The sequence below is a fragment of the Mytilus californianus genome, unplaced genomic scaffold (assembly GCF_021869535.1).
Source record: "Mytilus californianus isolate M0D057914Y unplaced genomic scaffold, xbMytCali1.0.p SCAF_60, whole genome shotgun sequence".
Classification (NCBI taxonomy): domain Eukaryota; kingdom Metazoa; phylum Mollusca; class Bivalvia; order Mytilida; family Mytilidae; genus Mytilus; species Mytilus californianus.
In genome coordinates, this window is record NW_026262713.1 from 251,771 (window position 1) to 323,859 (window position 72,089).

Below are 72,089 nucleotides of genomic sequence, written 5' to 3' on the forward strand. Positions count from 1 at the left end.
AGGGGTTTGATAAAGCCTTTGCAACAGTGACTGACATCGATAACGTTACGTCATACAGATTACAGGTGTGATAAAGCATTTACAACCGTGACTGATATCGATATCATCACGGATACTTAAAACGGCATGATTGCCTTTGACCGCGTTAAACATTCAATTTATCTTTTTTTTTTCAACTAAGTATATTATAAACGAATTTATCTGGTGTTTTAAAATGAATTCTGTCTTGGTGTATGAATTCATTATCTTGACAGTCAATGGTATGTCTTCAACGTTACAAATAAAAGATCCCACCTGACAAAAAAACTAAGAACTAGTGTCTTCTTTAGAAGACAGAATACCTTGGTATATAAACATTGATATCTTCACAATATTAACCGCTTTCAATACATTTGAAAATAAAGGAGGAACACACATATATTATAAATTTAGAAATATTGTTTAGAACCCTCTTCATTGATTTCATTAGGCTAGGTATTTTCATTAAAAACCAATTCAACGTTTGGTTATTAATATATGTCAATATTTATTTCAAATTGTAGGATACAAGCTCGGTTTGGTTTCTCAAAGCTCCAACAATTAAATGTTGTTTTTTTTTTTCGTACTATATACATGATATAAATACTGTATTTCAGTCCTTTAACAAGTTGATAAATATCTTTTCTATTCATTTAATCAACAAACATACTAAAGGAAATATTTAAACGCAGGATTAACAGATATTGTCTGAGATCTTGTTAAAACATTTACGTTCGCGATCAACTTGCAATTTAGTACGTAAGACATCGTACAATATCAACCGGCGGAATCCTGTTTATGAGCATTTATAGAGTACATTTGAACTTACCTTACAAAAGGGAATTTATTCGACATTTTGCGTGATTTGTTAGTGTACAAGGAAGTAACACTTGTGAAATTAATAAGTGCATTCTCACCATTAAAATACACATTTTAGATAAATATTTACCGTTGTCAAATACGATTCGGGACTTTTAAATAGAGGATCATCTCAAAAGAAATAATCTTATAATTCTTTTACTCGACACACCAATGGGTCTTCTACAATTTCTCCAAATGAATATACAAAGTATTGCGGAATGAAGATTTATTCAATTTTTCTAACATGACTATTGGTTGGTTGATTAAACGAAATGTTTGCATAAAGTCTTAAGACAGGTTTTTCATTTAGATTAATTGGATTGAATTGTTGGAAGGTAAGTTGACTGATTGATTGATTGATTATTTGATTGAATTCTTGTATACTATCACATTCATCAATTAATTATTAATAAAACGCCCCTCTTCCTCCAATTAAACAGGTACGACGAGAAACAAATTGTTTAATGTAAATACTGTGTGTCTATGTAAAACAGTATTACAAAATGTTTGGATATTCTGCAAATATACGTTTTTGGTTTATTTGTTTTATTTATATTTCTAGGAACATACAAGTATTTAACACCCCTTTTCTTTTACTTACCAAAAATATATTCTTGTATATTTCTTGATGAACACTGGGACGGGGTAAAGTAAACGGCAATTAATCATTTTAATCACAATAATCAGTTTATTTCAAAATAAGTGATAGGGGTGAATGGAGTTGGTAGAGAGTAACAGATTTTTTTATAATACAATTTCTTGTAATTGCATGGACAAAACACTCATTATCCACAATTTTCATTAGAATTATAAAAACATGTATGTCTGTAATGTCATAGTTTTTCGATCTCACATATTACAGATTAGCAATAGAAAGTTTGGGCGTCGAAAGTTTTGTTTTACTATATAAAGACATTTCGCCTACTTAAGTCATAAAATACGATTTAGTAAACCATTGTATGTATAGCAATCATCGAATTCCCTCATAAAAATCACACACTTCGACGTTTTCAATATTTTTAATTTAAAAACATTTCCATTAAGCTGTTACAGTTGTGAATTTTCTTTTGTATTTGAAAGTTGTGATATTTGGAACAACTAATTGAAGAAACCATATAAGTTATGTCAATTTATTAAATGTGAGCGTATCTACTGAAGGTCGGTCCTGTAAATTAAAAAATGCGTTTCTAGATCTCAAAGTCTTCCAAATGTTATTATTATCTAAAATAAAAAAGACATCAAAAATGGATAAATCCTTAACTGACATGTTCAGTGACACGACACAGAGTTGATAAAGAAGTATATCTGGATATTAGTATACCCTTTACGAAGTTGTACCACCAACAAAAACTGAAATATCTTAGAAAGCTGAGATACGAACAGTTGATTGTGTTTTGTTAATCAGTTCATAAAGAAAAGGTGGATACTAACCAAAAAGATATTAAAATAAAGTCCATCTGAACATCATTAAAATCGAAAGGTTCATATAGTCCTTTAAACAAGAGGAATGCACAAAGTGCATAATGCTAAGGACTAATGGTTATTTAACTATTTTAAGATGAATTAATAATATAATTCGTTGACCTTTACATGCCAATTATTGACCTTTAAGTATGTGTACTTTACGTGACAACACTCTTAACAGAAATATGTAATGATTTATAGTTATCTTTTCATGATAAAGACGTAGATTTAAGGTTTAAAAAAATATATGTTTAGTTTTAAGTCAATAATTTTCGATACAAAGCATGCGTACTTAGAAGTGGTCATAATTATATTTTAGAATGTCCCCTTTTTTATCTGTTTTACAAATGTTTGATCTGAACAATATTTAAATCCATACATTACAAACAGTGTATATAGAATACACGTAGGCCTCACATATCGAAGATAGCAAATTAAATCTGAAAGACTTGTTATGGCCTGGAAGTGGGTAAAGTCCTTGCTCTAATTAAGAGCCGAAATCCCTTCTGTTCAATCATACTCTCATACATTAAAAAACAATGCAAACAAACAGGCAGATACATCAATTGATTTAATACTGATGTACAACATCTTCCAAAATCTATACGATTCGAGCACAATGGTGCTTTGGAACAGAAACTGTCTCATTGTTCCTTTTACAACATTTTACGGTGTGTATATATCCAAACGCTATGCCATTGTATGAAGTTTAAAATTTCAATAAACGTAATCTATATTTTATTCAGTAAGGAAGTTGTTGATTATTGATTAATTTAAACCTTTACTAAATTCTTTACGAAACATTTAGTTTGAACATAAGCTGTATCTGAAAACAAATTATTACAAACGGAGTAGTAAATCTAAGTGTTTACGGTTATAATGTTGTTTGAAAAGCCTGTAAACTTAGATACGACATTGGTTAACAACTTATTGATTCTCGTTTGAATTGTTAAACATTTGTCATTTTGGGGACTTTTATAGCTTGCTATGCCGTATGGCTTTTGCAAATTGTTGAAGGCCAAATGGTTATGTAATATCTACAATTTGTAATTGTTTGAGGAAAATAGCGCTTTGGATTTTATACAAGTGAGAGGTTTAGCTAGCTATTAAACCAGGTTTATTCCTTTATTTTTTCTACATATGGGCATGTCTGTACTAAGTCAGGAATATGCCAGTTATTGTCCATTCATTTTATGTGTTCTATATATATATATAGCTTTTGGATTTGTCATTTGATAAGGGACTTTCCGATTGGATTTTTCCTTGAGTTCGGCATTTTTGCTATTTTTTTTTTCCTCTTGTGGTTTGTGATTTCTATTAATAGTTTTGCTAGATATGTTTGTTATCCTTCTCTTTTTTTCTGTATATTTCTACAATGATAAAGAGAATTCTTATCAATGTGAAAAGTAGCCCAATTTCTTTTAGTATTGCAAAATATATAGTATAACTAACAAAAAAGGACAGCGATGCTATTTCTCTTTGTTTAATTTATTTAAATATTCAAAATTATTAAATTTTAAAGATTAAGAAGTAAAAAAAACCATTGAAAATATCCTGAATACATATTTGGTTTTGCGCCTTTAATCTGTCCTGCTTTGGGTCTTACAATCTGTACTGTATTTGTTTTATCCTATACTTAATCTTTCTTTAAATGATCAAGACAATTCAAATAATTCATAAGAACTAGCCATACATGTAGTTTATTCAACAAATAACACAAATACAAAATGATATGTACATACGGTGAACCGACATATATTCAAACTGAATTAACCATATGGTGAAAATTAACAGACGAAAAGAAACCATCAATATTTTTCTGTCTTCCCTTCACTTCCCTTATATTCCATATAATTTTCATAAATCGTTTTGTGATGCATTACGCGGAAATTATAGTGATTAAGATTATAACACAATGTTGACTGCTGTACCCCTATTTTAGACGTTTTTACCTGTTATATGTGTTTGTTTTGTTCACACATCGTTGTCAATATAATGGACTTTGACTGTCATACAAGTGAGAGGTTTAGCTAGCTATGGAACCAGGTTTCAGATACCATCTTCATCATTAGGAAATGCATGAAAAGTCTGGGATATGACAGTTGTTATCCATTCATTTTATGTGTTCTATATATATATATAGCTTTTGGTTTTGTCATTTGATAAGGGACTTTCCGATTGGATTTTTCCTTGAGTTCGGCATTTTTGCTATTTTTTTTTTTCCTCTTGTGGTTTGTGATTTCTATTAAGAGTTTTGCTAGATATGTTTGTTATCCTTCTCTTTTTTTCTGTATATTTCTACAATGATAAAGAGAATTCTTATCAATGTAAAAAGTAGCCCAATTTCTTTTAGTATTGCAAAATATATAGAATAACTAACAAAAAAGGACGGCGATGCTATTTCTCTTTGTTTAGTTTATTTAAATATTCAAAATTATTAAATTTTAAAGATTAAGAAGTAAAAAAAACCATTGAAAATATCCTGAATACATATTTGGTTTTCCGCCTTTAATCTGTCCTGCTTTGGGTCTGACAATCTGTACTGTATTTGTTTTATCCTATACTTAATCTTTCTTTAAATGATCAAGACAATTCAAATAATTCATAAGAACTAGCCATACATGTAGTTTATTCAACAAATAACACAAATACAAAATGATATGTACATACGGTGAACCGACATATATTCAAACTGAATTAACCATATGGTGAAAATTAACAGACGAAAAGAAACCATCAATATTTTTCTGTCTTCCCTTCACTTCCCTTATATTCCATATAATTCTCATAAATCGTTTTGTGATGCATTACGCGTAAATTATAGTGATTAAGATTATAACACAATGTTGACTGCTGTACCCCTATTTTAGACGTTTTTACCTGTTATATGTGTTTGTTTTGTTCACACATCGTTGTCAATATAATGGACTTTGACTGTCATACAAGTGAGAGGTTTAGCTAGCTATGAAACCAGGTTTCAGATACCATCTTCATCATTAGGAAATGCATGAAAAGTCTGGAATATGACAGTTGTTATCCATTCGTTTGATGTGTTTCAGCGTTTTATTTCGCCATTTGATTCGAGATTTTTCGTTTCTTATTTTCCTCGGAGCTTTATAATCCAAGCAATATATTGCAGCTGCTTGTGACCCTTTACATGTTGGATAACAATACATGATAGAAATATGATAATGATATCATTTATTTTTTTGGGAAAATCAGACGCGTTTTAATAAAAAAGAAAAGATGAAAAAATAAATCATAACATATGCTGTTATAAAACTGTAAATAGGTACTATTTCTCTTGTAGGACATGCAAGTATTATCAATAAAATTATCTTTATTCCACGTTAATGGCATTTTAGGGTAGGGTATATGTACGTGGGATGTTATATACATTGACGTCTTATTTTCAAAAAGTAACTTTCAACAACATTGAACAATGTTTTTGAAAATGAATATTTCATACTTGTTTTTCGTTACAAAATGAAATCACTACCCCTTCTGTGGAAAACAACTAAATCTAAAGACAAAAAAGAAAAATCGAGGGTATCTAAAACAAATCTATCCCTCCGAAATTTTCTAGGTCTTTGATTGACACAAGATGTCCTGACAGGATTGTCCGTCAGCACAAGAGAAAAGCGATGGAAAAACTGAACAGAACATTGTTGAGGATTATTTATTCCTACAAAGTAATGCCTGAAACTAATCAATGTGTTTCCAGTTACTAAAGGTAATGTCTGTAGACGCAAAATGTTTGTTATTTAATATCTACTATAGACATTCGCAAAAATTCCAATGAGTCAAAATTAGTATTTGATGATTAGTATGCTGGACCATGTCAGTTTGTGTATCAAAAGTCTAAAATACTTTCATTTTGTTAATCAAAACAGGAAATTCTGCACGCCTTTATTTTCACAGGTGATCCTATTTAATTCAAACTGCATCCGAACGATCTTCATGATATGGGTCACAGTATAACATCACCAGTTAAAAGAAGAGGATTCTGAATCCTTGTTTAAAGTCTTTATAATGTTGTGTGAAAATGGTTAAATTATAAAATGTTGTATTTTTTTATCCTTTGTTGTGTTCGTATGAAACTGAAGAATTATTAATCAAAGGTGAATCCAATGATCACGTGACTATATAGGAATAAATTTGTTAGTACAATTTTTCCAAATTTTTGGTTCCAATGCTCTTAAATTTGAATTTAAATTTGCTGTTTAATCAGTACTGATCAGAAAAATCTCGTCTGGCGTTCAAAATGTAAGTCGTTTACAATAGATTTTGTTTTTCTATATTCGGCCCGGAGGTGGTATATTCTTTGTTGCTAACTATAGTTTGATCGAAGTCACCAACAATATTTTGTTCAATATTTGTATGAGGAATGAACACTATGTATTGTATATTTAGTTTCTTAATGAAATAATTTAAGTATGCAATCCAAATGGTAGTTAAAAATGCTTAATATATTAAACAATTATGATAACTGCAGTTATAGTCAGAGGTTGTAATTGTATGACAAGGGTGGTTCTCTATGAACATGAGTACTGCAAGATGGTACAATAAATATTAATCAAGCAAACCATGTTAAAATAGTTTTAAGGTAACATATTTTCATAATGTTTGTCTACGGTGTGCACTCGACCAATCTGGTCATATACATTTGGACTGTCTTTTGCTCCTAGTTCTTGGTAAGATGATACATTGTCCATTCCTAAATCTTCGTACTGGTCTCCACTAAAAAGATAATACCTCGCAAGTTTGTAGATATGTAACATAATTTGGTCATGATTTATTGTGTTTATATCTATATCTGTTGTACCTAAAATCAACATGTTCTTAAATGTCAATAAAACATCAAGCTATCGGTAGAAAAGGGGAGCTCTAGCTCTGATTTTCAACACTTGATATTTCTGATGTCTTATATTTGGCATTAACCACCGCTGATAATAAAATGAAAGGTCAAGCATAGCGTATAAATATTCAATAACAACTATGTACACTAGGTCGATGACTTTACTGGCGGACTTAATGTTCACTAGTGTGTCACGTGCCAAATAACCAGTGCTTTAGTACTAGTAAGCTATTTGATCTTGATTTTATAATATTTGATGGGTGGCTTTAGAAGGTTACCGTCTCAATTCAAAGGTACGTCATGAATGAATTTAGCATACTTTGTCGTGTGGCTCGATTATTTTTTGTCAGGTGAGTGCATTATAACGTTTGGTAATGTGATAGTTCTTACATTTAGACTCAAGCACCACTGATGACAATAGATTTTTCTAAATGCACACATGTTGGGTTGAAATTGAATTCGATGTCAAGATATGTTATGCTGCAACCCTGAGCAGATGACACTGTTGTTTAATATTAAGTCCCTGTTTAATAGGAAGGGTTTATCCGTCCGATCATTTGGTTTCTTTTTTGTCATTATTTGAAGCCTATCTCTCCTCAAAATTTCATACTATGCATGCCATTTATTATGCTGTAGTCAATGAAAAGGCATTTTTCCATTTGGACAAATATATGCAGTAGATAAAATTTCATTTAACTTTGCATTGTAATAGATTATGGTATTAAACACTGAAAAACTAATTTCCTTATTTGTTACACGATCATTTGTTTAATGAATGAAGTCATGTTAGATCAATTACCACCAAGTACTAGGCTTGTAGGAACTTTCTACTTACATTATTGACTCTTCACGTTCATGTCTTGATCCTGTAAAAACAATGTCGAGAATGTAAATTCATTTTCCAGAAAATACACCTACAATTCATTTAAATCGATAATAAAATCCAATGCATATAGTCGATATGCCGAAACATTTTCAGGACCAATCAAGATAACTAATTTTCGTTTTCTTCTTATTATTATCTATTTAAATCTTTCGGTATTCGTGAGCCTTGATATATCATTTCTCTTTTTGATAACGCAAAATTATAGGTAAAAGGAAACATACATTAAATGTTTTTATCGGTTTTTTGTTGCATTACACTTTCGGTTATGAACAAGTAGTGTTTATCATGTTTATAATTTTGATTTGTATACGACATTTTGTTTTGAAATACAGCAACCGATATTTGAATGTTAAAAAGCATGGATTGATACCAGCAGATACTTTAATTTTAATTTTATTCACTGCAAGAATTCTAAATTATAATGGTGTTGCTTGTACTTTTGTTGTTGTTACTTATTTTACCGATATAATGTAGTAATATGATATTTCTATGCTGATTTGTATTGCATGTTTCTCTGGTGTAACTGATCTGGATCAAAAGAGAATGAGCTATTTTTTTTATGTCTTTTAACTAATATTCTTGTTATTTAGAGAATTTACTTTCTAGATGATGATTGCCTTTTGTTCATCGCTGATAGATGTATTCACATTGTTTTCCGACCAGCGATTTAGGGTACCGAAACTTGTCAAATTAAAGACTTTGAATTGACCTCGAGAAGTCATGTGTGTGTCAGTCTTCCTGCGTTAATACTAACTGTCCCATACTGTGTGACATTCATGTGTATAACATCTCCTTATGCATAATAATATTAAAATTGAAATGCTAATACTTACTTGACGGTTTAGAAGTTTTATTTTTTCTGTGTCTCAGGAATAACCAAAATACTAATACAAGGACAAGAACACTACAAAAAACACCACCAACTGCAGCTCCCACTACTGTTCCAATTGAATATCCTGTATCTGACAATTGTGCTACAAAATTATTACTCCATAAGACCTTATACATTGAATGAACTGATAGAATTATATTCAATACACTAGATTATCATCCCGGTTGGCTGGTATTATGTTACAGAATATCTGTGTCACAAATTACCACGTAAATTTTAAAATAGTTTTAAGCTCAATCCCGGTCAATCCCGGTTCCTTTTCCTCGATTGTGAAATTATCGAATGAGATTAATCAGCGTTTTTATATTTGCATGGGCGACACGACATATGAATCAGAACGTACACACCCTCTGGAACATCTAGGATCATCCTAAGGTATTGGTTGGTTTCAGGCTTATTAATAATTAGTTTTCTGTGCAGTGTTTTCTAAACTTGGCCGATTTTAGACGTTTTTTTGTTTTGCTACCATGGCGTTGTAAGCTTTTCTTCGACAAGGTGAGTTTTAAATATCACCTTGCTACCTTCCGCCTGTTCTTTTCAGATGACAATGCTGCATATTTTCAAACCTACTCTAATTATGAATGTAAATGATTTTTGGAAGATTGGAATGTACTCTTATATCGCAAATTAGAAAGATTAAAATATTACAAATTGTCAAAAAGAAAAGAATTTATAATCGGTTATTTCGATTTTTAAAATTGATAGACCGTATACCAAGCTTTTTTGTCATAAATGGAATCATACAAATCTTCTAGCATTAATGCAACGTACAATAATATGAAAACATGGTTTGTTCATGATATCTAAGTTAACACTCGTGCTTCCTGGTTCAGCATCCAGGACTCTATGCTTCAAAGTAATGTTTTTATGAACATCCGAGCTCCGTATATTATATTCTGTTGTTGATAAAGAACGTAGTAATGACTCGGTTGAAGTTCGACGTGCCCTTGTCTTATGTGTTATATTTTGGGTAGATTTCTGGATTATATCAAATACAATTCCAAGTTGCCGGAAAACTAAGTAGTTAAGGATCGTTCGTTTTAATTACAGTGTAAGTGTATTTGTATGGGAAAACATTTTCTGACATATTATGGCTTTGTACAAATAAGGTCGTTTCATTGCTTGAAAGGAATACTATGACGAATCCAGCGTTTTTTGTTTAGTTAATGAAGACTATTATTTGATATAATAATATAAATCTAGAAAATCTCCAATGCAGATGTCTTAATGCAAGCTGAATCCGTGAAATTATTTTTTTGTTTTCTCCTATGTAAACATAGCTTTGAAGTTACACATACAGGTATAAGCAATTTGAAATCTGTTAATGCGTACCTTTACTTTTTGATGACGCGAAATATATTTTCTGTACTTTCTCTCCATGTTGTTTAAGTATGTTTGCTGCATACAGCTGTTAAAGAGAAATACTGTAATTATCAATATTCCCTCACTCAAAATACTGAACGCATGTTAAAAAATGAACGCAACAGGCTTTGTTCGATTTATCACTGATCATAAACTACATTTTGTGTCTGTATTACAGCAGGAAGAATCCACTTTTGCGGTTTTTGAGGTTTTTGCTTTAGCCTACTTTGTCGTCTTTTCCAATGTTGTCATTTTGGTAATATCGGTTATTGTCTTGTCATTCTTTTAACCCCCAAAAAAATGTTCTGGCGTATCATACGGGTTTTTCAAAATAAAAATTGTTTTATGGCTTATACAATAACTTCTACAAATAGCTGATGAATTTCAGCAGTTTTATTACGATGATGATAACCTACCATATAACAATAGCTTTTTTTTTTTACATACTATGACTTATCTGATGGAGGTTAATAAAAAAAAAACGCCTCAGACGCACGCATTTCATCTAAATCGTATTTCTGATTACTAGTACAGGGTCAATACCAATTCTCGGTTGAACTGTAACGTTAGTTCGAGGATATTATCAGCTCACGGTTAGTAGTCCGTGACATCGACCCGACTTGATTTAAAACATATTTATGTAATTCACAGTTGATAAATAATCAAAAACTAGTAAGTTACCAAGGTTTCTTATCCATCAGGTAAAGTGTTTTTTTGTTCATACAGCTGTAAGCATTTTCCTGGATTCATACATCTCTGACTTTTAATCATTTTGGTTTGGGGGTTCATGAAGTATGAAATGAGATGTTTTGTTTTTCTTTTGTCGGATTTTGTAACATTGATTAACTTTAAACGCAACTATGTCATTATGTTTATCGTGGTTTTCAAAATGGTTCTGTAAATCTAATTCTGTAAAATTGATTTTCAGTGAAGTGTTGTTTGTTAACTTTTGTTCGCCTTTCGATTAGTATCAGTATTTTTTAAATAATCGTGTAATTCTTTGGCTGATATCCTTAGAGTACCTCTTGCGTCATCAATTAAACAATGAAATGTTGTTCAACATTTATTCTGATTATGCAATTCTAGGTATTGGTATAATATTATTGTCAAGTCTTCTTTTGTATCTTATATGTCTCAACGGTAAACCAAAATAAAACTACCGAACTCTAATAAAATTTAAAATCGGAGAGTCCGTAATCCAATGGCAAAATCAAGTGTTGAAACATATCAAACGAACGGAAAGCAACTGTCATATTCCTGAATTGTTACAGGCATCTTCTTAGGTAAGAAATGGTGGATTAAACCTGGTTTTATATTTAGTTAAATTTCTAACTTGTATGACAGTCACATAAAACACTTTTACCTCAACTTTATAGTATCTATCCGGTGTAATGTAATAAAATTTTTGTAACATCTCAGATTCTGCAGCAATAGTTTCAACTATCGTTACCTGAAACAAGATGAGACGATATATATTATCTAACATGTCTACCTACAAATCAAAATAGCTTTCTATTGATAATCGTAAAAAAAATCAATAATCAAATGATTTGTTGTTATAACTGAACTTGTTATAAGTAACACAACCAATGAAAAATGTTTAACAATATCATCTTTCCCTTCATGGAGGATGTGTGATCACCGCAGTTCATTTTTTGGATTCATGTTGCTTCCTGATATCTATGATAAGTGTATTTACTTGTTAGTTTTATGTGTAGTGTTTTGTGTATGGTTTTAGTCTTTTTGGTCTTTTCTTTTTTTTTTCCCTTTTCATTGTATTGAGGGTGTATTTAATTTAATTTTCCCTTCATTATCTTCTTTACAATAACATCATTTCATACCTAAACATGATTTGGGAAATTGACCTTTGCAAGGTTTGACTGTTATTCACTTTTTGTTTGGATTCTTAGATTTAATTTGTTCATTTTGCTTCTGAAGCGTTTGGTCGTGATTCTATTGAATAACAGATATTCAGGAAACACGTACCGTACAGATAATTTCATTTAAAATAATTCGGGTATTGTGATTTCTGATTAATGCCAGGACAGTAATTTATCAGGTTACCTTTAAAATATAGACACATACCCCACTGATGTTATGTTTTATTATATACTCTTTTATGATACTGTTTCTTTCTCTTAATAAAGGTATAGCCCATGACACTTGCATTGTCGTAAATACATTCGCTGGTGTAATTATCTCAAAATTTGTCACTTTTCCTGGAGCTGAAAAATAGGATAAAAGTCCATATGAAATATACTAAAATGCTTAAAAACAGGATATAAATATAAAACAAGTATTCTTTAATGGGTTTCATTTAAAACATTTAAGATACCGTCCATGTCAATAAAACTTGAAAATAGTAAATGTAATTATTGATAGACCCTCTGCAGGGATTGCAGTTAGCCTGGAAAGACCATCAACATTTTTTTCATTTATGTTTTTAATCAGTATTTCACAAATTTGATCCAAAAGAATATACATAGTTAAACATATTTTATATTTCAACAAGAAACAATTATTATGCAATATTGTTCATATTTCTCCATAAGGGGAGTTGATACAGTTTCTTTTACTTTTTGCCATTTTCATTGAAATGAGATATTATGTATATCAAACTGAGGTTATTTCTTAAATTAAAGCTATATTAATGGGACGTAATTTCCTATCAACATAACAATCTACAAAACATGTATTTTCGGTCATAAACTTGTTAAATGAAATACCTCTATTTTTCACTTTATAACCTTTTATGTCTATTTGTTTTGATCACACTGTTGTGAATATAATGGTATTCTATGCAATTTTCATTTAAATGGGAGGTTTAGCCAGTGTTATAATATATGTGTATGATTCCGAAATTCAGTGACATTTTCCTTATCATTGTAGCGGTGATTCTTGGTAAGTTCATCAATTTATTTTGTCATTTACTCTCCTTTTTTGGGGGTCTGTTTTGACGATACAAGTGTCTTTTGTCATCTTATCCAGATTTTCAGCCCCGCGTCTCACGAAGAACATTCTAATATCAAATTGTACTTTATTTGATAAACCAGAAGAAGAGCTTTGTAGCATTAAGGCTTACGATTACAAGTTTGTCATGTCAATTTCCGATATTATTAAAAGAGCTCTGTGGCTCCTTTTCCGTGGGTTTTCAGTTCTGTTAGGGCGGTTTTAAATACTTGTTTTGACTTACCAAAGTCTTCAAGCTTCGCAATGTCAAATTCTTTTAAAAGGGGAGCCTTACTGTATCTATTTAGAGAGTACCGGGATGAATCATGGCTTTATACATTTATCTATCAGGTTTACCGGCGTCAAAGATAAAAATGTTTCAGGACATCATTTATACGACAAGGACTATACTGGTCAAAGGGTTTGTCTTCATTTTTTTTTCAGAGATATATTCACGGATTATATAACCAGCCCTTCTGTTGATGACGCAATGGTTTTAGAACTTTGGTCAAGAATTTCATTACCAGTGTGGAAAGCAAAACTCTTTGTCTTTTTCATTGTAGATGCCGTCAGCGTATAAACGCGCGTGACGTTCCCTGTGGTTATGGTTAGCAACGTCCTCCTTTATGGGTATTCAGCATTCAGAGCTTTGGTTTTTGTTTAATTACGTCCGTTAACCAATTAAAATTCCAGAAATATAGTAAGCCGGGGGTAAGTAGGGTAATCTACCTTTATTTCTTAAATTCAAGGGAATATTTTTCTACCCTTGTACATATTTGGTGGTATAACGGCAGGAATATGACAGTTGTTGTCCATTCTTTTGATGTGTTTTATCATTTGATTTTGCAATTTGATTTGGGACTTTCCGTTTTGAATTTTCCTCGGAGTTCAGTATTTTTGTGATTTTACTTTTTACATATGTACCAGTCATGAGATTGACGCATCATAAAGTTGCTAAATTCCTTTTACTACATTCAACAATTATGTATATTTTTTCGTAAGTTTTTAAAAGATAAAATATGGAAGACAAAATTGAAAAACACTTACGAGCTTGGTTTGTCTTAACAACTGTAGTCATAAGTGATGTAGTGGCACCTTTGATTGTTCTTGCTGTTACAGTAAATGTATAGTCCCAGTACTCCTCTAGTCCAGTGAAATAAACAGTTTCTATGTCATATCCTTTAAAATAAAACAAAACATTAAAAAAACAATCACTTTTCTTAATATAATCATGTATGTCATTAAGGGTATGGATTTCATGATTTATCTATGAGAACTATTATTTCTAAAAAATTCTTTAACTTTTTATTTGTCATTATGTTGATATACTCACACTTGTGAACAGGGATACCCATTTAGGGATGAATTTTGCATCCATCTCTTTGAGAAAAAAAAACAATCATATAAAAAATCAGAGAAGATCGATCACATTTAACGCAGTGTTGATAATATGTTGAAAGGGGAATCAAAGAATGTGACATTATGAAGTGTTTTCTTTTCATTCTTCAAATGTACAAACTCCTTCAAATTAGTTATCATATTCTGGTAAAGTCTTATACATCCTTAAATGGAGATTTTTTTGCTAAAATTGAATCATGATTTCATTTATTATATACTTTATATTGCAATATATATAAGTACAAACCATTCACTGTGATATCTTTCACATATGTATATGTTCCTCCCAAAACTTCATACGCCTTTATCCTATACGTTGTGTTGCCCGGTTTTACTGTTGGTTTGGTCCATCTTACGTGTATGACTGTTGGACTTTGCACAGTAGTTATTACACTCCTTGGTATTTCAGGCACTAAAATATTTTTATGAAAATGACAAAAACTGTTACCATATTACAGGAAACTTAGCCAGAAAGTTATCTACATTAGTTTTGATTGATTGATTTATTGTTGGTGCTATACACCCCTTTGAGTACTAATGACTGTATCGCGGTGGCTGGTTGCAATGAGTGGAGGAAGCCGTAACTAGGCTCTCCATTTTTTCGTGGACAGACCTAATAAATTTGTTCTGATTATAATTTTTTTTCTTCTGCCGCAAACTTTCTTGCGAGTTATGTTTGTTTCGCTAGAAGTTGCATACATAATTGCATATGATATCAAACAGATAATGCGTTTTTGAATCTCATTCTGTTTAAAAAAAAACTTGTCTTTGTAAGAGTTATCTCCCCTGTAACTAGAAAAGATATCGACAAAATTATTTTTTTCAGTATTCGTTACAACCTCAGAACGTGTCGATTGGACTGGACCGAAGCGATCCACTGACATCTGATTTCTATTTTCATAAGAATCGAATAAAATGGGTAAAAAAATGGTATTATTTAACTCTCGTTGTCTCGAACTCGGTTGACTCGAATTTTCGGATGAGTCGAAGTTTCATCGTGGTCCCGAACTTTTTTCCATATAAATATATATATTTCGACTCCTGATGAGTCGAAACTAGATGAGTCGAAATTTCGATTGAGTCGAACTGAATTTACGGTCCCAAAGTTAACAAAAGAATTTAAAATTCCTTATTTATCTCGAACTAGTACACATATGTCAAAACATAACTTCCTGGATTTAAAAAGAGTTACTCTTACAATTCACGTGTTATCAAATTTCCGGTCACTGACTACTATATTAATTATATTATTATTAAGATTATCTTGTACAGTATCACCATGATAAATAATTAGTGAGACATTGTTAAAGTTTATGAACTATTATAATCTAAAATGTTTAAAAAAACAATTGATTATCGTGATTAACACTGATGAGCTTTGATGTGTATAAAGTGGGAATCAAGACTTCCGTTAGTGATCACCTTAAAACTTATCATTCGGCGTCTTTAATCTTTTTGTATTTTCTCTTAAAAAGAAAGATTGAGATAAAAGAAAATGAAAAGAAATCGAAATTTTCTAAAATCTCTGGTAACAATTTTGTCAACTTTAAATGACTTCAATAATGCTAAGATCGATTGGAAACTACACTCTATGATACAAGCTACAGGGAAAAAATGTAACTGTTCAAAGAAATAATTAAATATTAAGTGAAAACAATAATATTATTATAATGAAATTATTTTTTTTTAACATACAAATACATCGATCCGAGACCAAAATATCGATCCGCTTCCCATATTCATCCGGACTTAATTTCACTTTACCAAGCTAAACAAGAGTTGTGTCCTTTTGTCTGTCAAACTTTCGGTTTCGTTAGAGTCGAACTACGGGTATCTGGAAATATTTCTCTGGTCCGGCTGACTTCGAGATAACGAGAGTCGACTGTTTATAGTAAAAGCACTTAACAAAAATGTTAATGTTTCGAGATATATATGCATCACGCAGTGATGTTAAGGCAATTTCGATTAGATTTGGTCAGGGGGAGGTAACTCCGCAAAGACTTCATTAAATATTCATATATTCATTAATGGCGGTGAGCCCGAAAGCTGCGTCTATCGATAAAAATGTATGATAACAAATTACATACATGTATTTGAATTAAAAACGGTTATCAATATGGTGTAATTTATTTACTGAAACGCGAATATTGTTTGTGCCTTAATTATATTGTAAACGGTTGCAATAGCTGTTTTTTTTTTTTTTTTTTGCGGAGATTGTCCGCTTGCGGGACCCCGCCTCCTTTTGAGGATCAAGTAATCAGAAGACGATCGCCGTCGGAAAGATGCTTGTGGTTTGCAGAATGGAAAGCACCTTGCTGCTGAAAATATTTTTACGTGAAAATCTAACAAGAAAAGTAAGTTAAAGACACCAAATTTGTAAAATTTATGAAACATACAATGTTTCTTTTGTTAATCATTCCTTTCAGATGTCGAAAAATGGCACAGAATAAGAAAAAAACGAGTTCAGTGTTAGCAAGTATGATATACACGTGGTCAAAACGAAAGTAGACTGCAAAAAATATATGCAATTAGAATAATTTATAGAATCTAGTCAGTAAATAAACAGAATATCAAGTGAAATAAGGTCTCTGCATCTTGCCAAGATCCCATTCTCAACACTCGCCCTGTAATTCGTTCCTAATTTACGTTTTGTAGGTATCCTGTCGGGTAAATTTTAACACTGGCTTCACAGTTGCTTCGGAGCCCGGTGCCAACATTGCTGGAGCATGGATCCCTACCCCCAAAGCATGGAGACCGAACACTGGAGCCTTGGGCACACAACCTTGTTCGAATGAACTATGAGCCCCTAATTTGGAGCTTGGGACATAAGGAACCCTGATCCCTTAATTTGGAGCCCACAGACCATGATGTTATCCCCCAATTCCAGTCTCAAGTCCAGATTATAATATTTTTTGCTGAAGGCTTTGGGCATTTTTCAACACCATATTTTTATAGATTCCTACTTGAAGTTGAAAGCGTCGAAAGCAAAAACCAGCATGAAATTCATTCATATAGATATTACATCATGTCATAATTATTTGGACTAATCCTGGAACTTGCATCTTTCTCTGAAAAATGCCTGCACCTTGGATAAATTATCTTAGAAATAGTATTTTTCACATGTACCTAAAGTCATCAATATGACCAATAGCAATATATATACTTGTTGATTGAATTGACCAATTTAAATGCCAATAATATAATATTATGATCTCCTGAAAGGCAGATTTGTTGATTTTTTACTGTGAAGCCTTCATATATATGACAGTCCAACTTAGGAAGGAAAAGCAAAAAAATAAAGAAGCCTTTCATGACAAAATATTATTGGACTAATTGATATATTATGTAGTTTGTTTATTATGACTGCCCACCTTGACATGTTCTTTTTAGATATGGTTATCATCAGTATTTAAATTAAAATAACATTGCATGCATGCAGATGATATCTATATAAATGTACATGTATGTACCTCAGTTATAGCAAACATTGTCAAGGCAGTAAATTGTTTAGTACTGTAAATTCAGAAAGAATTGCGAGGTTTTCATGAATGTGAATAATGCGACTGGATGAGTATCACAATAATAAAAACTCACATTATGGTATCAGATACATGTATCTGTATGCAGATTTTCCTGTCACAGAATTTGCAATATTAAATTAACCTCATATAATTGTCCTTTCTTTCAAAAACCACAATCATAAATGCACAATAATTTAAGAATTCACAGTAAAGATTCTAAGAAACAACTATTATATAGATATAAGAAGATGTGGTATGAGTGCCAATGGGACAACTCTCCATCTAAGTCACAATTTGTAAAAGTAAACCATTATAGGTCTAAGTACGGTCTTCAACACGGAGCCTTGGCTCATACCGAACAGCAAGCTATAAAGGGCCCCAAAAATGATTAGTGTAAAACCGTTCAAACGGTATAAACCAACAGTCTAATCTATATAAAAAACGAGAAACGAAAAACACTTATGAACCACATCAACAAACGACAACCACTGAACATCAGGCTCTACAAGTGACGACTACTGAAAATCAGATTCCTAAATATCTGATCTTGAATTAGAAAAGTAGGGCATTAAAATTAGAATTTATGAACAGGAAAGATCAAGAAAAAGCTTTATTTTCGACTTTGAAAAGTATTGGATCTGCATGTACCAACAATTCATCTTTATATTACTTTTTTTTTTTTGGGGGGGGGGGGGGGGGGGTTCTATCTAGGTACAATCAATTTTTAGCTGGGTATATATACTATACAATGTAAATTTCATTTTGGTCGAATCATGAAGCAGAGCTACTGTACATGTACAAGCCTGTTAAGTCTTGGCTTAAATACAAACAATGTATGTTTGCTTTGATTTATTTGAGCATGTTGAGGTACATGTTGTTGTAAATTAACACTACATCAGTGGCGGATCCAGAAATTTTCATAAGTGGGGGCCCACTGACTGCCTAAGAGGGGGCCTGCTCCCGTCGTGCTTTAGAGATTCCCTATACTATAATCAACCAAATTTTTTCCCACAAAAGCCCCCCCCCCCCCCTAAATCCGCCTCTGTAAATATTGCTTGTATTTTTTTCTTAGTTTTATATTTCTTGGAACACCTCAAACACTATAGGCCCTAGAGACCAACAAATTACAGAATAAATTTATACAAGTACATGATATACAGTGACCTATAGTTGCTAACATCTAATTTATTTGGTCTCTGGTAGATAGTTGTCTCATTGGTAATCAAACCACATACATTTTGTATTATTTTTAATAAGGCCTGGAACTATTCATGGATTTTGTGTTGCCATATAATAAAACAAAAGTCAGACAATTTTGGACTTTACAATGCAACAGAAAATGTTTGTGTTAATTTTTTGTTAAATGGTTTTAAAAATGTAGTACTTTTTTTATAAATGTTATAGGTGCTTGTGAGTTTTTCAATCATAATCTTAGTAAAGGTTAACGTTGTTCCCTAAAAACATACAAATTACATTGGACACATGAATTGCTAAAATCTGGGGTGTTTTTTTAAGCCCTGCTCTAGGCAACGAGGGCATTTAGTTTTACCCTTGACAGGTCTGTCAAGCCTAATTTTAGTTTCCGCAATTACTTTAATATGTCTCATGCAAATTTTATGAAACTCATACACAATTGCTAAGAACCACAACACGCAGACAGACTTTTGGTTGTGATTTATTTACCGTTCTAGAGTTATGCCCTTTTTTAACTTGGGAAATTGCAAAGCTTGAGCGGGGGCATTCATGTCCACTCTTTTATTGTAGAGTGATTTTTCTTCCAAAATGATCTATCTAGACATGGTTCCTGTTACCAAATTTCCAAACACTTGACTTTTTATATGCTTGTCGAAGACGGGAAATATTAACTGTTCTAATGTCCATGATGTCCATCTGTCTGTCAACACTTTGAAAGATAACTTAAATTTGATGTAATTTGATCACAACAATAACAAGATTTTATTTAAAAAAATTTTGGTTGTGTCATTTCAGAGTTGCAGGACTTTAAGAGGGTAAGAATGGGGTACCCCAAATGGCGAATGACGATAAAATATTTGTGTAAATAACGTTAAAGATAAACATTTTACTCCATTTGATGCCACGTAGCTACAAAATTAGATATATGAGATAAAAAATTAAGGCCCATTTGATGCTAACGGTAGCGAAAACCATAACCACCCTCCCCTGGAAGTTAAATGGTTGCTCCCTTAGGAAATTATTTATGGTTGCTGTGGTTTTAAATCAAATGTATATTTTAACAATGGTTGGTGTACATGGTGTAGGGTTTAATTATTACAAATAGTATTAAAATACCAGAGTTCTCAAAAAGTGGTTGTCCGCAGGCTTTGACTACCAATAATTTTCAAAGGACTGATGCAAGTTTGGTATTTTGCAATAGAAATAAAGTGAGGACCAGCAGATTTTCTTTAAGGACCACCAGGGAAAAAAGATTTCTAGAACTCTTTGTCCAGTTGTCAGTGTCTAAAATTAAACCATGACAGCCATGAAATCAGATTCTGTCAATTCATTAATGGACAAGTTAGTATTTGAAACGGATCAATTAGAAATGTTCAAAATAAAGCCTGCAGTCCTTATACATGTACGTCTGTAAAAAAAAGGATCTGTTTATGTATTAAATAATTACTTTCTCTTATTTTGAGTCGACCTACCAAAAACAAAATACAGAGTGCCAGTCCGACTTTGATGAAGTTTATTAGCAATGGTTGAAATTAGGAAAGCTTTATTATTTAAACAGGTAAATTGATGCATTTTTCTTTTTGTTCCTTATTAAAACTGGTTATCATTTGTTTTCCATTTATTGTTATTGTACAAGTACATAAATCAGGCTTTTCAGTGATCTATATGCATGTATGGAGCATTACATTCATATAACAAATAGTTACATAAGACAATCTATTAATATAAAGATAAGAAGATGTGGTATGACTGCAAATGAGACTACTATCCACCAGAGACCAAATGATGTATATGTATGGATCTATATATAGGTTGCTTTGCTGTCTTCAACCATAAGCAAAACCCATACCATATTAAGCTATAAAAGCCCCCCCTCCTTTTTTTCCCTAACCTTGGACAGTAGTGTATCATTACAACATAGGAACAAACTGTAAACAATGGTCAAAGTTGGTGAAAAAGACTCGACTAAATCGTAGGATCAACACGTAGCACAAAAAAAAGGCACAAAGTACTTGCAGTTACTGAAAGCTAGTTAAAATATTATTACAAGTTATGGAAAAGGCATGTTTGTGATACAAAAAAATCATCAGCTCACATCAATAGATTTGGTTTAAATTCAGGAGCCCATAATTAAATATTATTGAACATTTTACTATACAAATACAGGTGTACAGATAGTCTTAAGTTATAAAGCTATAGTATAGGAATATTAAATCTTCTGGTATCCTGTTTCTGTTGCTTGGAAACAGTTATGTTTAAACAGTCTGTATATAGATATAAGAAGATGTGGTATGAGTGCCAATGAGACAACTCTCCATCCAAGTCAAAATTTTATAAAAGTAAACTATTATAGGTCAAAGTACGGACTTCAATACGAAGCCTTGGCTCACACCGAACAGCAAGTTATAAAGGGCCCCAAAAAATAACTAGTGTAAAACCATTCAAAAAGGAAAACCAACGGTCTAATTTATATAAAAAAAGAGAAACGAGAAACACTTATGAACCACATCAACAAACGACAACTACTGAACATCAGATTCCTGACTGCATATTTTCCTGAAAGAGCAATAATTAATCTTGCACTTTTCTTCTGTTTTCAATGGTCGCAATAATAAACGCTTACAATAATTTCTGAATTTACATGATTATATATCATATAGGCTCTTGTAATACTATAAGATATGCTTAAATCTGGTTTAGGACAATATTTTTTACAGTTATTTGCAATAATCTATAACATTTTTTAATTTAGGAAACAGATATGAATGAATGAAGATTTTTATCCCTCTACAATTCATCTGAAAACCTGATAATTGAGCGGTCTTGCAAAAAATGTACATAAGGAGTCAGATGGGCTGGTGCATTCATTTCCATAATCTGGACTCAGTAACTGATCAAGGGTAAGTGGTTGTAACAAAAGTTTGATGTTATACTTATTTGTTATTAAGTAGAAACAACAAAAGAAGAAGACTTTTAAAAAAATTTGTCCTTTTCAGGGTCGAATTGAGAACTTTTCATGTAGAATGATATAGCCTGTTTCATCACTACAGTACAGTGCATGAGTGTTTTATCTGACACCCTGCTCTTTTTAATATGTCTGTCAACTGACAGAAAATGAAAAACCATCATTGTCAGTAAATCTTGTTAACTTTTAATTTTACCAAATTATAAAGAATTAGGCTTTGCATTAATTTCCACTAATTTGTTCAAGAGTCATGGGACATTAAAATTTGACATAATAAGCAATATTTCATGTTTTGCACATAACCAATTTATGAAGAATGTTTTTCTTATTTACAATTTTGATTCTGGTGTTCTATAGTTCTGATACATTTTGTACTTTCATTTTAAAAAATGTGCCTCTGTATGTTATTTTTTTGTCTTGTTTACTAGCTATAGCTAGGACAAATGAATATACAGGACTTTTTCATTACTGCATTAGGAAAATTACTAGTTCAAGTTTTGTGGAAAATTAAAGGAACATCAAAATCCTTATTATATACAAACTATTGATCTGCATATGTATTGTTAAATACCAAACATCCTCCAACGTAGTAAAGTGCTAATTTAAAAACTGCAAGTGTGTGCTTGAAAAAAAATATACAGGTACCTAGCATGAATAATTGCACCAAATTGAAACAAATGACAAAGTTCAAATTCCTGTGATTTGAGGAAAATATAAAGAAAGAAAAAGAATCCTGATAAAATGCACAACAGTAATATATTTACTTATGCCTTTTATAATGTGAAAATTTCTAGCCTTAAAAATGAGGACTTGCTCAATGAAAAAACCATTAACCCTATGTAGGATGGATTAACATTGGAAGAACAATCACTTTCCTCATACACTTCTTTGAATGGGGCATAACATGAACAGTTTGGGTTATATTTTGATGCTCTATTGACACATTATTGATCTGTTGCCTAGATTTTTACTTTTTTGTTAAAACTGCTATACTTGCATTCTGTGTATTGCTTCTGGGATAATGTTCTGTTTAGTTTATGTGATTAGTAATTTTGTATTTTTTCTATTTCAGCTTTACCTAATACCTGAGTGTACATTTCCAGTTACTATTTACAATGATTTATGTGTAACCTAAATTTCATATTGTTACACTTCTTCGTCACTGGTCAGATAGAATTAGTCACATATCTGGAGAAGAAAACACTATTTGTAAAGTTCAAGACAAAATTAATGAAAAGGATCAAGAACTAATACAACTATATGCTTGAAGTACAGATGTAAATTTTTAGGAAATGTTTCAAACTGAAGCTACACTTTAAAGCTTTCCGAAAATATATTAAACCAAGGGACGTATTCGCTACAATTTAATTTTAAGATGACAACGGACATTCTTAGTTGTTTATTACTTAATGAATAGTAAGTTTATAACATAAGTTATTGTGACCCAATTTATCTGTTATAATGATATTTACTTCATTTTTATAAAAAATTGCATTAATATTTGTTTATGATCAATGATTCAGAAAAACAGTGTTTGTTTGTTTGTTTGTTTGTTTTCTTTTGAAAATTTAATACCAAGAGTGGAGGTCTTTGAAATAGAAATCTATGTATTTTCTTTTCTTTATGGAGTAAAATGGTATTTTATGTATATGTTGTATCAAAAAGGTAAATACAAGAAACAAATTACATATCAATAATTACTAACCGCCTTCCTTGTATGAACAATATGATGACTAGACATGTCACATATAATAATCTGCATTCCTTATAAAAATAAGAAAATATGGTATCATTGCCAATGAGACAACTCTCCACAAAAGACAAAAGGACACAGAACTTCAAAAACATCTGAAGGTCACTGTACGTCCTTCAACAATGAGCAAATCCCATACCAATTATTCCTGCTTATAGTTTATCCACTTTGTTCTTTTTTATTGACATTGGCTGGGCATGAAAATAATAAAGTGATATGATTGCCACTGAAAGAATCTCTAAAAATCTATTATAAGGACAATGGTGAGATTGTTAAGTTGATCAAGGTGCATAATTCCTAAATATACATTGTAGATTAAATATATATATATATATGATTAAATATATATATATATATATATGGTCTCAAAATAAAATAAAAAGATATTTGTACAAGACATTAACACAGGTATAATTTGAATTCTCGCATGCCTCATATCTATCCTGTGTGAGCTGAGTAACAAAACAGATTATGTTTGTCCTCCATATACTGCAAAGAATGAGATGTCTTATCATTGCCATTGACACAACTACCCACTAGAGTTTAAATGAAATAGATGTACATGTAAGCAAATATACTTAGCCACTGTAAAGCCCTCAAAAATGAGAAAACCAATACTGTAGTATCGGCTATAAAAGGCCCAAGTCTGGTAAAGGGTTAAATATATTTGTAAGTGCTCAAACTCTAACCTGGAAGAGTAGTGGAACACAGCATAGAACAAACAATTTGTATATTCTGAGAGCCTAGCTCAGTTGCGTGATTCTTCCCTATATTCTCTTTTCCATTACCAACTTCTGCCACTTCAAACACTTACCAAAGAACATAATTTTTCACACTGACTTTGAGAGTAGTGTCTGCTGAAAATTTTGCTGTCTAAAATGCAGGTCAACGGAAATCCAGGCAAATATCCAGACAATATAGAATTATGACTAGAATCAGGTAGGTGTTGCACAATAAAAAAAACAGAGATTTTACGAAACTTGGGACAGTGCGACAGCTAAATTTTGATTTCTTTTTATATTTCACGAATGAAGAATTTTTTTTTATAGTTAACATTATTAAAGATAGTCTCCCACCTTCATATATTATTCTTTTTGTTGGGCAGATTAGCTCTTTTATTTATATATATGAGATAATATCTAGCAAAATTAAAAATTTTATTTTTAATATCGAATTTTACTGATGAATGGACTTTGTTTTTTTTCAGTTTACATTTTAATACATGGTGGGAAGGAGGGTGCTTCATGAAATGTTGTGATTCTTGGACATTTATAGCTTCTTCAAGTTCAAGAAATAGAATTTGTAGAGAACGTTTCAATATCTTAATTTTGTATTTTGATAATAGTCATTACGATAATCTCGGAAGGTCTATAAAATTTTGGCAGTCAACATTACAATTTACACTGATGACCGTGCCCCCCCCCCCCCTCCCCACGCACACACTGATGGCAGCAATCACAGGCGAGACTCAAAAAGGGGATTCATGAATCCTTTTTACATTTTTTCTCACAAATTTATCTTGTGTAAACCTTAATTGAATTCACGAACAATATAATAAAAAAAATGCAAATCTGGGAAAATACTGTAGTTTTAAGGTCTTTTAACACATTATTTTTTTATTCTTACAAGGATAAACGTTGCAAATATTTATATTTAATGAATAAATGAACAATATCTCCAGTATTATTTAATACTATATAAAACATTACTTGAAATCCGGAGTTTAAAATACGCGGCATTAATACTTTTAATTTTAATAAGACAAGTAATGCATACATATCAATAATGAATAGAATGGGATATGGGGAACAAGATCCTGACACAAAATCAAAACATGTACACGCTTTTATTGCTGTCCTTCATCTTAAAAATTACAGTGAGATCTTCAACATGGAGAAATCATTCTAGCCTCAATGTGTAACATTTTTCCGGAGTTTTGTCCGCTATTGAGTACAGCCGATCACGTCATCAAAGCGTTTGTTGATAATGAACGTAAAACAATATTAAACGGTACACGATTAAAAAATTCAAAAGTCCAGTGTGTTACTGAAGATGGATTTACTTGATTGGACATGATTTAAAACGACTGATATCTCTTTTAAAAGAAAACTGCTATCCAAACACTGGTATGCGTTTATATCATTGAAATATCATAGTATAAAATTGGTATTTCCTAACAAAAATCACATTTTTCATCGAATTTACATTAATTTTTACCGTAAGACAGTATAGTTCAATCTTTGGATAGCATTTTTGAGAAAATATACATTCAAACGAATGTATTGATACTTTGTTTCACATTCAAAGATTCCTTTAACACGCTGGACTTTTGAGTTGAAAATGTAATGTACGACCTTCAGTGGCGACTCGGGTCACGTGACTACTTTCACTTTCGATACGAAAAACCCATGCAAGATTAAATATAGGTCTTTATGTTTCATTCTACGATCTCTGTTTTCCTGATTTTTTTGCCATTTTCTTATGATATGCAATTCTATATAACATGCATTTTTACGCATTTTTCTTGTAAAGTGCCTTAATATCACTGCGCAAGGCATACATCATACTGCCTAAATAATAAGGGATTTATACAAACCATGTTAGGAATTCCGTTTGAAGTTTGAAGTGCAATCTCATTGCAAGCAAATCTGTTGATTGGGGTCAAGGTATAAACTATCATAGGAAAATTGTTTTTTCAACATCAAAATAGTATTGATCACTTTCAACTTAACTATCATTCAAGGTTCTTATACATGGAAATGTTTTACCTTCAGAATCTGACATAAACAATGTTGCATTTTTTTCTCCGTCACCATTTTCATTTACTGCAGCAATCCAGACATCATAAATGATATATGGGAACAGACCATCAATCGTAGTAACAACCTTTGAGTTTGCATCTACAGAATTGATATTCAACTTCTTTTGGACAACACAGGTTTTGGGGAAAATTGTTTGCTGAAAAACATATTACAGAAAATAGAGAAAAGCAATTGAGTAATGTTTCACAGGAAATATTGATATAACAATGAATAATTTATACTGTTGCTTATAACATGGATAATACCTCGTTACAGTCTCTATACAAAGAAAAATTATGTCCAAACTTTCTAAATAATATCAAATTAGCCAAAAAATGGAGTTCTTCAGAATTTAAAACTTGCATCACATTGATTTGAAATCAGTCATGGAGTGTCTAATATATCGAGTTCTTTTTTAATACCACCATTGATTTTTCCCTATTAGTCTTTGTAAAATTTTCACTTTTTAAAAAATAATGCAAAAATCATTTTGTTTTATATAAAGGAATACTTGGAATAAGTAAAGTTTTATCTGTGCAGTAATGAAAAAAAAATTCAAATTACATTTCATTGCATATAAGAAAATAACTATCACTGGAAGTTAACCAATCAAATTTAAACCTCTATTTTATCTGTGTCATAGATTAAGTAACCATGTAACCTCAAGTTTCCAAATATTCTATAGAAACACCAAATAACAAATGACCCAGAATTATTTTACTGCAATCAAATGTAGGATAAATTTCCTATTCAGGTGAATATTTCTTTTCAATACTTTTTCGTATGCAACCGGATGTGACGTAATTTGATTTGGTGGTATTACACATAAAGAAGAATTTTTTTAGATAAACTGAATTTGACTTTTTCTCTTTGTGATACTGGTTCAAGCATACGTGTCACGTTTTGTCATATTCAGGTCAATAGTTTTAGAAGATCTAGTGTAATGTATATGTAAGACGACATCTACAGCGATTCGAGAAAATGTCTGCGAAAAATCCAATTCTAACAGCATCATAGAATATAGTTTGGATCAATAAATGATAAAATATTTATTTGATCTGCTTACAATTAGTTATATAGGATACACACGTTGACTTAAGGATGAAAAAAAACAACTAACGGACTTCTTTGTCTTAGTAATAACGTCTCTTTTGGTTCATTTATATCTCTAATTTCATATATTTTTTTAGGCCATTAAATCAAACGTTTGGGATAACTTTCACCTATAGAACTGTTATAATAAATGAGAACTATAAGTATTCAAGCTGAATGAACTGTTCGTATAAAAGTCTACGGACTCCAAAGAACATTTAATAATTTAAATTTACGCCGTGTTCATGAGAAGGACATAAAAAGCTGCCCTTTTAGTGAATAATTTGTTGTTACTGCTTTAACAATAATTGTATTTACTTATCACTATATATGTTTTAAAGTATTACTTAAGAAAAGGTTTCCTTTAATAGCAGAATATAAGAAATAAAGAGAAAAAGTCAAAACAGCTCCCGAAAACACTGAGTATGGCTTGCTCTGTCTGCTAATATTCATGGTAGCATCATATTTCATTGTAATTTTCTCACAAAATGTGTTTATGAGACCCAATCCACTCGGAATATTTTATTTTTTGTAATATTCCTTTTGAATCGCATGAAATTTTAACAAATAAGTTTACTCACAAGGTCAAAGGTGGATGTACTGCTTCTAATATTAGGTGTTATACCACCATTGATTTTCCCCTATTAGTCTTTGATAAATTTGCACTTTTCAAAAAATTGTGCAGAATTTATCTTAATTTCAAATACGGAAATACTAAGCATGAGTAAACTTTTATCCTGTGCAATACCATAGACAAAATTTCAAATATCATTTCATTGCGTATGAAAAAGTAACAATCCCTGAAAGTTAACCAATCAAATTTATACCTCTTTTTTACCTGTGTAAAAATTTTAGAAACCATGTGAAGTTTTCAAAATATTCTATAGAAACACCAAATAAAAAAATAATGGTGCTAAGCAACACCGAAGATATATGTTCATGACCCAGAATTTTGTTATTGCAATTAAATGTGGGATGAATTTCCTACAACTGTCAAATGCAATGGAATATTTTTTTCGACCTTTTTCGTATGCAACCGGATCTGACGTACTATGATTTGGTAATATTACACCTACGCCAATTTTCGAAGAATGAAGCAGGCATAGAAAGGGGTATTGGCTTGTTATTTTGTTATGTTAGGCTGAAATTTTGGAAAATACTATTAAATCAGTATGGCAATAAATACATGTAGTTTGTATTAAAAAGCTCACAAAAAGCATAATGATATTTTTTCTCTTTTTATTTATTTGAATTTGAATTTAACAAAGTTAAAATAACAATTAAAGTCTAGCAAAGAAATTGACAGTTTTTCTTAAAATTATTTCATTTGAATAGAAAAAAATAATACAAACATAATTGTCATTAATTTATACAGGTGCATATCAACAACTGGAAACTATAACAATGCAGCTGATAAACACTGATTGATTTAACAAACGTTGTGAGGCAAAATGTTTGAAAAGGTTTTATAATTCACAACAAACGCCCACTTAAAATGTTTGAGCTGAGATAATTTATCAACCTATTCTTTGTCTAAATGTGCAAAATTCAACCTTTATATCCATCTTTAGAGAAATACCTTTCAGTGTTTGCACAAGGCAAATCGGTTGCCGGATCTCTGCGTTACGTAAACATACTGATAAGTCTTGTTATCAAATTAAGAATATAAAATAAGGTTTTACTTTTAGGTATTTGCTAAAGATGAGAATGCCGCAATATCTATCAGTATCCATTTAAGCTTCTCGCATCTTACATGACGTAGAAGATCATACAAATTGTCTTATGTAGTGGCCTAGTTTAGTTCACGCTGATCGAATTGTTCAGGGGATGCAGTTTTCTTTAAATATTAGCCAATTTAGAATGATAAGTTACAGTCTTTTGCATCTAAACAGATAAATCAAAAGCTATTAAGAAATTTATAAACTTACTGTTCCAACACAATCTGTGCACTGATAAACTACTTCCACTTTACATACACCTTCTACTCTTAAACTAACACGGTATCCATGTAAAACACCGTTAACGTCAGTTGGTTTCATCCATGATAGTTTTATGCTTCTACTTTTAACTTCAACCAAAGTCACATTATTTGGCAATCTGGCAACTTTAATTGAAAAGTGTGTCTTTACAACAATGGATGTGTTGGAGGTACATTATTTTAGGTTCAGAAATGAGTATGTTATCATGTAAATGCTGTACTTATTTGAAATATAATTTATTATCATGATAATTTGAATGTCTCAAAAATAAATACATTGCAAACGTTTTAGTACTGATTTAAGAAAATTCAATTAAGGGACATATTTTCACATAATTTAATGTTCAGTGTACCGTGAAATCTTTGTCAAAACCCTGATTAGGCATATGAGATCATCAGTTCAATTTAGAAATAATTTTTATATGAGATACTATTTTAAACCAAACTTATACCAACATTTTAATGAATCATAATTCAATGCTTAGTGTATACCATGAAAGTTTGTCCTGAGTCCAATTTTGATATATATACATTCATCAGTTCATCTCATAATGAACATGTGAACTAAGTTTCAAATGTATGAGAGCACAAACTAACTTAACCCAAATCTTTAACGTGATACAGAGCGGACATACTAAAGAAAGCACTATAAGAGATTTACAACAACTACCCGACTCCGAGTCCGAGTTTGACAGGTTGTTTTCGAAATAGCATTTGATAGAGTGTTCTATGTTAGCCTTTCTTCAAACAATTTTAAAAAGAAAACATAAAATTGAGAACAAATGATACCAACGGTGACTGACAAAAAATGACGACTAACTTCACCCGGTAAGTAGATCAATTTGAAATAGAAAAAGAAGAAAGAATGAAAACGACAGGACCGAGAAGTGTTTGGGATAGAAATTGATGGGAAATGGTGGTTGGTGTGGCTTCAGATAAAAAAAAAACTTTATTTGATTATTTATAGCAATATCATTTTTTTTAGATTTTATTTCTTGAACTGTGCATTTAAAGGAAAAACGTTTACATTTGATCCTTTAAAGATTACTATGCGGTATGGTTTTTGCTTATTGTTGAAGTCCGTACGCAGATCTTTCATCACTTTCAGATGACTCTAAATTCACACCTAGGCTTTTGAACAGACTTATAACAGACTACCACGTTGTTGGCGAGTTGAAATGCTATAGGGTCATGGGAACGTTTTGGAGACATCTTCGTAACAAACTAAAAGCCATTGTTGAAGTGTGTTGGTGTTTGTAAATTGCCGATAACAACTTTTTAATTAGTATTAAATTATAAAAGCACAATGTTTACAATATTTTGTATTGTTTTGAGATAGCCCCCGTCATCTAAACTGTCTTACTATGACTCGTAGTCGGACTCGGGTCGGAGTCCGTCAGCTGTTATAAATCTCTATTATACGGACTTAAACACAGTTCAACAAACACATACCCTCTTTTATTGTAGGTGCGGAAAAAAACTGCGATGAAAAGAGAGATAAAAAATTATTGTTTATGATTATAAAGTAACAAAATATTATCCACATCTATCAAAATATCAAACATTATTTTAGAACAACTTTTTACAACATGTCAGCAACGTTTACACTTTTAAAGTAGCTTTTATCTTTTCAGATACTACTAATTGTCATTTAGCAGTACATTTTCTGTAATGAGCTTTATGTTACCCCCAGCCCTTGTGGAACAGCAAACCTGTGAAGATCTTGGACTTTTATTACTTTGAGGTGAAACAGCATCATTGACAGTCTCCATCTGAAAACAGTACTGTCGTTCTGAAATTATAAAAAAAATATTTCCAAAATTAAGTTTAAATTGAAAAAAATATATAGTAAATTAGTTTCAAAGAAAAAACAAATTAATACTTCAGTGTAATCTATATTATATGTGGTCGAATGAAACACAATATCATGACCTAACGAATGGAGAGAATGCCGACAAGAAAACAAAAACCCGATATACGATACGATAGATTTTTATAAATTTTCTCCAAAAATACACTAAATATTTTATAAGAACCCTCTCAGCGTACATGGCAGGATTGTTTGCCATCATTTATAGTTGACAATAATATATCCTCAATTTGATATCACAAATTCTGATAAAGAATAAGGACTGAAAATAACATAAGCATATTGTATCAAATTCACGTACTGGGATCTTAATGCAGCAGCATGAGACATTTTGTTACTCTGATGTTATCTCATTCGTTTTGAAATTACAAGTATTTTATGTATATTCAGAACAGAAAAAAACTATTACATAATATAAATCAAGGATTATTTCTAAATGGAGTTGCATACTTTAACTATATATTTTACAAATAACTAACGTGGCAATAAATTTTCAATTCTTTGAACCTCTGTACTTGAATCTGTATGGATGTTTCTAACTTCTGTAGAACTCATGTAGATGATATAATGTGAAATATCACCATTTGGTACTTGTGGTTCTTTCCATCTTAAATCCATTCGGTTTTCATATAGATCCAGGTTATCACAAGTGTCAATAACTGGAGGATTTGGTTCTGAAATAAATATTTATTCCAATGTGCAATTCTAAATGCACAGCCTTTGCATTAATGATATAAACTTGCTTTCCATTTAAACAAAGAATTTATAAGATTCATATAACATGTGAGCCAGTCAATGCCAAAAGGTATAAAAAGTCCTTTTGATAAACTTTACAGGACACGTTGTGTTGTTAACGTTTGATAAAATATTTTTGAAAAACGATTTTATCCCAATAATTTACATTAATGTAAACATTCATAAAATGTGTCGTTTAAAACGGAAATATCTGATTTTGTTTTGTATTTGAGCAAGTGTAAAATCATTTGTTCCCTGGAACAATGCTATATTGACAGGAAACTTTTCCATGTACGACACTATAGAGACAAAAGGTCAATAATTTTCATCAGTTCTACCTATATTTGAAGAAAGGAAGACAACATTTAAACGTGAGGGAAAATACAAAAAAAAAATGTCATCTTGTGTTTTTAAAATTGAAATTTAAGTTAAGTTATCTAATTCGAACCGATGCTCGCTGTGATTGCATTGATATCTGCATTGTAAGCGAGAGCCTTATCCCCACAAATGGCAAGTTAAGAAATTAAAATGTACATTGAAAATGATTGAAATATATAAAATAATTCAGCAAAATCTTTCTAAAACAAGGGGGTCAGCACATGAAGGTGTGTATAGCTTACAGCTTACAGCTTTAGGATAATAGGAAAAGTAACTGTGTATTATTGATCTCAAGTCTGCTACCAATAATTATGCACACTTTGTTTTGTACCTTTTCGCATGGACTGGCTCATTTATAAAATGTTGAGATCTTCATGGGAATGTAAAACAAAAGTTTATTTCCAGATGAACATACAAAATGGTAATGAATGAACAGTATATGTTATATAACTGTACAAATAACGGTAACGTGTGCCATGCTCATTGACGATATAGCCTAAAGTTAATTGTGATTGGTCCGCTATTTGTAGTTATGTTTTAATTTGTGTTAAACAAAAGCAATGTTAGTACCGACAAAACAATATTTTAAAAAAAGAATTCTAGTGTGTTAAATTAACAACCTTAAATATTAAGTTTATTCAAAAGATTTATAAACAACATCACCGTACAGTGATGATGTAATATTCTATTTTTATAATAATTTTGCTTCATGTGGAGGAAATCTACTTACCCTTCCGGAGCACCTAAGATCACCCCCAGTTTTAGTGGGTTTTGTGTTGCTCAGTCTTAAGTGTTCTATGTTATGTTTTGTGTACTATTGTTTGCCTGTTGTTATTTTTCATTCAGTTTTTTTTTGCTGATGAGTTTGAATGTCTTTCTGGTATCTAACGCCTCTCTTCTGCAGATGCAGTCAAATTTTTTAACCAAATCTTTGTATATATGAAGGAGTTTGATCAAAGTTTTTAAAAATTCTTTTAACATGTTTAGTTTATTTTTAAAACTCAACAAGAATGCATCTCTTGTCAAGTAAAATATTCCACCACTTTATTTAAAGTACCAGGAAAACAGGAATCAGTTGCCTAACAATTTGGAAAAACAAACATTCTTTTCTGTTGCATTCATTCAACATAATGAAAACTTCAAAGTACCGGCAAATGGACAATAGGTCCCTATATCGGCAATATGAACGCCGTTATACGCCGTTATACCCCATTACTGTTCAACTACTGAACAAATATGATGTCATCCTATTAAGTTGTAATGAGAAGTAAAACATTTCTAAATATTTATTTAAATTCGAAGTATCGGAGAACAGATAGATCAGAAAAATGCTTACATGTTATAATTCATTACTGTTAAGTTTTCTGCTAAATATAGAGTCATTCTCTTCAGTGGTTTTGGAGAAAAGTGATGAAAATATTTGTTGGACGAATGGATTACAAACAAGGTGATTGCAATATATCCCACTTCTAGAGTGGCAGTATAATTACATAACATGTTTTCTCGCTATCAATAACGTCTAATAAAAGTTTGAAATCTCATTTTGTTGTATTGTGAAGGGAATATTTTGTAAAAAGAACATCTCTATAAACATGAAAAACATTAAATAACATACGTGTGGATGTTGTCCTGATGGTTGCGGTGAATTCTGCACTGGTAAATCCATTACTATAAGCTTTCACTGTTATAACATATCTCTCACCATTCTTCACTGTATTAAACTGCTGTTGTGGAGTTTGTAATGGGGGAATATGTGTAATGTTAAATGCTTTAGGTGTCACCGATGTACCATTAATAGTACCACTGAGATGCTGTATGATACCCCCAACAGTCCAGGAAACAGTTATTAATGGTCCCAAAATGTCAATAGTTGTAATTGCACTTGGTACTGCAGGTCCTACAAAAGTAAATTAGGCATGTTAAAAGCGTTAATTAATTGATTCTAATATAGTCACCTCAATAGTAAGGAGCCTCCTGAAACAACATCTTATGCACTAGCAGTTTAAATAAAATATAAGATTGTATTTGATAAGGAACCATTCGTTTTACATTTATATAAAAACATAAAAACACTCCTGTTTGAGATATGGTTCCTAGTAATCCTCTAATTGTCTTGTCATTGATTACTTTCAAACATGTTATTTAATCATGTCAACTTCCAAATTCCCGTAATTACCTTGTTTAAATAAAGACCTGAGCGTGAAAACTTATTTTAAAGCCATTTTCTACTAATTAATGTGAATAAAGCAACTCAGTGCGATTTGCATTCATACAAACTCGCATTCTGATATTAGATGAATATATCTGTATGTAGATCTTCCTGGAATAGTAATTAATGTCTGTTTTAAAAAAAAATCGCATTAATAAATGCACGCATTAATTTCTGAATTCATAGTATGTCATTCAGTGATACTTACATTTTTGAACGGACTTTCTTCAATATCTTACATTATGTCAATCTATTTAATATGATACTTCATGAAAAGTAGCATAAAAATAGACGTTTATTTCGCTTAACCAATAATTAGTGCTTAGAAAAAAGATGAGATTACCAAATGTTTTGAATTATTAAGTAACCAGATATAATGAAAATATATTCAACGACTTGGAAGTGCCATTTGAGTATACAGTACAAAATATTCTAGCTGTAATTGATTGCTGTATCAATCTGTTTTAAAAATTGATTTGTTCTTACTTGTACCAGCTTGTAAGTTAACACTAGTAGTCTGTGCTCCAGGTCGGCTAGCAGTCTCCACCGATATGATCTCGACTGCATAAGTATGACCTGGCTGTCTGTTGGTCATATTATACTGATTCTTTGTCTTAACAATATTAATAAGATTTTCTGCAATTCCACCATTTACAGTTATTTTAATTTGATATTTGTTGATAAAGGCAACAGTATTAGGTATAGTCCATGTTATCCTAAAGTAAACCTCTCCAGTTGTGTCCCTTGGAACTTCTAAACTTGCAACTTGCAGACCAGTCACTTAATAAAGGAAAAATACTATATTTTTGTTCATATTACAGAAACCATAAAACGACCAAAAGACAAACCACAGTACATTAAAAACAAAACATAAAAAAGAAAATTAATGACCGAGCAACAAAGACACCACACTTAAATGGAGAGGGGTTGATCACTGGTACTCCGGAAAGATAAGAGAATCCTGCTCCAGATGTGGTAACCGTTGTGAAAGCGTTGTTCTTAATAGAACAAACCCCTGATAATTCTTGCCCCAAAGTGTCAAGCAGATCCTGTTGTGTTGCTTATGTACGTACAACCCGATAATAAGTCTATTTCGATAGAACACATTCGACGGAAACATTGGAAAGTGGACCGGAATTCGATTATAGAAATTTAAACATATACATCATCATTTGTGAAATCAAGCTCAGGATTATCGTATCAACCGACGATCTTAAAGATGAAATTATAAGTTCTTCTACATTCAGGCCAGTGCGATCCTTTGGGAGTCATATAGTACACAGTCATATCATAACAATATCGTTAAAATCAAAACTATTCAACATTTTTCGTTATATACACTACGTAAAAGAAGTTGATATACACTGAAATGCAGTCAAGTTTAGCGTTTGGTAATTCATTGATAACATTCTGGCGTAAATGTATCACAAACAAACAACTTGTAACGTCCCATTTCATTTGCCAAAAGTTTCAAATACAGCAAAATTCGTAATGTGAACGTAAATTGACACAGTTGACCGACTATATAATGTTCTATGTTTTACTACGAACTTTAACATGTTTGTGTACTGCTCTGAAGTCGCCTGATTTTCAAATAATGGGTAAAAATCAATCCACCAGCATCGAGTCATGTCATTTATATTTCCTAATTTGGTCTCATTTCAAACACACGCTGTTGTAACGTAACATATAGAAAAGGTGCACGGGGCTAGTCTAGAACTTCTTCACAGGATACAGTTGGATTCAATATATTTCGCCGTGAAGACTGCAAAGAGTCTTTGTTTTAAAAATCAAATTTATAACAAAAGGACTTTATGCATGTTATGGGAAGTTTTGCACTCATTAATGATATAAATAAATTTCACATGCACTTGTATATAATTTAGACCGCCAGGGGAAAATCAAATACACAATCATTTTCGTGATCAATCAACTTTCGATCGTTCATAGTACGCGTGTTTAAGTTTTTACGTAGGTGTGCTTGGGTGGGGCTTGACTTAGTTAATTTGAGGTCGGAGGTTTGACTTGACCAATGACAACATCTCTTTTATCGTTTATATTTCAAACACACGATGTTGTAACGTAAATAAAACAACGAACAGCGGTAAACTACTGTTGCCTTTATTTATCGCAAATTTTAACATTATGCTTCCCGTGAGTGATGTAGATATCAAGATTTAGGAAATATTATTCTTCATTGTTAGTATTTATAAGTTTTATATTTGAATTAAGTTCAACAAGATAAATCTCTTAACTGAATTCGTCATAATTGCTGTAAATGTAATGAATTATCATTATTATTATCTCTTCATTGTTTATGCTTTGAGAATACATATTTATATAGTTTTTGTTTGTTTTGAGAATTGCATTGATGAATAACATTAGACAACTCTAGTAGAACGACTTCCGTATTTCTAATCCAAAGCCCGTTACCTAGATGTAGGAAGATGTGGTATGAGTGCCAATGAGACAACTCTCCATCCAAGTCACAATTTATAAAAGTAAACCATTATAGGTCAAGGTACGGTCTTCAACATGGAGCCTTGGCTCACACCGAACAACAAGCTATAAAGGGCCCCAAAAAAGTACTAGTGTAAAACCATTCAAAAGGGAAAACCAACGGTCTAATCTATATAAAAAAAACGAGAAACGAGAAACACTCATGAACCACATCAACAAAAACAACAACTGAACATCAGATTCCTGACTTAGGACAGGTGCAAACAATTGACGTAGTGACCAAATGAACATACACTGAACGAATAAATTTGATCTATGATACAATGTAAATACAAAGTGAATAAAAATAAGGGATGAATAATTATAGTAAAAGAATTATACTGCTGTGAAATGCTAAACAATTTGAGAAAAAACTACGCCATTTGTAATATATAAATTAAACACAGGTAAATGAAAATAATTTGTAGATAAGTATACTTCTTCTCCTGTCTTTATAACCTTACATACATATTAAGATTTCTTTAACAATGAGTACTCGAAGATCAGAACTTTGTGTCTCTGTCATTTTCTAATTTTGCTTGTGTTTGTGCTCAGTACTGATCTGACGTGTCATGCTATTTCCAATCGATTTGTAAAGCTTGCTTTTTAGTTTAGTTACATTGTATATCACTCCTGTCCATGTCAGTGAGGTAAAGTCATACACATATTTAACCAATTATTTATGTACAGGTCTGAAGTAAAACAAAATGGCAACAGTAGTATACCGCTGTTCAAAAGTCATAAATCGATAGCATGTTATTCAGTTGTAAATAGATAGTTGTATCATCCACATCACACAGCAACTCCATATTTCTATACTGAACATAAATCAAAACATATATGTTTAGGCTAAACTTACAATCTTTGCATGTCTGAACATCTCTGTAAAAGGATGCCTTACAAAAACATTTGTACACTAAACTATTTGTTGCTTCTGATATGCATTCTGAATCTGCTATTGAACATTGGTTAACTGGCTGTCCATTGCTACAGACCTCCCCAAGTGCACTTTCTATGAAACAAAAGCTATGGTCATGGTTTTGCATTCGATTTAGAGAAAAAAAATATGAGAGTGTATTTATCATCTTAATAACGTGTTATAGTGTTCTTTTATTTGTCTTCATTGATATTACTATTACTGTTTGGTCTGTTTTTGGTATTATCCGTTTGACGTGGCTCTGTACTTATGCATTCCGTCATTGTGTTGTTTGTAATATCTTTCATTTTTGCTTTCTCCGTGTGACTTTTTGTGTTTCTTTGATACATATGACGTGACTCTGTACTTAAACATCCTGCTATTGTGCTATTGTGTTATTGTTTTATTACAATTTTTGTATTCTGGTCTGCTTTGTCTATAGGCACTTTTGTGGTTCTTTTATACATAATGACGTGGCTCTTTTTTTAGAGGAAATACACAATAAGCATATAGACAAGCGGCTAGAAGGAAATGTAGACTTCTAATTGACATTCTGCAAAGGATATGCCTAAAGCAAATATAGACTACATTCTTTACATACTTTGAACGACAAAATCATTTTATTTATCTACCTGTGTGACGTTTACATTCTGACGTCAAACGTTCGATTCTACGCCAGAGTTAATGCATGTTATCGAACCATTCGGTCCCTGTGCTTAAGGTCTTTCGGTCGTTTGTGGGTGGATTTAACATACATAAATAAAATTCAAAAAAAAGAAAGCAATGAATGAGGTTGTTGGGTTTGATATATGCCTTTTTGTTAAATATTTGTTTGTTTTTATTATGATTAAGATACTTGTGGTACTTGTACATCCTGTCATTATGAAAATGTTTATGATAATTCTCGTATTCTTGTCTTTCATTGCTGCTAATGTGCTTTGTCTGTATGCCTTTTGGTGTTACTTCGATACATATAGCGTGGCTCTGTATTTATACATCCCGTTATTGTTAAACATGTTTGTATGCTTGTCTGTCGTTTTTGATATGTGCTTTGTCTATATGCCTTTTTAAGTTTCTTTGATACATATATGATGTGGCTCTGTACTTATACATCCCGTCATTGTGTTACTGTACTATGGTAAATTTTACTAATGTGCTGGGTCTATATGCCTTTTTGTGCTTCTTTGTTACATATTTGTTTGGCTTTTTTTTAGTGATTAAGATTATAACACAATGTTGACTGCTGTACCCCTTTGTTTGACATTTTTACCTGTTATGTCTGTTTGTTTTGTTCACGCATCGTTTTCAATATAATAGAATTTGGTGCAACTGTCATACAAGAGAGAGGTTTAGCTAGCTATAAAACCAGTTTAATCCACCATTTTCTACTTCAGTGCCTGTACCAAGTCAGGAGTATGACAGTTGTTATCCGTTCGTTTGATGTGTTTGTGCTTTTGATTTTTCCATTTGATAAGGGACCTTCCGTGTTGAATTTTCCTCGGAGTTCAGTGTTTTTGTGATTTTACTTTTTGTTACAGATGCAGTACAATGTATGTTCCTTGCTCATTTAAGATATGGCAAAATCATAGACAGCATGACCTTCATCTCTAACAAAATAACTGTATAAACTTAATGAAGAAATAACTGTGTAAATTCTGTAAATAACGTTTTTCTTTCTTAATATAACCAACTGTTGAGACAGATTCATGACTACCGTTTGTAACTTTATAACAAAAATCGCAAACAAAAACAAGAGCATAAAGATTACTTCCCCATCTTGATCAATGTTGCAGGCAAGACAAAAAAGAAACTATTCATCGAAATATGTATACACATAATATACTCATTGTAGGATTTAACATATAGTGTATTCCGAATGATCAGTTCTAAATTACTCTACTACAGAATAAAGTTTATCAAACTTATTTATGATTCAAAGTTTATACTTAATACCTACTTGTTATACAAACATTTGCAGTGTTGGCATAGAAATCATTTTTACACAGACATTCAGTATTGGATGTTCCAGTTTCCATTTTGCATTCAGAGTTAACATCAACACACTGGTGGTCTGACTGTCCTGTGTTACAGACAGCGTTCAATACAACCTCTGTAATCATATATAAACAATAAATAGGAAAACCGCAACGTTTTGTTTTAAATTCAGAAGTCAATCATATTTGGAAAAAGGATATGTATATAGAAATTAATAAACGATCATATAAATTCAAATCAATGTTAGAAATTATAGGATGTGACCATGATAAAGTTGTTGCAAATTAGACAACTGATAGTCACATAGTAGTTTGGGGTTCTGTGTTTGCCCATTTGAAGTTGGTTTTTGCCCGGTGTAATCTTATAGAAATTGGCAATGATATACCCGGTGTTACAAATCTTTTTTTAAAGACAGAACTGAAACACGTGCTGAAAAGTCACCACTAAATTAACAGTGATTCTGAAGCTTTTTTCTAATAAAATGATTAAGAACAATGCAAAAGCTGAGAATCAATCATTTAAGCTCAAAACTTCGCAACTTTTTTAACACCCTTCTATAGTTTGTTCCAGTATATAAAATTATTGATGTGATATGACGAACTAATTTATAACAAAAAAATCTGCGAATAAAAAATATGACAGACATGAACCAATGACAACCACTGAACTACAGACCCCTTACTTGTAACAGGCATATCAATAATGTGGCGGCGTTTAACATATATGTCAGCGCACACACACTTCTCCTTACATGTACCTTAGACAATGGTCATACATCATATAAAAACTATTGAATTCAATTGAAAAGGCCTTATTTGGGACGAACGGACAAAATTACAGACGAAAGGACTGGCTGAAAGATGGACGGACAGAAAGGAAGGATGGTCAAGAGTAACATTTTATACCCTTTCGCATAGCAGGGGGGGTAAAAAACACAAACCGGACGTGGCACGGTAATGCATATCCCTCACAACAACACATGGCACAAATTATATATGTGAGGGCACATGCAATTACAAACATAATACTATTGATATATAATAATATTTCAATGATGAAGTACAGTGCACAATAAAACATAAAAAAACAGAGGTTCTTGGAAAGATGATACACTATCTTGACCAAATACGAAACGTATATCAAATTCTACATATTTTACATAATAATAAGACACAATAGACTTAATAAAATCGATATGCCAACAAAACAAAATAAAACTCCAGCACAATTAGTACGTCATCTATAAACAAGACTTTGTTTCCATATGAACACCATGCCATGCTGACACAATAGAATCTTAGTCATAACCCTAATTTGGCTTAAATATCGAACAGATTACTTTAGAAACAACAAATGAACTAAATTTATAGATTATATTACTCAAAATACCTATACCGAAAATTAAAAATTTTATATTGTCATGCCTGGTGAACCATGAAGCATTGGTCAAAGCCCGTATTTATTAAGCATTGAATAATTCCCCTCATAGTAAAAATGTGTACACAGTTTTAAACTGATGTGACAAAAAAACTATCTTTACACAAAACATTAACCTGATACATTGACGAACAGCATAACGAACAGATTAATGCACAGACTCACACTGGAAAACATAATGAAACCAATTATCGTAAGTATTGCATAAAATCATATATTTGGTTAAGCACATATAATAGACTTTTTAGATATATATGGATTTAAGTTGGTGATGCAAAATAAAGTCTTGTTCTTAATTTTACCTGTTTGATCAAGTATTTTACCAAAATCATGTCCGTTAAACTTACTTTTAGTACAAACATTTCCACTGTTTTCAAAATATCCGTTCTGACAATAACATCTCAAAGATGAAGTACATTCCGACTTCGAGTCTAAACATTGATCTGATGGCTGACCAGCACTACAAGTGGCATTCAGGTCTATCTCTGAAAAGAAATCATAAGTATCAAAAACATATCTAACTCCTTAATTGAAATCAATTTCACGCATCGTTGTAAATATAACGGAATTTGATGAGATTGTCGTACAAGTGAGAGGTTTAGCGCTATAAAACCAGGTTCAATCCACCATTTTCTACATTTGAAAATGCCTGTACCAAGTCAGGAATATGACAGTTTTTGTCCATTCGTTTGATGTGTTTTGTCATTTAATTTTGCCATGTGATTAGGGACTTTCCGATTGAATATTCCTCGGAGTTCAGTATTTTTGTGATTTTACTTTTTTCGTATATACTAACATATATAAAGGTTTTTTACAAAGAAATGGTTCCTCTTCAGCCTTGTTTTGAATCAAATAATTTCAAAAAATCTCTACTATACATGTAGATACTAATTGGATTACCTATACTAAAGATTAAAATTGCTTCTGTCAAGTATGTACAAAAAAAATGTTTAGCATCACCACATTCTTGATTATGTTTATATGACTGTTCTGAGTCTCTTTCATTTTCCAGTGGTTGTCTGTAGTTGTCAGCAATTACTGTTGTGGCGTATTGTTTTTGTTTTAATCTGGGTGGATGTTTTGTCTTTTGGATTGTTTCTCATTTTGTCATTTAAAGGGCATTTTGTAACCTACTATACACTATCAATTTTGTTCATTATTGATGGGGGGAGACAGAAACAGTAGTTGTTCACGTTCTTGTCCTATATCATATTGCAGATGTATATGACTCATTTTCTATCAAACCACTTCACATGCATTTAATTTTAAATGACCAGCTCAATATTACCTAGTAGTTCTTTCAAAAATGTTGTATTAAAATCATTATGGTTGTATAGATGGTAGTATACAAATTACTTACTTTTATTACATACTCCATTTGAATCCTTGTAAAATGAATCTTTACAGAGACACGTTAGACCATTACTGTCTTTACATTCGGCATTCTGATCTATACACTGATTATCAGGTCTGTTTGCAGTACATGAATTTTCCAACTCCACCTCTGAATATCAAAATTATCAAATTTTATAATAACCATAACATGAATGTCGTAAAAAGCCTTTATCATTCACCTTGTATCTCCGCAAAATAATTTGCAAATTGACACGATTTTTTTCTTTAATATGTAATTCAATTCAAAAATATTTCCATATAAACTTTAGCAATATCAAGTTTGTGAAAAATACTAAAGAAGTATATCAACAGTCCTTAAATACCATTAACTCAAATATCGGCCTAGCAGTTTGAAGACCAGTTTGAAGGAAAGGTTCACTTATGTATTACTCTTTACATCATATCAAGTTTTCAAATAGTGGAAACAAAATGACGGAATAGCATTCCCTACATTAAATTCCTGACAATTTTGGTTATCGTTGGCTTTGAATTGCTAGGAAAAAAGAAGAAACAGTAATTTTTCGACATGAATTCTTATAAATCAGTCTGGAAAAGCATAGGTGTTACTTTATTTGTTGGCTATTGGCACCAATAGGTTCCGAATATGCACCATATTCTCGTATCTGAAGACTATTTGCCATGCTTACTAATCTGCAGAATAATGAGGTAGATAGTGTCTTTATTTTTCGTTCTTAGTAGAATATATTTGATTTTTCTATTAAGCTTTCAATTTTAGATTACGTGATTTTTTTTTGGGGGGGAGGGGGGGTTATTTGACACTATTGCTACGTTAACAGAATGTGCAGTCTACAACATCTAAAATCTATAAAGTGTTGCTTTCATTCTTTTTCTGTTTATGTCATCCTTTCATAGAAAAAAATCAATATCTGATACGTTTAACTGCTTAATAAAGCATTTTTACGCAGATTTATTCAATGTGTATATATTGCAAAGTAAAATTTTAAAAGTTATAACATGTTTGAAAACAAAAATATGAAAAATTTATGTGTGGTGACAAAATTTTATCATAAAAATTAAATTCACAAGCTAAAAAGAAAAAATAAATTGATCTTTGGTTGTACATTGTTTGGGCTATTAAACTAGATTAATATATACAACTTGTCTAAATCAAGGAAAACTCTAATCCGTGTAATTATGCAAGTAGAAAAATAAGACAATGATAAATATAATGAAGAATAATGTATTAAACTTGCAAATTCCCTTATATACAAACTTACAACAAATTAAAAAAAGAAGCTGAAGAATATTGAATGGTTCGAAAAACTACTGTGAAAAAATATTTACGTTATTGTTAACAAAAAATAGCATGCATATATAAATAATTACATTAGGTTAGATGCATGTTTCATTATAATACGTTATTCTGATTGGCTACACTGCAATCTCGCGTTATGCCTTAATCAACTTCATTACACAATAAAATTTACCATTCATGATGACACGAGGTCCCACAATTAAGTGCACAGGTAAATTAAATAAAAACTTGATAAAAATCGTGTTTTCACAATCCTAGCTAAAAAATGTAATTATAAGTATTGAATGCTTCCGCGCTTCATACAAAATGTACTTCGGTCAACGCTTTTACACCCCAATGAAGTTACAAAAAGAAGCATTCAATTCTTAATTACAATAACACAATCATATTTTACAGTCTACAAGTCTAATTGCTAATATGTTGAACTTACTTATTGTACATGTTCCACTGTAATCGTAATATCCAACATTGCAAAGGCACTTATGTCCATCATCAGCTTGTACACAAGATGACTGAGGATCATTGCATTCCCCTGTCTGAGAGCTCGAGGGATCACATGCAACTCCTACATCTGTCTCTGTGAAAAAGTAAGACATTACAAATGTAACCTTTATATGCCCCTCAAATTATTTCACCTAGATAGTCATATGAAAAATCAATTTTCAAAGCAGGTCAAATTATATCAAATTATATGATATCTTGTCTTTGTTATGGCGGGTTATCACTATATATTTCTTAAAACAAAACTTTCTAATAGTTTGCCAAAATGTATTTTTAAATTACTTTAAAAAAAAATAGATAATAAGGGTACACATGCTATTTTTCAAGCTACATTTCTTTCAAACATTGCCCAAACTTGCATAGGCTATTAATAGCGGGATTTTTTTTTTTTTGTTTTTTTAGTAAATAAAAAGAAATCGATGAGATTATTTTTTTCAAATAAACTATCAAAAGATAAGTTTTAAGATATGCTTTTAAACAGAAAAAAAAATTGGTGTCACAAAACTTGTTTTTGTAACAAAAAAAAAAGATATTTTTTAACAAACATTTGCAATTTAAAATAGTTATCTTCCCTTATATGGATATGTTACATCTGAATAGAGCAAAAACAAATATGTGCTTTATGTTACAAATCATATTTGTTCTAAAAAAACTTATCTTCCCTTATATGGCTATGTTGAAAATTTGAATCGAGCAAAACAAATATTTGCTTTATGTAACATTTTTTATAATATTTATTAACTAAAGGCTCCAAGGAGCATGTGTCGCTGACCTGATATTTTTATTTACAATATTGATGCATGAAATAATGCCACCGTTAAACTTTTGTTTTAGTTTCAGAAATATAAGTCAAAAATATCATTTTCCCCCTATGTTCTAATTTTAGCCATGTCTGCCATGCTAGTTGGCAGGCAGGGTCATCGGAAACATTTTTCAAACCAGACAGAATTTGACTTTTAAACGCAATTACTCCTTATGGGGTCAATTGACCATTTTGGTCATGTTGCCTTATTTGTAAATCTTACTTTGCTGAACATTATTGCTTTGACAGTTTATCTCTATCTATAATAATATTCAAGATAATAACCAAAATCTGCAAAATTTTCTTAAAATTACTTATCATGGGCATCAACCCAACAACGGCTTGTATGATTCGTCTGAAAATTTCAGGACAAATAGATCTTAACCTGATGAACAATTTTAGCCTTGTCAAATTTGCTCTAAATGCTTAAGTGTCATACATATAAGCCCAAAACTGCTTCTTTCCCCTATGTTCTATTTTTAGCCATGTCGGCCATGTTAGTTGGCAGGCAGGGTTATCAGACACATTTTTAAAACTAGATACCCTTATAATGATTGTGACTAAGTTTGGTTAAATTTGTATTAGTAGTTTCAGGGGAGAAGATTTTTGTAAGATTACAAAAATTTACAAAAAATTGTAAAAAATTTACTATAAAGGACATTAACTCCTTAAGAGGTTATTGACCATTTTTGTAGATCTTACTTTGCTGAACATTATTGCTGTTTACAGTTTATCTCTATCTTTAATTATTTTCAAGATAATAACCAAATCTGCAAAATTTCCTAAAAGTACCAACTCAGGTGGAGCAACCCAACAACTGGTTTTCTGATTTGTCTGAAAATATCAGGACAGATAAATCATGACCTGAAAAACATTTTTATTCCATGTCAGATTTGCTCTAAATGCTATTTATAAATATAAAAATAATGCTTTGGTTTCAGAGATATTAGCCAAAATCGACATTTTACCCCTATGTTCTATATTTAGCCATGGCGGCCAACTTGGTTGGCTGGCGGGTTCATCGGACACATTTTGTAAACTAGATACCACAATGATGATTGTGGCCAAGTTTAGTTAAATTTGGCATAGTAGTTTCAGAGAAGAAGTTTTTTGTCAAAGTAAACGACGGAAGTCGGACGACGACGGACGACGGACGCCAAGTGATGAGAAAAGCTCACTTGTCCCTTTGGGCCAGATGAGCTAAAAAAAAGGTTATCTTCCCTCATATGGCTAAATTAGGAAACTGAATCGAATACAAATAAGTGCTTTATATATAAACTATACAAATATAGCATTTGTACGAAGTCGATACAAGGATATATTTACCTGAAATAAGTATATTGACTGAGGACTTAATACGAGGTCGATATACTTCTTTCGGTCGAAATATCCTGTATTGACATCACACAAAGGTAAGGCTATAATTGTTACACTATAAATTCACTACCATATTTGAAAATCACCAGTGAAAAATTAAATTTTATCAAGCAAAATTATAATAGTTGTTATTTCATTTATTTTTATGTATTTTGTGTATATCTTATGTATTTGAAGATTTTATTTTATTAAATAATCGATCATACACTTTTTAAAAACTGTAAACAATATCATGAAATCTATTAGATGACATCCCAAAGTTTTTAGTAATTCTAAAAATAACCGTAATATATCACTTTTGCTATCCGCTGTTTTATTTCTACCTTCTAAAATATAGTTTTACATGTGACTTTTCATGAACGAATCAAATAAGTTAAAATATACGAATAAATGATATAAGTATATTTATATATGTTCAAAGTTTCATAATGATATACTAAACCACATATTGTTCATTGTTTGGATAGACAGTCTTACACAATAATTGCCAATCCGTCTCAAAACAAGCAAAGAACATGACCGATTATCGACCGTCCAATACCCTTATAGGTAGACAAGGTAGGGGAAAAACATGTCCGTCTGTAAGATCTATTGTGTAGTGATTTTTCACAATCCAAGATGGCGGTATATAGTTAATTTACCTTAATTTTATTTTTTAACAATGAAAAATGTTCAACCTGCATTAGTTTTCGCATTTGAGAAACCTTTAATGCAATATCAATTGAACGTGGAACTAACAATGAAAGCAATGGCCTAGAAATTGGTAATTCTTTTCAAAGTTACTCTTGTTCAGGGTGCATGGATACATTGTACCACTGGCGCTGCTGAACAAGAGACCCTGAATTGCATACATCCTTGAGAGTGAGATTTGCAAGTAAGTCAATGAACCATGACTGAAGGTACATGGCTAAACATGGAAATGAGATGTGCCAATGCTAATACAACGCATATCAAATACCATTGATTTATCATAGTTAGTTCCCTATAAAAAAACCTAAACACAAACTACTACATGTAAAGTAAAACTAATATCAAAGTCAATAAACTATAACTGAGAGTGCGGGGTGAAATAATCTCCATGGAAATGAGATATGCCAATGCTTGTTCAACTGCATACCAATTATCATTAATTTACCACTATTGGTTCATGATTAACTGACCTAATCACAAACTAATACACGAAAAATTAGAAAAAGTTTTATAGTCAATAATAGACCATAACTGAGGGGGAGGGGCCAAATAATGTCCATGGTAATGAGATGAACCAATACTGATAAAACTGCATACTAAATATCTTTGATTTACCACTAGTGGTTCACAATAAACTAGACCTAATCACAAACTAATACATTGCCGCCGCCAACGGAAACAGCATACCTCTGTCTCGCGTTTTGACTCCGTCAAGCGACAAAAATTGAAATATATATGTTGTTAACCATATACTCGAGTAATAAAGGAAATGCTTTCAGTTTTTCACAGTAAACTGAAAGATGACTAGTTAACTTCGCGTCAAATTTATCAACGTTGGTTCATTCATTATGACGTCAATGAAAGGTCTCACCTACTTTGCTTCAATTGATTTTATATTGGTCTCAAAGATAAAGACTTTCTTAATGTATCACATACATGTCCAACGGTCTATGACAATCATTCAAGGCTTAAAAAAACAAGCAAGAAAGACATGAACACCTTACTATCATCCTATGTACCGCATATAGATAAACTATTATCAGTGACCTACCGAATTAGTCTATTTACCGGATTTGTTATAACATGAGCAACACGACGGGTGCCACATGTGGAGCAGGATCTGCTTACCCTTCCGGAGCACCTGAGATCTACCCTAGTTTTTGGTGGGGCTCGTTTTGCTTATTCTTTAGTTTTCTATGTTGTGTCATGTGTACTATTGTTTGTCTTTTTAATTTTTAGCCATGGCGTTTATTTTCGATTTATGAGTTTGACTGTCCCTCTGGTATCTTTCCTCCCTCTTTTACTTATTGTATTAGAAAATCAGAACAAATCTCAAAGTCACAGTACTGACCAATGAACCGTCAGGATCGGCTGAAACATAACCGACAGCTATTTACAACTTACATCATCCTATATTCCAAAGTATTTAAACTACTGCTTCCAGTCTCTGAGAGCTTTAACCTTGATATCTTGATATAAGAAATTAGATCGAGGTCAGGTGAACTCCGTCTGACAGACATTTAGACCTTACAAGGAACCATTATACAAAATGTAGTAATCTTGTTATTCATGATAATGGCAATTTGACACAATGATAAAACTCTTTATCAAGCAGTCGCCCAACTATTAAAATGAGGTCACGGTCAATAGACATAGGTTAGGAAAAAACATATGTCTAAATTTCATCATATACAGCCAATAACTCTATATGGGGTCATTTAACGTTTATGCCAATTTGACTTATCTGTAGATCTTATTGATTTGATTATTTTTCCTGCTTTAAATTTCTATCCATCTGTTGTAGTTTATAAACCTATCATCAAAAACTGTGAAATATTAATAAAATAAAAGGCCAGAATGAGTTATCCAATACCTAACACTCATCAGGCCAACAACATTGACCTGTTGATTAATCCTACCATTGTCAGATCTGCTCTAACTGCTATAGATTTTGATATATCAGGCATTAATTTGATATCAACTAAAATTTGACATTTGAGGGAAACTTTTAAATAGTTTGTCCTATATTTCTTCAAATTCTACAGATGATAGACCTTGCCCAGATGAATAAATACAACAGTAGTATACCGCTGTTTGAAATTCATAAATCGATTGAGAAAAAAACAAATTCGGGTTACAAACTAAAACTGAGGGAAACGCATCAAATATAAGAGGGGAACTACGACACAACGGAAACACAATATTAAAATGTAACACACACAGAAACGAACTATAATAAAACAATGGCCATTTTCCTGACTTGGTACAATATTTTCTGACAGGTCAAATTTACCGTAACTGCTTAAAGGGAAATCACACTATTTATACTACTAATAATAATTCATTGAATTTTTGCATGTAGATAGATCATACTTATTACGAAATTTTAGGCGAAATAAAAATTGGGGTCACCGATGTTGTTTTCGAGATATGACGTCATCAAAACTTAAAGAATCGCGTTTAACCAAAATATAAAAATAGCACTCTAAGCTGCTAAAAAAATGCAAAATTATTAAAAAAAGATGTTTAACTGTGATAATAAAAACAGTCAAATGTAACTTGTACCTTTAAAACATTTATTTGTCTCAGTTTCCTTATTTTTCAAGGCCTTTTAATATTTCCCGCCATTTTTAATTGCTATTTATTCTAGATTTTTCTCAAAATAAAAAATTCTACTAATGTTTTTTCCTTCAAACCTTCTGCATAAGTTGCAGCTTCAGGGAAGATTTTAAAAGCACAAATAAAAAAAGGGGGGTCACCGATGTTTTAAAATCGCTAAAAAGGAAATAATCATATTATCGAATTTTGGCGGGAAATATCTTTTCTTTTAACGTTATAGAACGACGTTGCTGGTATAGCCGCATTTTGTGCAACACTTGCATGGAGTTGAATCAAAATTTTTCACTACAAACTATAATATCATGTTTGAACATTTTTTAAGATATTTTGATTATTCATTAATATTTTTATCAATCTATCGAATCGTTAAACAAACATAAAGTAACAGTTTATTATAAAGAAATTGTCAAAGATGAAGTCATCTCATTTTTATTTATGATTGCATTTGTTGTATGAGGAAAACGAATGATTGCCTCGTGCCATATTATAGAAATTATTTTCGGCTTGCAGTGTATCTGCTGAAAAGTAACGCGTTCCTTTTTGACTGCAGGCAGAATAATTTCACTGCCTTGTCCATTCGCACCGGGAAGATAAAACCTGAAATGCTGTGTAAAAAACATGCCACAAACTCAGCACGTTGAAAAAACCTTAAATGACACTTTTTTCGAAAGGATCTTACAATTGGTTAAAATTTCCGTACTTACACAACGCTGCATAACTTATGCTGTTACAAAATTTTGAAAATTATTTAAAATTAAGGAATGTATCTCCCTCATGCAAAGCTCTAATTCCTTGCCCGGCTTTGGCTTTACTTTTTTGTCCCTTTTGGTTTATAGCTCTTCATCTTTTTAATAAGCTTTGGATTTTCAAATATTTTGGCCTCGAGCATCACTGAAGAGACATTTATTGTCGAAATGCGCATCTGGTGCAGAAAAATTTGTACCGTTTATGTTATTCGAACTGTGGCAACCAATATTTACTGAGTTCGATTATCTACACATGCATCGTTTCATATTCATTGTACATACATTGTAATATTGTTCAATGTTCATCGTCTGAGTATTAAAGCTTTATGATTTCGTATTTGTTATAACCGTTCGATTAATCGATCAACTTTGGTATGTTATGCAATGTAATGCATCTGATAAATGTGAACACACACTGACAACAGAGGCGAATTAAGCAAAGGGCGGGGGCAGGGGCCCGCCCACCCCTTTTTGTGGGAAAAATTTGGTTGATTATATAGGGGATCACTGACGCATAACTAGACAGTCAGTAGTCCCCATCTTATAAAAAATTATGGAACCGCCACTGGACAATAAAATACACATCGCCATATTGATATGTAATAAAAATTCTTTTAATTTGTAATAAACGGATCTGGATTTTTTTCCTGTTTTGCTACAGGTATCCCGTTTTCTGTGGACATATTGATGCATTTTATCTAACTAATTTTTTATCAGATGTGGCTAAACTTTGAGGTAGATTAAGAGATTAAGTTCGAGTTCCAGTTACATTTTGAGTTAAAGTTCGAGTTTTACTTTGAGTTGAAATATAAGTTGAATAAGAGTTCTCGTTAAAGCTCGAGTTACACTTAGAAACTTCCGATTTATACTATGAGTTAGAGTGAAAATTCTGGTAAGAGTTAAAATTTTGAGATTCGATAAAATTAAGAGTAAGATTGCAGATTCTATTTCTGTTGGTGCACCTCTTTTTCTTTGAATGAATATTTTTTCATCACATGTATGTTTCAGTTGGTATATATACTTTTTTTGCCAATAATGATCTATGGTAGGTAAACGTCTAGAAGTAATTTTAAAATAACTGATTGATTGTGTGTGTCACTTTCAGCACTCTCTGCTATATCACGTTGGTCATTTTTTTTTTAAAGAACCAATGTATCCAGAGAGAACCAGCTACTTTTGTATTGAAAAACTGGTTGTCCTTTTCAGACATGATCGGATGCGACGATCTCCCTTTATCCCGGTTGACAGGCAAGTGATCACATGAACCTACATCTGAACTATTTATTTTTGGTTTATTTTTGGTTCTTTTCTTGGTTTTTTATAAACTTTCAGTGGCATAAAATACATGAATATAAACACAAAAACATTATCTATGAGTCGAATACGCTTTCACAAGACGGACATTAATGTGATGGTTACAGTTTAACACTCTGTAAGTAGATATAAGAAGATGTGGTATGAGTGCCAATGCGACAACTCTCTGTTCAAGTCACAATTTATAAAAGTAAACCATTATAGGTCAAAGTACGGTCTTCAACACGGTGCCTTGGCTAACACCTAACAGCAAGCTATAAAGGACTCCAAAAATGACTAATGTAAAACCATTCAAATAGGAAAACCAACGATCTAATCTATATGAAAAACGAGAACGAGAAACATTTATGAACCACATCAACAAACGACAACCACTGAACATCAGGTTCCTCTACATAACTATATGTGTGTGTGTGTTAAATATTTGTCTTGTTGAGAATTGTAAAGCCAAATATATTTGTTGTTGTAGAAGGCCGTACGGTCCCCTGTTTAGGACCACAGTCATCTAATTGGCATGCAGTTTGAAGGAATACCAGTGGCAAATTAAATGCATATTCAGAACTAGAACATATCGAAAAATGAATTTTGACCCTGCTTTTTACTAAATCGACAGGCTGAGCCGAATAAATAATAATATGCAATTAAATTTTTGATGAATTATTGATGAACATATAGTATAGAAGACTAAAGTATTGACGTTTCATGTGATATAAGAAAACTGACAGTCTAAACTCATTGTTCGTATTTACATCTCTCCGTTGGACAGAAAACTACAGATTCCGGAAGCTATACGCTTGCATGCTGTTACTCTTGGTCTATTGTCAATTTTTTTTTCCGAAAATATACGCTGAATCCCACATACTGCATCGCGACGATACGCTGCTAACAGTTGAGCCATATCAAGACCACTCTCGGCTATTTTTTTTTGCCATACATTTTGTTATGATTTTTTTATCAACAAGCCCTTGCAGTGTAGAATATCTTTGGTTTGTCTGTTTGACATAAACAATATTTCTAATTAGAGATTCTGTACTAAAAGAATTTTCTGACATCTCTGATTCTGATGGTTTTGCAAAGTTTAGAATAGATTGTAATATTTTTACATCCTCAGAAGCATTGTGTGCCTGGTATTGTTTTTGTAATAAATTTTCAGCCAAAAATTCCTGCTTGTGGCACTTCAGATCGGGATACTTTTTCCTGAAAAAAGATAGTGTATCCATAAAGCCGATTACTTTCTTTTGAAATGATGTGCTCAAATTGTATTGTGAAAGAGATCTAATTAGTCTTGGGGCATCAAAACGACGACAATTATGTCCAACTAAAATAATCTGAGAGGGGAATTTCTCTAGCCAGCATATAAGATTTTGAAATGCTTTTTCTGGAATGCATTGATCTACCCGCTGACCGTAATGTACAAGTATGTTGTTCCATACTGATAGTCCTGTAACCGATGATGTCTGTCTACTTATACACTGCGATGGAGTAATGTACTGATTAAATTCCGAAGACTTTTCAATAGCTGAAATTTGAATGATATCACAATCATTTGCTAGTGATGTTGTTTCTAAGTCAAAGTAAACAATTGACATATTATCAATATTGACGTCAAATGTGTCTAACGAAGGGGTTGTAACTGGATCAGATATAAAATCAATGTCTATTAGGGTTGGGTGTTCTAAATCAATAGATTTTTTGTACGTGTCACCTTCCCTAATCTCCACTACTGTTTCCTTTTCTTTTATAATGTGTTTTCGAAATAATTTTCTCCGTTTATTTACTGCTGAATTCTTGTAATCATTTTGGTATTTTCTTTTAACCGCAAGTTTTTCTGACGATTTTTCGGTTATTTTACCTGGGGAAAGACCACACTCTTCATATACCTGTGATATATATCCATATGATATATTTTTTTTCAGCAACAGTGCAGTCAACCCGACATTCCAAACTTGGTGATGAGCACAAATGTTTCGCCTTTGGTGCTTTGTTTGCTAGCATACTATGAAAAGATTCTACCTCTTTTGTTGATGCACAGGGGGATATTTTCTCCATATTGTCACCGGAGGTGTATTCCCCAATGATTTCAGCAAGTTTTTTGCGAAGAGGCAGGCTATTAAGAGATACAGTGGGTCAGTACTTATTAGGATTTCTTTTGTATGAACACCATTTCTGATTGCAGAGATTTCTTTTGTATGAACACCATTTCTGATTGCAGAGATCATGTTCTTTATATAGATGAGGTACAATAGCTTTTAAGTCATTACCCATGGATTCCAGATCATTTTTGTTTGAGTAAAGAGCAAAAGAAAAACACCTATTGAGATGGGTAATTGCAGGTTTAGTCAAATCATTTTTAAAAGTATTCTTCAAGTTCCACAATTTGTTGTTAAATTGTGATTTAATATGATTTGTATCACTCAATTTCTTTATAGGATGTTGCATTGTACGTCTTATGCGAGCCTTGGTTTAGTGTCGTCATCCATAATGACAGTCGAAACCTGACAATTTTTTGTTTCAATGTCCTCTATAAGTCTTGTACCAACGTCTGGTTCCATTCCCTTAGCCGAACCAAACCAATTGCGGGTGCATTTGTGTTCCTGTGGCTCTACATTTTTTGCTTCCCAAAAGGTACAAACTCTGCAATCGCTTGAACGAACGCCCCTTCCTACAACCTTTCCTGTTTGGTCGCCGATCAAAGTTCCAACGCCTGATTTGGAGTCGTATTTTCTACCAGATCCTCTCTTTTGCCACCCCATATCATACTTGACGGTTACCAGACTAACATCTTCACCATTTTCACTACAAATAATTGAAAAACTCATAATCCTGACTATCAAAGCTGTCATTAAGAGGAAAAACATAAATAAAAAAAAAACACCCTGTCCATGAATATCATATCAACGTTTGTTCTGTGGAGTGGGTTTTTATTTCATCTAACATGGACTTTAAAAGAAAAGCAAACTGTAATACATTTGTCTTTAATAAAATAAAAAGTAAGATGTGGTATGATTGCCAATGAGACATATCTCCATCCATCTCCAAGACAAAATGTCGTCGATGTAAGCAATTATATAGGCTAGGGTTCGGCATTCAACGCGGAGACCTGTCTCACACCGCTTAGTAAGCTTTAAACAGACCCAAATTATTCACTAAGCTGAGTACATTTGTGTCAATGAAAAGGACAGTTGAATGCAAAGAAGAACGAGTGGGCGCTGGATTCTTAACCCACTTGAGCAAATCAATGTGACATTGAATGCAAAATAAGAACGAATGAGCGCTAATAATATTCTTGAGTTTTAACACATTTGAAAGTTTAATTATTTATCCTTATTCGGATTTAGCTATACTTAATGTCCTTTTTTATTTGATTTTTTCGTCAACAGTTGTAAAAGTGTTTTTGTTTTCACATATTTTGGTCTCGGCGAGCATTACTGAAGAGACACCACTTGTCAAAATCCGCATCTTGTGCAATGAAATTGGTAACGTTTATGTCGTTGGTTGAGTGCATGTGGTTGTAAACTTGATACAGGTACATACCTATCTTCCATTACTGGAGATTTACTCTTCTCCTCCTCTAAAGAGGTATCTAGTGAATTTTGTGCAACTTTTCTTATAGGTTCGTACACTTCTTTTTCTCTTTTCTTGAAAGCTGATTGTGACATCCCATTTATATTTAAATTGGCTAAATATCTGTTGACCTCTGTAAGTCCCAGACCAGTGTCATACATAGCTATAAAAGTAATTATCGAGTCTTAGGAAATTTCGATATGACATGCTTGCATAATCATGTCAAAATACACACGCTGTAGAAAAAGTTTATTATTCGGTGAAAATTATACTTGTGTAATGAGCGGAAGCAAACTATCAATAACTTAAAACCCAATCAGATAACCCATATCAGCCCTATGCGACGTCGCATGGTGGGACTGTTATGTGGTTATTAGCCTGGTTGCGTTAGTGCATCGGTAGTATTATGATAAAATTATTAAAGATTAATGCATCTCCATTTCCATATCATTCCGGATATCATCCCTCTATACCAATATCAGCTCGAGACTTATTCGAGCCTCAGGGTTGATATTGTTTTTTGGGGGGATGATACCTGGGCCGATTTGGAAAACACCCCTTATTGATCTGTATTTAAAACTATTCATCACAAAGAAGGAATTATTGTTCTTGGGAAAATTAGGTATACAGAGGCAGGTTTCTTTTTTAGAAAAAAAAACGGACAACGAATATGTTTTTGTCGAGCCTGCGACTTTTGTTGTAGAAAGCTCGACATAGGGGTAGTAATCCGGCGGCGGCGGCGTAAGCTAACTTCTTAAAAGCTTTACATTTTAGAAGGTGGAAAACCTGGATGCTACATACTTTGCATATAGATGCCTTATGTTACGAAGTTTCCGTCTGTCACATGTCCATTGTCCTTGACCTCATTTTCATGGTTCAGTGACTAGATGAAGAAGAGTTAAGGTTTTTTGTAAAGTTAATTTTTCTCTTATTATGAGTAATAGGATAACTATATTTGTTATGTGCGTACCTTGCAAGGTCATCATGTCCATCAGACAGTTTTCACTTGACCTCGACCTCATTTCATGGATCAGTGAACAAGGTTAAGTTTTGGTGGTCAAGTCCATATCTCAGATACTATAAGTAATAGGTCTAGTATATTTGGTGTATGGAAGGACTGTTAGGTGTACATGACCAACTGGCATGTGTCATCTGACCTTGACCTCATTTTCATGGTTCAGTGGTTATGGTTAAGTTTTTGTGTTTTGGTCTGTTTTTCTTATACTGTATGCAATATGTCTACTATATTTGGTGTATGGAATGATTGTAAGGTGTACGCGTCTAGCTGGTAGGTGTCATCGGACATTGACCTCATTTTCATGGTTCAGTGGTCAAAGTTGAGTTTTTGAGTTTTGGTCTTTTTTTCTAATACTATATGCAATAGGTCAACTTTATTTGGTGTATGGAAATATTTTATGATGTCTTAGTCTGTTTCTCAGAAACTATAAGCAATAGGTCAACTATATTTAATGTATTGGATGATTGTAAGGTGTACATGTATTTCTTGTTTAGTTTGTATGACCTTGACCTCATTTTCTTGGATCATATTAAGTTTATGTGATAGTTGTAGTAAAGCTTTAAATTTAGGACTATCAACATAATATCAATGATTAGTAAAGAAGGCGAGTGTGTGCACTCTTGTTTTTAAAAAAGTAGAAGCAGTGAACTGCGAAAAACGTGTTTTAAATGTCCGGGGAAATCGAATATTTTCAATTGTTAGTTCACATTTACTATTCAGAAATGAAGGAGGTAGACACTGAAAGAAATGTTATCACTCTGTGCGTTAAATAAATAGTGCACCGCAACATCGGATAACTCAGATCGCAAATAGTACCAAAATCTTCTAGACAACTTCTTTCCAATATTTTGCGGTTAGTTAATAAAGTACAAAAATAGAAGAAATTGATACGTTGTTTTTTTTTTTAGCTTTTGAACGATTTTTACGCTATTTTACGGAGATCTATTAGGGAGCTACCATTTGATTTTTGGGATGAAATTTGAAAAATAGGCAGGATAGGAGTTTTGAGTAAATATGAATGGCAGGATGAGCAACTTGGCAAAAAAAAAGGCAGGATGACAATTTATGTAAAAAAAATCAGGATAGAATAATGAAAAAAAGGCAGGACCGAATGGAGTTCAAAATAAAAAGGCAGGACAGAGATTACAACTAAAAAAAATGCAGGACAAAATTTTCATCCTAGCCACCCCATAAAATTTAAATGGTAGCTCCCTTAGAAGTAGAAAAACAGCAAAAAAATCTGAAGGGCGGTATGTTAATATCAACTAAAGGAAGCCACATGAAAATATTGGGATCGGTCCTATGTTGGAAAACAATTGAAGTCTCACTCCGAAAATCGCCGGCTTTTTCACACTCGTCTGGAGCACCTGAGTTGAAAGACCCAACCCAATGAAAATTTACGGTCACTAGAAGGACACCTGCCCATGAAGTATTAATCCTCAGTTTACGCGTCGGAGGTCATAGTCTTTTTTTATTTTAAAAAGTATAGGATGTAGAATAGCCGTAATGTACACAAAATGTTTCAGTAATTTGTAAAAAATCATTTTTCTTTCGAAAATGCCATGGCGCAACCGAATTTTTAATGAAAAATTGAAGAATGTACGTTAAGGTCATCTCAAATAATATTGCTAATGTTTGCATTCATAAAATATATAAAATCTGTAGTTTATGTATAGTGGAAAAGACACGTTTATACTATCTGTTCTCTATGAACAAAGAAATATCATGGTCATTATATGTAATTATTTGTCATAGGTATGCTTCGACATTGTTATTATATCAATTACAAAATGTTCTATGTTTTAATTTGTACATTAAATTATGCTATACAATCCAATACACAAAAAGGTAGGAAGCACCTGCTTTTCCTTTGCAGTGATACGGTGGATGGGTTGATGCGATAACGTCATAATGATAAACATGACGTCATATTGCACAACGTACGAATTCAAAATATACTGGTATCTGTGACAACTTTTGACAATGTAATATTTAGGGAATAGTTGACGAAACAAGTTATTCATAGACCAATACTTTGATGGTCAGTTTTTTTTTCTAGTATCATTAATACATAGTATGTGATTTATAAATAAACTTTTTGTTGGGACAAAGGAACAGCTAGTTGCATTTTTGTTGAGCTTTTTATTCTGATTTTTGTTCTACTCTTATTAGAAATAAGAAGATGTGGCATAAGTGCCATTAAGACAACGTTTTTTTTGTTTTGTGAAGAATATAGGAACAGTATTAACATTTTTTTTTAAATTTGAATCACTCATTTCGTTTACCGATTTATCTTACCTACTGCTGCTTTCGAATTTACATCAAATATTGGTCTTGTCTTCTGTTTTTTGCATCATGATGGACCTTTCCGGAGTATATTTTATTTATCACACCACAAGAACATTCCACATACAGAATGCACCCTAGACCACACTTTGTTTCTTCGGTTACGTTTGTAAACTGAAGTGGCATTCCACAGTCTACACAACCTGCTTTTAGCTGTTTGTCCATTTCATATGGTTCAAAAACGCGCCTCTCTCCCGGTATCCAGATACATGAGTTTAACTGTCTTGGTTCATTGCTTTCAGCTTCCAACAAATTGTCCGTTTCGTATAGCATTTTCATTTTTACACTTAAATCAATACGTCGTTTGCTTTCTCCTGCTTTCGTGAAACGTCCATTCGAGCGGGCCGCCATTTTAGAAATCGGCGACCTTTACGACTGACTCGAAAACGGCGACGTCATAATACGGTTACGACACTATAGCGGCGCCGAGAGCGATGCGTATAAACAATAGTGTGATATCCCTTTAAGGTCTTTTAAGATATGACGAAATTGGATTTTTACCCCTTTGTTCTATTTTGAGCAACAGCAGCCATGTTTAATGATAGATATCATCCATGGATACAGGTTCAAAAGTAGATACAATAAGTACCATCCAGAAAACATTTGGACACAAGAGGTCGAGTGATGAAAAATTGTATAATCATTTTAATTTGGCTACTTACGCTGAGTACAGGTCCCGGCATCGTTATAATAATTAGTTATACAAGCACATTTGTAACCACCAGATGTCAGTGTACATTGTGATTTCGAATCTTTACACTGGTCTGATGGTCCGTTATCAGTACATCTTTGATCAACAAGTATCTCTGAAATAACAAAACATTCAAATCATCAATAAACTAAAGGATGATAAGGTTCATTCAAGGAACTTAAATTTGAAATAATGTAATAAAAGAAAAACACTGACGTGGTTCTCTTACTTGAGACATTAACATGGGTATGTGACGGGCTACAATAAATTGTTGAGATCTCAACCGTCTGTATTTCTTTTAGTGGCGTATTAAGTTCCGTAAATCATTTCAACTGCTTAAAAATCTAAACCACAATTGTATAATATTAATGTGAGTATTTTCTAATCTAAAAATTGTAAATATTTAGCAAATTTCAATATAAATTACAATAGATAGATTTATAAATTATCTAACAAAATTGACCAATAAATATGCTTCAAAAAAATTTACCCTAATCTTATCATAATTTGAAGAATACATGAACACCGAGACATGTCTTCCGGACTTTCGAGTTATTTGAAGAAGAAAAAACATAAGCTAACACATGTGAAATCTAGTTTGTTTTTGTTTTTCTCAAAATATTCAAAAATTGGTTAAAAATGCATATTAGATATAACTATTTGACTGACAAAAATGTTTTTCTTTTAAACAATAAACAGCCACAACCTTTGGCATGTAACTATATCATTAGGTAGGCGAAACTGCCTCACGGCTATTTATTCTTAATCCTGAAAAGATAATTATTCTTCAAAGAGACTGACATTGCAATTAATCTTTCAGTTAGTTTAAAAATTGTGCTTGTATAGTACCTGGAATTATCTTTGAAGCAAAGATTTCATCAAGTTTTCCACAAGTCATATAATTGACAAATGAAATCCACTCGTGTGAACTATATTCTAAAATAACTCCAAAATAGGGCAAACATTTGTATGTAAAATAAAATGAATACATATTTTAAACATTGTAAACCATATCTGTGCACATATTTTTGGTTGCAAGGTTTACTCTTAGAAATATCGATATCGTTAAAATGAAATGAAGTATAGATATCATAACTTACTTATACTACATGTTCCACCAGGATTTATACTATTACTGTCATAATAATCACTGGTACAGTAACACTTCTGTCCTGATCCTTTATTCTCACACACAGCATTAGGTACACATTCTGTTGGTTGGTAATTCTGAGTACATGTCACTCCTGATTGTAACTCTTAAGTACAAAATGATATATTTTAATATTCACCATGATACTAACTCTTCATCGTAGCACATAGTTTTAAAGGAATATTAGCTAGGAGATATAAAATAAATTAAAATATGATATTTTGTTCAATCGATAATGAAAGTGAAATACTGAAATAATAATTTGCTTTTAGTGTACAGTTAAGTTCAATTTTTCCAAAAATAAACTATTAGCTGTCTTCGGAGGTCATCACGATTTTGTCTAGACTGAAATACACATGAAATGCTAATATAAATTAAAAAGCCTATGTCTTTTTAATTGTTTCCTTATAAATGCTTGCTGATCTGATTGGCCTTAGGTAAATGTTCTAGTTCTACTTCTAAAATAACACACATCTGAATTCATTATTGTTCATTGGATTTAGTAGGTAAAGAGGAATTATAACTTTACAACAGAAATGTATGTGAACTATACAAAAAAAAACAAATTAAAATATCCACAAATGTCTTTTTAATATTACCAAATTACAGTTACTTCTGGTTTTCTCTTGGTCTCAAACTTAGCTGCATAGAAATATATGTATTTCGATTCCTAATGAGTCGAAATTTCGATTGAATCAAAACTAAAATTAACAGTCCCAAGGTGAACAAAAGCTTTCAAAATTAAATATTTATCCTGAACTAATACACATATAACAAATCACCATCTCATGGATTTAATTGGATTATTTAATCTGAAATTACTTGATTGTGTAATTTTAATTCCAGTCACTAACCGTTGTAACAATTTATGACATTCTATTTCAACAAGTGTTAAACTAAGATTATCTTTGATCACCATGATAAGTAATAAGGGATATGATCAAAGTTTAAAAAAAAATAAAAAAATAAGACTTTTAAAAGCAATTCACTATAATAATGAGCTTCGTTGTGTATAAAGTAGGGATGAAGACTTCAATTGTTGATTGAACTCAAAATAATCAATCAGCGTCTGTAAACTTTTTGTATTTTTTCTTGCAGAAAAATATTAGAATGAAAGAAAATGGAAACAAATCTATTTTTTTCAAAATCTTTTGTATACGAGGATGAACAATTTTGTCGACTTTAAATAACTCTGAGATCAATAGTAAATTTCTCACTCCGCTAAAAACCACAATAATAAGTTGTAACTGTACAAAGAAATAAAAAAGAGACGAAAACGTGAAATGTTATTAGAATAATAAAAACTGTAACGTAAAAAACATTGTTCTGAGACCAGAATATCAATCCCCAATCCCCACCACAAAGCTAGGCAAGAGTTGTGTTCCTTAGTCTGCCAAACTTCTGATTTTTGTTTAAGTTGAACTACGGGTATCTCGAAATATGTCTATGGTCGGCTTATTTCGATTAACAAGAGTCGAATGAAGGACAGAAGGTCATAGTACAAAAAGGTGCGGACATGAAGTCAAGGGCAAAATAGTAACAGGACAAAAATCACAATTCAGTTTTGATATTTTTTGTCTTTGAACAAGAAAACACTATTTTTTTTTTCTAGAACTTATTATATAAAGCAATTTTTAAATTAACATTTATTCAAAAAATATCAATTAATATCAAACAATTGTTATGAAAACAAAATGTCGAAGTGTAATGGTACTTGAATGGCTTCTTGGTGCCGAGAAATGTATTCTTTGCATGATAAAAATTTCATGAACAATTCCTTAACTTAAAAATGAGTAAATTTTATAAAAAGAAAAAAATGCTAGATGTCTCATTCTTTTAAATATTAAAACAATTGTCCACAAATTCTTTGTGACGTTTTGTCCTATCAAATTTGTGACTTTAGGTCCTGTGACTTGTTTTCCTGAAACTTCATGTCTGTTTACTAAAGAGTCAGCTGCATTTGGAAATATATTCAAAATTATGAAATTTACATACAAATACTTTTCCTATACAGTGTTTGAATATTTCATGATTTCAATATGTATATTTACCACTGTTAAAGCATACTGTCTTCTTCAAATTAGCGCATTTATAATTGCATTGTTAAATGTCATATGCCACTGACAGTATAATTATGAATAAATGAATTGCTGAATAATGCTATAGTTATATGGGAATAATGTATGTGTGAACAAAGTACATATTCAATTTTATCTATACAAAAATTGAGGCAAACTTCATAGTAGACTGCAAATATTAAGGTTATAAACAGAACAGGAGAACAAGATATTTTGAAATGCCCAGAAAGGACAAACCTGTACAGAATCATAAAACAGAAAAGATAAAAAAAATAAGCAAATTGATGTTCATCACAAATAATCAGAGACAATTGTTAAATATCAACAATACTAAAGCTATATCGAAAGTTCAGATTTTTTATTTAATGTTTTTATGGTTTCGAGAATTGTAATAGATGTACATGTATAGTTATGGAAAATTTCACATTTCAAAAAAGTTTAAGCAAAACTCCACTAAAATCTGTGACATAACCCATTTACTGTAGCTTGACCATAAGGGTAAGTTATCTTTCTCTTTTGGGCAGGAAGAAATGAATACAAAACAGCATCCAAAAAACACAACAATACCAAAAAAAGTCAACTAGAGGACATTTAATTTTCTTCAACAAAGGAACGTGTTTGTTTCATACCTCAAATTTTCTAAATCATTTTTTTTTAAAAGACATTGCTGTCAAAATGTAGTGTACGTTATAGATAATGCATATTTTAAGGTTTTTCTTGTCGTAGAACACTACGAGGGGTGTCAGGATTGATCAAACGAAAGACCGACCGTAGGGAGGTCTTTCTTTGGGCAATCCTGACACCCCGAGGTGTGTTCTACGACAAGAAAAACCTTAAAATATGCATTATCTGACTTATATACCGTCAAAATTTTTTGTTTTTTATAAAGAATTGCAAAATTTATCATCCTATTTTACCCACCACACTAAAGTGGGATATTCCTTTCTAACGGGTTCAGGTTTTAATACGCCCTACGGCTCATATAGAATGTGAAATAAAACTCACTAATTAATCTAGATATAAACCTTAGAAATTATTATCCATACACAATAAAAATATTACTGTAACTGCATGAAGTAAGACACAAATGAATTGTTACCATCTGATAATGGTGTATGAAAACTACAAGACACTTTGTAAGTAATTTATTGTTCCAAATTAGTTTATGGAAAGGGGGAGGTGCTATGTTTTTTTTGTCTATTTGTAATGACATTTTATCGCGGAAAAGTGGTTATTTTTTCAACAATTTTAATTGAATCGAATGAAATGTTCAGGATGATTTTCTTTTGAATAGCAATACATTTTTTGAACATATAATCAGGATATAATTATATACCCTCCCCCCACCCGACCTCATTGTGAGGTACGTGGATGTTATTCAATAGAATATAAGAATATTTTATTAGTTAATCATTGGATAGAGTAAAAGGTATACATAAATGTAAAAAAATTAAGAACTGACACGAAGGGGGCACGAAATCGTGATACATGTACATGTTACACGTGAACGAATATCAATACATGTAGGCCACAGTATGATTTCCTATTCAGTGTGTATCGTCCTGAACATGCATGAAATATTTGCCACTGGACGTTAAGTAACCATCAATCAATCAACCTATTCAGTGTGAATCAATAAGATTTTCAAAATCTTACACACGAATATGTTAAATTTTATTTTATTTTAAAGTGTTATGAAAGTTTTACATTAAAATTCATCTCTCATATATGATAATGTCTCTGTATTGTAGCGATAAATTAACAAAACATTATTTGTTTCTAAAATTAGAATTCGGGCAATGACGATTTTTTTTACACCTATCATAGATTGAACTTAAAAAAATAAAATTCCCAAATCGGCAACAGAAACTATCAGACGAATATAATTTTGAAGTAAATTATAGTTTGCATTTTTGTCAAGGAAATTAATGACCTCACACAGGCTATTATTTTATGCCTTGGAGCATATTTCATTGGAATATGGTATCGTCCGTCTTCGAAAGAATGACCTATCGTTCTGAAAGAAAATAACTCCATATAGGTATATAACCATTGAATATTTACCTAGTATACAAGATCCACCTGTATTGGGAAAATTGCTATCGTAATATCCACTGTTACAAGTACACTTTAATCCTGTATCACCACCACTTTTACATAAGGCATTAGGTATACACTCTGTTGGTAGGTTGCTCAGAGTACATGTCACTCCTGACTCCATTTCTGCAATACAAAAGTAACAATTCTACAAGAAAAAGATAAGATGAATTGTCTAGTTTTGCTGGACATTATTGCTTTTTACTGTTGATATATATTAAAAGTTCAGAAAAAAATGTAAAAATAGCTTGAAACTGTCTGGGGCTATAATACCAATAAGGGTCAGTTTGTTTTTTCAAATTAATAAAATAAAAAAACAAATGTTTTTATGACAATATTTATTTCACAGAAAGTAGCCCCAAATATGGTTGTATGTCATGTTTAAAAATTCAAAAGAAGATAAAGCTAACGCTGCTGATAAATTTTACCCACATCAATCTTACTCTCCCTTCGTATACTTTTATCAAATGACCAAATCAAAGCATCATTAATGTTGTGATCCAGCAAATTTTGTTGCTAGTCTGCCATTTTTTTCTGAACATACTTTAATTTTTTCTTTTCAATAATCATACTGCCTTTATATGAATATGAAAGTAAACTCCACTTATGATCTTCGAAAATCATGTAGAAAGAACTAGCACACAAAAGAGTTAATTGAAAGCAACAAATTTTGGACACTAAATCAAAAAAGAGGGACAAAAGATACCAGAGGAACAGTCAAACAGACATATTGAAAATAAACTGACAATGCCATGGCTAAAAATAAAAAGACAAACAGACAATAATAATACAGAAGACACAACATAGAAAACTAAAGACTAAGCAATACGAACCCCACCAAAAACTGGGGGTGATCTCAGCTTCTCCGGAAGGGTAAGCAGATCCTGCTCCACATGTGGCACCCATCGTGTTGCCTATGTTATTACAAATTCGGTAAATAGTCTAAATCGGTAGTTGACATTCGTGAAAAGGGAAGGGTATGATACTGCTTTATTTTCCAAACTAATTAGAAAAAAAGGTTAACGGGTTGACTTATCAAAGAACTAACTGCAGAAAACAACACATATCACCTGATTGCAAATGGGAGGGTGGACAAAGCATTTTGGTGATAATGCCAAAAAATCAAATTATCAAAATTTTAAACAGAAAGACCTTGATAGTTTTGAAGAGGAAAAACTCATATTTCAGATCTTTCAGTACAATTATACACATGACGAAGCTTCAATTCAAGAAATAAAACAAGCCTTAAGAAATCAACTACAAATATTCAGTTTATTATTTTACAACATTTAGGTTTTTTTTACATTTAAGTACAAAATGTTTTGAAATATAGTTAAAATTAAATCAGTAAACAAAAAGGAACTCTACCTGACACACATTTTCCCCCAGTGTTAGAAAAATTATCGTCATAGAATCCAGTATTACAGGTACAAACTCCACTCTTACAAACAGCATTTGGAACACACTCTGTAGCATCATTTACTCTGGTACACGTTACACCTGACTTTTTCTCTGCAAAAATATATTTCAATCTTTTCGAAAATCAGTTGTAATTTGTGGAAATGTATCAAATACCAATTTTTAACCCTTTGTTTTAACCAGTGAGTTTGAACTGAAGACCTTCTGAACTTGAGCCAATCATGTTTGAAGGTCCACAAACCAACAACGTGGTAAAAATCTAAATAATCTTGTGATCATACTCTTTGTACAAAATTAAGTTAAAAAAGACTTAAGTTATTACAAGACATTATTTTATTGAGGAATAAACTACAAAACTTGGTTGTCGTTTGTCTATGTGTTACATATTTGTTTTTCGTTCATTTTTTGTATATAAATTAGGCCCTTAGATTTCTCGTTTGAATTGTTTTACATTGTCATTTCGGGGCCTGTTATAGCTGACTATGCGGTATGGGATTTGCTCATTGTTGAAGGCCGTACGGTGACCTATAGTTGTTAATTTCTGTGTCATGTTGGTCTCTTGTGGAGGGTTGTCTCATTGGCAATCATACCACATCTTCTTTTTTTATATAAACAATAGCATGAATAGACTACAAAAAAGATATGGCTATCTCGAGGAGGGATTGATTGATTGATTGTTGGTTGCTTAACGTCCAGTGGCAAATAATTCATGCATATTCAGGACAAGAACAAATTAACAATAAATACAATAGGTAGGTCCTGTAATAGAGGCCGTCCGGGATAAAGGTCGAGGAAATTTAGACTGCCACTTGAAAATGACGGAAGATTGGATAGGGACAGAAATTTTGCCATGCAACAGGCCACCTACGGACCCCTCCAAGAGTTGTTGCAAGGGTTCTTAACGTGCAGAGAGCGTGACACTCTCTCTACACTAGGCATCGGATTTTACGTCCCCATTCTGACCGGACGTGGCTGTGTACTTGATACATCCCGCACAGCCAAACGGACGCCCCACTTTGGCAAGGGTTTTACTGCCGGTCGGAGGAAGACCTGTAGTGACCATATTTCTATACCCCAGTCACCCTTGGGGGTCTAGAGGAGGGAAGACAATTACTCTATTACAAATTTACATGTGAAGACTCCTATTCATAATAAGATATGTCTAGCAAAATGATAGAAAAAAAATAAAAAGGAGTGCTTTATATAATCAATTTCAGAAAATTTTCGACAAACTACCTCAACAAATGTTATTACAGTATTCACACAACTATATTGTTTGTTCTCTCTTGACGAATTTATAAACTATCATGAAGCTAAGTTTCCAATATACTGCGTCAAAGTTGACCTAAGTCAGATTTGCTATAGTTCAAGGCCAATTTGGTTTATATAGCAACTTATGTGTTGAAGAATTTTACATCCTGCGTTCTAAAATATAAGGGATCGAGAGTTCCTGATAAAGGTAAATCCTAAAAAGTATGGACTGATGAAATCTGACATGTATGAAGTTTTTATTTATCATTTATTTAAAAAATTAATAACAAACCTTGAATACACTGTCCACCACCTGTATCAAATTTTCCGTCATAATAACCAGTCTTACAGGTACAAACTCCACCTTGACACACAGCATTAGGTACACATTCTGTTGGTTGGTTTGGTAGGGTACATGTAACTCCTGACTCTTTCTCTACAAATATAGTTTAATCATTTCAAGAACAGTATTTTATGATATTTTTATGTATTATTCTGACTTGTTGGATTGAGTAAATGCGTTAAACCTGCATTGAACTCTACAAAACTATTTTAATAGAATCCAGATTTACAGGCAAAGATCCAATCTTGACATACAATATTAGGTTTCTAGTTATTTTATAATTATGAGTCGTTTGATCCAGAGGAAAATGAATCAGAATTTTGTTTATGCTCATGTCTCAAAATAGAAGGGAGACTGAAAGAAAACATTGCATTATCTGTCTGCACCTCCGTATGTAATCAAAATGTATATATAAATCATCACTTTAAATACTTCAAGAAGTCATAACAAACATATTGTAAGGGATACAGGGTAATGCAAAGAAAATAACAATAATCAAATTATCAACTTGTGACAGTCATAGTCGTTGCCCATCTCGTGACTTTTTTGGTATAGAACGTTTGTTGATTGACTCCTATGTTTTATATTTACTATCAATATTAAAGTACACCAAAACACACAATTACCTAAGGAAAGTTAATACTTTAGTAGCAGGTGCACAACTTTAACATTTGTTCTATTTTTTCTGTAAAGTTTAAAAGTTTAAAAATCCATGAGCAGCTGATTATACAAAACTGGAACCAAAAGATAAATTTAGATGGAAAATGAAAGTCGAAAATTAAAAATACGAACGAAAATCAATTCTGTAGACGTAAATTTGTGTATTCCTTTGTGGAACATAAATATATCCAAATCCAGGAAAGGACACACATTGTCAATATGACATACATTGTCCAAAACCGTCATCACAAATGAAGCAATAATGTGTACATGTTATAACTTGTACGAGGTACTTTTGTACATGCATGTTATAACTTGTATTTCTGCATTGTACAAGTTACATGTATGTATAATATTTCTGCACATGTTATCACTATCACATATACAAAATTGCAAAATGTACACAACATATACATAAAGCCAGGACACCTAACCAAAAGTTGAGATAAATATTTTTCTGTCAGCTGTGCCATTCCTGTGTCTGTAATTATTGTATATTATCCTTGAAAGAATACAGATTTCAGTCATAGCTGATTCACTTCTGACCAATTCCACCTCTGATAAATGGTTGCACAAATATGTCAATGAATAAAAATTTTCAAAAACAATATTTGGCAAGCCATTTGGAAAGAAAAATGACAATTAGAATGCAACAAATGAATGAAACATAAACAAAAGGCAATTATTATCACTTTCTAATGAACTACTAAACAAACTTATTTCACCAAGAATAAGATTGTGTTGATGTATCCTCTGGAGTAACAAGTACCAGAAGTAAATGAAATACTTTATATATTTAATTATTTGTTTAAAATAACAAACAACCTACCTTTAAAGTCAATTCTTTCACCGCATTTCTAAAGAAATAAATCAATCAAGTTGAATTTCTTCACTCTAAAAGTTAACCTTAGCAAGGTGAGCTGAAATAATACAAACCTCCAACACATTGTCCACCACTGCCACTAAAATTATCATCATAGTTACCAGTACTACAGGTACAAACTCCACTCTTACAAACAGCATTAGATACACATTCTGTAGCATCATTATCCCTTGTACATGTTACACCAGACTCTAGTTCTAAATCATATATATACAGCAATGCAGCAAATCAATGTAAGTAACTGGCAATCTAATTTTCACAATAATGAACAACCAGTTAGTATTGTTAATGAAGATTCCAACAAGAGAAACAGTGAGCTACTACTCATTAATTTATAATTCTCTCTTGCTTTCCGGTCCAAAAAAATACACTTACCAATGTGGATTGAGACAACAGAAAACATAGCATTGGGTTTAGCTAATCAATATCAAACTTGGTACCATATTTTTAGGAGCTTTTATTAATAGATTAGAAAAATGTAATATACAGTAGAGTTATTCTATACAAAGCACAAAAATGTTCACCTCAAAAGCTTACCAAACCTTAAAAGATTAAACAGACTTATTCAGAAAGGATATAGTTATGATAATATTGCCAGGCCATTACAGATGGCATATTTTGGAATAAATATTGATTCACTTATCAGAAATGAACAAATTTATTCTAAAACCATGATGCAGGTGTGGTGCTGGCATGTCTGTAACTGATAGTAGCCCTTTGTTAATATATGTTTCATTGGCATTTTGCTTAGTTTCTTTTGTTACCTATTCTGACATCGGGACTAGCACTTCTTTTAAACTGAGTTTTACTGTGCTTTTTTCTGTGTTTTTGTTTATTCTTCATTGGCTAGAAGTATAGAGGGAAGGTTGAGATCCCACAAAACATATATAACCCTGTCACATTTTGTTCCTGCCCCAAGTCAGGAGCCTCTGGTCTTTGTTAGTCTTGTATTGTTTTTTTTTTAATTTGGTTCATTTATATGTTGCATAGTTTATTGTGACGTCCATTTTCACTGAACTAGTACATATGTTTTAGGGGCCAGCGGAAGCCTGCATCAGGGTGAAGTATTTTCTTGCTGTGTTGAAGACTGATTGGTGGCCTTGGGCTGTTTTCAGCTTTTTTGGTCAAGTTGTTGTTTCTTTGACATATTCCCCATTTCCATTCTCAATTTTATTTAAATAATAATCTCCAGCGGACTGCTGGTTCTATTCCATTATAAACTTCCTTCCTTTAAAAAAACAGGACTTTGCAGAGTCTGGATGATCTACTTGATTTTGTAAAGTCTGTAAAAATTATTAATTATCTGTTTGATTATGTTGATTTGTGATTAGTAAATATGGAGCATTGAATTTTGAAGGTGTATGACAAAACTTTATAATTTCTACACTGCCCTCACTTGGGACAATATTTGTGGGCAATAAAAACAAGGAACTATAACTGTGTCCCTAGACCTCAGTTAATGAAATAGCTTAATGTTGATTATGCAAAATACTAATTTCTTTTTTAAGTAAAAATCTTCATAAAAAAGTTATAAATCATATATGAAAATTTGAATCCAATCGGTGAAGATGAATTTGACAACTTATGCCCTGTTAAGAAGTCATCTGACTATTTTGACTTAAATGAACAAGTGGTGGAGCTGAAAATATTTACCTTTGTCAGATTTTCTCTATTTATAGTTGTTTTTGAAATAATAGGCAAAACTTGCATTTAACCCCCTATGTTCTATTTTATCCATATCAGCCATCTTGGTTGATAAGCAAGGTCATCAGACAGATTTTTAAAACTAGATACCCTAATTATAAATTTGGCCAAGTTTGGTTACATTTGGTGCAGTA

At 31.9% G+C, this 72,089-nt stretch overlaps 1 protein-coding gene across 1 annotated transcript; it reads right to left on the minus strand.

Moving 5' to 3' along the window:
- Window positions 1-6,944: 6,944 nt before the first annotated feature.
- On the minus strand, window positions 6,945-45,298 carry LOC127707244 (uncharacterized). The gene is made up of 19 exons (XM_052211795.1): window positions 45,133-45,298; window positions 43,392-43,535; window positions 42,379-42,516; window positions 40,557-40,709; window positions 38,543-38,695; window positions 35,671-35,964; window positions 34,591-34,872; window positions 32,342-32,536; window positions 31,680-31,784; window positions 29,943-30,118; window positions 26,890-27,079; window positions 14,936-15,100; window positions 14,338-14,469; window positions 12,427-12,566; window positions 11,705-11,791; window positions 10,312-10,387; window positions 8,921-9,061; window positions 8,037-8,067; window positions 6,945-7,083 (listed from the first exon to the last, which is right to left on the minus strand). Exons 1-19 carry the CDS (start codon window positions 45,296-45,298, stop codon window positions 6,945-6,947), a joined length of 2,907 nt encoding a protein of 968 aa, XP_052067755.1.
- Between the last annotated feature and the right edge of the window lie 26,791 nt (window positions 45,299-72,089).

Excerpts from the sequence above, each read along its gene's own strand:
- LOC127707244 (XM_052211795.1), bottom strand. The coding sequence starts at position 45,298 with ATGTCTTACTTTTTCACAGAGACAGATGTAGGAGTTGCATGTGATCCC. Across the intron at positions 15,101-26,889 it reads GTTTATGTCAGATTCTGAAG|TGCCTGAAATACCAAGGAGT; the intron begins GTAAAACATTTC and ends AAAATATTTTAG. Across the intron at positions 12,567-14,337 it reads TGTTAAGACAAACCAAGCTC|CTCCAGGAAAAGTGACAAAT; the intron begins GTAAGTGTTTTT and ends CCTATTTTTCAG.